Genomic DNA, 72,089 nt, shown 5'->3' on the forward strand with positions numbered 1-72,089 from the left:
CATGACCTAGTCTTCGGTGCCACAACCATCCTTCTGAGATTTTTGTTAGTAAGCAAGTGGCTGGTTGAGGACCTGTAGAGAAATCAGCAATGTACAAATCCCCTCTTCTTACACCTTCGAAGACTTTGGATCTGTCAGATTCCATGATGACTACACATCTATATCTATGAAAGATAACAATCATATCAAGATCACAACGCATCGAGACTGACATGAGGTTAAAACCAAGGGATTCAACAAGCATCACTTTGTCCATATGCCTATCCTTGGAAATAGCCACTTTGCCAAGTCCCAATACCTTGCTTTTACCTTTGTCAGCATATGTGATTTGATTCAGAGGTGATGTAGTTAGTGGCATATTCATCAGTAAGCTTTTATCACCAGTCATGTGATGTGTGCAGCCACTATCAAGAACCCACTCAGTATTCTTGGGTTTGTCATCCGCAGATGAATTAGTACAACTTACCATCTCATATGCTTCAGATTTGAAGAATATGATATTAATTTCATCAGATCAGAATTTCATCATAACAGAAATATAAGGGCGTGTGAAATATTTCTATTTCATCAATCATTAGCTTGCGTCCTATCAAGCATTTCCTCGGGTCTCGAGCAAATTCTTCAGATGATGATTTTCATCTGGAGACCTGACCTGCAGAAGTGATTAGTTCGATTTCTTCACCACCCACATCTGAAGGGGTGGCAAAGCATTCATCATCCTGGGAGCACCATATGAGAAAGGTGGCATTGAGGCCAATGAGCTTCTCTTAACAGTAGGGGGGTTAAAGTACTCATATGAATATGCAGAGAACTGGTTTGAGGATTTATGAACATAATGATTTGAGGAGTAATGCTCATATTCATATTCCTTGTAGTTTCCCTGCATGTTAGATGCATTAGCACGGGTATGAGCATAGTTTTGACCAGCTGAGGATTTTGATCCTCTTGAAGACTTCGATCCTCCTGAGGAATTTGATCTGGCGTTCAGATTCTTCAGTGGCGGTGTCATGAGGACAATCATCTGAAGATTTTCAAGACAGCTTTTGGGAACCCAGATATTTCTCAACGGAGGGCCATTCCTGCAGTTAGTTCCAACATATCAAGCAAATACTTCACCAGATTGATTTTTGAACAGTTTATAGTTGGAGTCAAATGACCCATCTGAGGAATAGGATAATTCACATGAAAAGCTAGTTAGATTGGATGGATCAAAAGGAGGCCCAGTAGCAGCAACCCAGGAGGTTTTGGGATACTGCTCAGGTTTCCAATAAGATCCATCAGCATTTAATTTCCTCTCAAAGGCAATTCCTTCTTTCCTCGGATTCCTGTTCAAGATTTTCTTTTTGAGCACATCACAAAGGGTTTGATGTCCTTTGAGGCTTTTGTATATGCCTGTCACGTACAATTCCTTCAACCCTGCATTTTCATCAGTAACATTTGTGTTTTCCTAAAGTGAGGAAATAGACAGAACAGGTGCAGTTGAAGAATTTGTAGCAATAGTAGGATTTGATGATTCTGGTGAGGAATTAGCAGTTTTGCGTTCAATGCATTTAAGACATGGAGGAATGAATTCAACTTGACCAGCGCTGATCTGTTGAGCTAGTAATGAATCATTTTTCATACGAAGATCATCATGAGACATCCTTAGCTTCTCAAGATCAAGCTTCCTTTGAAGAAATTCATAGGAAAGCTTCTCATGATCAGTGAGGAGTGTATCATAACGATCCTGAAGATTATCAAATCTAGACTGAAGACTTTTCACATCTTCAGTGAGGATTTGGGTAAGGTTCATTTCATCATTCAACAGATCATCACTTTTATCTAGCAGTTTCCAAAGCTTTTCCAGGGCAGTTTGTTGTTTAGTGGCAATGATAGCAAGTTTACTGTAACTATGTTTCTTACAATCATCAGGTTCACAGTCACTTGAATCAGAGGAGGAGGCATTATTTGGTACCTTTGAACCTTTTGCCATGAAGCAATAGGTTGGAGCGAAGTCATCAGCATAGTTATCAGTGTGGATGGTGCTATCATTTTCTTCAAGAATGAAGATTGACTTGCTGACGAAACTGGTTGCCAGTGCAAGACTAGCCTGTCCGGATTCTGAGTCTTCATCAGAACCCTCTTCTTCATCAGCTTCCTCTGATTCTGCCTCTGAGTCTATTTCCTAGCCAATAAGTGCCTGAACCTTTCTAAAACTAGTCTTCTTGGGCGATGAGGGCTTTGAAGATGAGGTTTTTGAATATTTCTTCTTCTTCTTCGAGTCATCAGAACTGTCATCCTTGTATTTCTTCTTCTTTGATTCCTTTCCCCAACGGGGACAATCAGCAATGTAATGACTTGATTTCTTGCCTTGTGGCAGGTTCGTTTCTTGTAGTCCTCACATGAAGATTCTGATTTCCTCATATCTCTTCTTGCAGATTTACCGAACTGGCCACGTCGTGTAAATATCTGGAATTTCCTCACGAGCATTGCAAGCTCCTGTCCAAATTCTTCAGGGTCACCAATGCTGTCATCTGTGTCTTCTTCTTCAGATGAGGAGATTGCTCTAGCCTTCAGTGCACATGTTCTGGAATAGCTTGGTCCATATAGATCTTTCTTTTCTTCTCGCTGGAATTCATGAGTATTTAGCCTTTCAAGTATATCAGCTGGATCAAGCATCTTGTAGTCTGGTCTTTCTTGAATCATCAGAACTAAAGTATCAAATGAAGAATCCAAAGATCTCAGCAGTTTCTTCACAACTTCGTGATCAGTGATGTCTCGAGCTCCTAGTGCTTGCAGTTCATTTGATATGTCAGTGAGGCGATCAAAGGTGTCTTGGCAGCTTTCATTCTCATGTCTCTGGAAGCGATTGAAAAGATTGCGAAGAATATCAACACGAGAGTCACACTGGGTTGATACTCCTTCATTTACCTTGCACAGTCTCTCCCAGATCAATGTTGGAGAGCCCAAAGCACTTACTCTTCCAAACTGGCCTGGGCTCAGATAAACACAGATGATATTCTTCGCTTGAGCATCGAGTAGCTGGAATTAATTCACATCAGCAGCAGAGACACTGGCAGAGATGATGGGGACGCCATGTTCCACAATATACCAGAGATCATTATCAATAGCTTGTAGATGCATTTGCATTTTGTTCTTCCAGAAGGGAAAGTTCTTTCCTTCGAAGGTAGGACATGATGCAGTCACCATAAACATGCCTGCAGTCGACATAACTAAAACTCCAAGTGGTTAAACCAAAATCACACAGACCAAGGGAGTACCTTGCTCTTATACCAATTGAAAGTGCGTTATATCGACTAGAGGGGGGTGAATAGGAGATTTTTAGAATTTCATCACTGAGGAAATTCCTTTTGAGGAAATTCCTCACTGATGACTAACTTACACCGGAAACAGTAAAGGATCAGAAGTGCAAAGTTTCACAATAGCAGTTTTTCGGAGTGAGGAATGTGAAAACAGATTGCACTATGAGCAGGCACGGAGAATACCGATGAGGATTAACTGACGTGAAGAAGTTGGGGTTGAGGAAATTCATAGAAAGTCTTTAGCAAATTCTTTAAACAGTAGTAGTGAAAGTCATCAACACATAATACGAGGAAAGTAATGAGTTGAGGAATTAGAACCCGTTTCTCAGGGAAGACAGTCGTTGATGACCCAGTTCCAACTGTTGTGACAGTCGTACATCTGGTTTGGAGCGGCTTGGTATTGAAACCAAAGGACACACAGTCTCGGGACACACAGTCCCTACAGTGTTCTCCTTGGGCTAAGGACACACAGTCCTCGTCCAACACTCGTGGTAAGTCTTCAGGGCAGACTTCCAAACCCTCACAAACTTGGTCACCCGGCGATCCACAATTGACTGCTGGAAAGCTCTAGACCAAGATGCCTAACCGTCTGGACGATGCACCGTCCTCAAAGGTAACATGCTTCAGTCCCACACAGGAAAAACTTCTTCAGTGATGCTCAATCACTAGGTTTGGTTTGTGGTTTCGGTGTATGGTGTATTTCCTCACTGATGAATTACTCTCGAAGACTCTAAGGAATTAGGTTGCTCTTATGAGAAGTGTGAGTTTCTAACGGAGCAGCCAACCAGCTAATGGTTGTGGGGGGTGGCTATTTATAGCCTGGGAGCATCCCGACATGATTTGACACTAATGCCCTTAAATAATATGACCGTTGGAGTGGATAAGACCAATGACTTGGCGTGGCTATCGGAACGGTCGAAAACCTCAACTGTGAGAGTCCTCATGTCACTCGTATTCCTCACTTGAGGCTTTTGGCAGGATTAGGCTTGGGTTGAGCATCATGAGGAAATTCATTCCGAAGTGTAACTTCGACTCCCTTTAATAGTACGGTGTTCCTATTACTCAAATGTGAAGAAAATAAAACAGAAAGAGTAAATATTCATGCTTCAAATTCTTCAAAGTAATTTTCTTCAGGGCACACCAAATTTCTCAATTTCAGTATCTTCATGAGGAATATCAATTTCATCGCAGATTCCTCGCGATTCATTTCTTCAGCTTCAGACCAATTTCTTCAACCGAAGATATACATTTTTAGGGGTCGATATTCTTCAAATATCTCAAACTCCTCAATGACTTATAGATCATGTGTACACTCATAAACACATTAGATACTTAACCTATAAGTCTTCAAACCACCAAAATCACTAAGGGGCACTAGATGCACTTACAGTAATCGATGCACATGAATATGGAAGTTTTTATCATATCCTCTTTGTATGCCCATCATCTTTAGGACTACTTTCATAGCACAAGACAATTACCAAGTTACTCAGAGAGAGCACTCTCAAAAAGATATAAGTGAAGAACGGAGTTCTTATTTCTCCAAAGTATGACACCGCCGTGCTCCAGAAATGTCTAGGTGAAGCACTAGAGCAATGTTATCTAGCTCAAAAGATATAAGTGAAGCACATGCGAGCTAAATTGCCTATCTCAAAAGATATAAGTGAAGCTCAAAGAGTATTCTAGCAAAATCACGATGAGTGCATGTCTCTCTCAAAAAGGTGTGCAGCAAGCATGATTGTGACACAACAAAAAGAAAACACTCTTATAATACACGACGCTCCAAGCAAAACACATATGATGTGGTGAATAAAAATATAGGTCCAAGTAACGTTACCGATGGATTAAACACGAAAGAGGGGATGCCTTCCCGGGGCATCCCGAAGCTTAGGCTTTTTGATGTCCTTGAATTTGGTTCGGGATGCCTTGGGCATCCCCAAGCTTGATATATTTCCACTCTTTATCCCTTTGTCCATGAGAACATCACCCAAAACTTGAAAATTTCACAACACAAAACTTAAACAGAAACTCGTGATATCATTAGAAAAGAAAACAAACCACCACGCTTTAGGTACTGTAGAAAACTTTATTTCTATTTACATTGGTGTTATGTTACTATATTCTCACTTTTCCATGCCTAGTACCCCCCGATATTATCCATAGTTTCATCAAAATAAACAATCAACACAACAAAAATAGAATCTGTCAAAAACAGACCAGTCTGTAGCAATTTGTATACTTCATATACTTATGTTATCTCAAAAATTATGATAAAATAATGACAATTGGGGAAATTGGCATATCAACCTGAAGAAAAAAGAATCAACCAACAAGCTATTTCTAGATAGGAACTAAAAATAATTTTGTGAGCGCAAAGTTTCTGTCTTTTTCAGCAAGATGAAACAACCATCACCAAAACTGGTCATAAAGGTTTTACTTGGCACAAACTCCAAAAGAAACACAAAAACACAATCATAACAGAATTATTATGGTGTGGACACAAAAAAACAGAAAGCAAAAAACAAAGCTAAATTCATTGGGTTGCCTCCCAACAAGCGCTATTGTTTAACGCCCTTAGGTAGGCATAAGGCGATAGAATCAAGTATCGTCGACTTTGGTGCTCAAACCATAAGTAGCCCTCATCATGGATTCATAATACAATATTATTTTCTTTCTATGAAAATGTTCCATGCCCTTATTTAATGTAAATTGCAATCTAATATTCCCTTCCTTCATATCGATGACAACACCAATACTCCTTAGGAAAGGTCTACCAAGAATGATAGGACATGTCGGATTGCAATCAATATCAAGCACAATGAAATCTACGGTACATAGTTCCTATTTGCAATAATAAGAACATCATTGATACTTCCCATAGGTTTCTTAACAGTAGAATCCGCAAGATGCAAAATAAGTGAGCACTCATCAATCTCATTGAAGCCTAGAACATCACATAAAGACTTCGAAATAGCTGAAATACTAGCACCCAAATCACACAAAGCATTGCATTCATAGTTTTTCATCTTGATTTTGATAGTAGGTTCCCACTGATCATGAAGTTTTCTAGGAAAAGAAACTTCCAACTAAAGTTTCTCTTCAAGAGATTTCATCATAGCATCGACGTATGATCTGTAAAGGCCTTGTTTTGGCTATAAGCGTGTGGAGAGTTTAGCATGGATAGCATCAAGGAAATACATTCAATGAAAGAGGAACTATCATAATTGAATTCCTTGAAATCCAAAGTAGTAATTTCATTACTACTCAAAGTTTTGATATCCTCTACTCCACTTTCAATGCTTTTAGCATCAAGATAGATAGACTCCGAATCATTGGGGCGTTTCTCAACCAAAGTGGATTCATATCCAACCCCATCCTCATTAGGATTGACATTAGAAAACAAGGATTCAATGGGAGTCACACCAAGCACTTTAAGATCTTCGTGATTCTCATCACATATTTCAGGTTTAGCAGCCATTTTATTGACTAAGGTAGCCTGTTTATCTGAAATCTGGCATACCAATTTTTCAAGACGAGCAAACTAAGAATTTAGCGCAAGGAATTCTTTGGCCATATCATCAACTTTTTTATTCATAAAATCAATAAAATAATTTTGCTTCCTTAGATCTCTACGAATGTAACTATTATAGTCAAACTGTGTAGACATCAAGCCTTTAACACTACTTTCTCTTCCAACCTTTTATAGTAAGCATCATAATCCTTTGGTCGGGCCATACAGGTCTTAGCAGGCAGACAAACGCACAAGCGAACAGAAAGCAAGCAAAAGAAAAGGGCGAACGAAAAAGCCAAATATTTTTGTAAATTTTTGTTTTTCAAAAGTGGGGGAGAGGAAAACGAGAGGCAAAAAAGTAAATGCAAGAGATGAGTTTGCGACAGTTACTTGGATAAGCTTCACTTAGAATAGTCCCCGATGCCAGAAATTGACACGTTGAAGGAAGACTATTCTTGAATTGACACTCCCCGGCAACGGCGCCAGAAATTCTTCTTGCTACCTCTTGAGCTTGCGTCGGTTTTTCCCTTGAAGAGGAAAGGGTGATGCAGCACAGTAGCAGTAGGTATTTACCTCAGTTTGAGAACCAAGGTATCAAGCCAGTAGGAGTATCAAGGCAAGTCTCCAAAGTACCTGCGCAAAAAAAAACATGCACCCAACGCTATAAAGGGGTTGTCAATCCCTTCACGATTGATTGCAAGGTGAGATCTGAAGGCAGAAAGTGCAACAAAGTAAAAGTGTAGAGCTGAAAATATGAAGTGAAGTAGACCCGGGGGCCATAGTGTTCACTAGAGGCTTCTCTCATGATAGCAAATATTACGGTGGGTGAACGAATTACTACCGAGCAATTGATAGAATCGCGCAAAGTTATGATGATATCTAAGGCAATGATCATACATATAGGCACCACGTCCGAGACAAGTGGTCCCATACTGTCTGCATCTAATACTAATACTCCACACATCGACCGCTATCCAGCATGCATCTAGTGTATTGAGTTCATAACAAACAGAGTAACGCCTTAAGGAAGATGACATGATGTAGAGGGATAAATTCATGCAATATATATAAACCCCATATTTTTACCCTTGATGGCAACAACATGATGTGTGCCTCGCTACCTCTACTGTCACTGGGAGAGGACACCGCATGGTATGAACCCAAAACCAAGCACTTCTCCCATTGCAAGAATTATTGATCAAGTTGGCCAAACGAAACCCACAACTCTAAGAGGAATACAAGGATACGAAATCATGCATATAAGAGATCAGAGGAAACTCAAATAATATTCATAGATCATCTGATCATAAATCCACAATTCGTTTGAGCTCTACAAACACACCGCAAAAGAAGATTACATCGGATAGATCTCCATGAAGATCATGGAGAACTTTGTATTGAAGATCCAAGAGAGAGAAGAAGCCATCTAGCTACTAGCTATGGACCCGAAGGTCTGTGGTGAACTACTCACGCATCATCGGAGAGGCAATGGTGTTGATGGAGAAGCCCTCCGTGTCCGAATCCCCCCCCCCTCCGGCAGGGATCTTGCGGAGACAGAAGCTTGCTGCGGAGGAAAAGTATTTTAGTGGCTCTCTCCCGTGGTTTCAGATTTTTAAGGAATATATAGGCGGAAGAAGTAGGGCGAAGGAGCCACGGGGGACCTATTGGAAATATGCCCTAGAGGCAATAATAATTTAGTTATTATTATATTTCTTAGTTCATGATAATCGTTTATTATCCATGCTATAATTGTATTGAATGAAGACTTATATACATGTGTGCATACATAGACAAAACAGTGTCCCTAGCAAGCCTCTAGTTGGCTAGGTAGTTGATCAAAGATAGTCAGGGTCTTCTGATTATGAACAAGGTGTTGTTGCTTGATAATTGGATCACGTCATTAGGAGAATCACGTGATTGACTAGACCCAAACTAATAGACGTAGCATGTTGATCTTGTCATTTTGTTGCTACTGTTTTCTGCGTGTCAAGTATTTGTTCCTATGAACATGAGATCATATAACTCACTGACACCGGAGGAATGCTTTGTGTGTATCAAACGTCGCAACGTAACTGGGTGACTATAAAGATGCTCTACAGGTATCTCCGAAGGTGTTAGTTGAGTTAGTATGGATCGAGACTGGGATTTGTCACTCCGTGTGACGGAGAGGTATCTCGGGGCCCACTCGGTAATACAAGATCACACACAAGCATTGCAAGCAATGTGACTTAGTGTAAGTTGCGGGATCTTGTATTACGGAACGAGTAAAGAGACTTGCCGGTAAACGAGATTGAAATAGGTATGCGGATACTGACGATCGAATCTCGGGTAAGTAACATACCAAAGGACAAAGGGAATGACATACGGGATTATATGAATCCTTGGCACTGAGGTTCAAACGATAATATCTTCATAGAATATGTAGGAGCCAATATGGGCATCCAGGTCCCGCTATTGGATATTGATCGAGGAGTCTCTCGGGTCATGTCTACATAGTTCTCGAACCCGCAGGGTCTCCACACTTAAGGTTCGACATTGTTTTATGCGTATTTGAGTTATATGGTTGGTTACCGAATGTTGTTCGGAGTCCCGGATGAGATCATGGACGTCACGACGTTTTCCGGAATGGTCCCGAAACGAAGATTGAGATATAGGATGACCTCATTTGATTACCGGAAGGTTTCCGAGTTACCGGGAATGTACCGGGAATGACGAATGGGTTCCGGGTGTTCACCGGGGAGGGGGGGCAACCCACCCCGGGGAAGCCCATAGGCCTTGGGGGTGGCGCACCAGCCCTTAGTGGGCTGGTGGGACAGCCCAAGCAGGCCCTATGCGCCATAGGAAGAAAATCAAAGAGAAAAAAGGAGGAGGTGGGAAAGGGAAGAAGGACTCCACCTTCCAAACCAAGTTGGATTCGGTTTGGAAGGGGAGACCTTCCCCCCTTGGCTCGGCTGACCCCCTTGGGGCCTCTTGAGCCCCAAGGCAAGGCCCCCCCTCTCCCACCTATATATACGGAGGTTTTAGGGCTGATTTGACACAACTTTGCCACGGCAGCCCGACCACATATCTCCACGGTTTCACCTCTAGATCGCGTTTCTGCGGAGCTCGGGCGGAGCCCTGCCGAGAGGAGATCATCACCAACCTCCGGAGCGCCGTCACGCTAACGGAGAAATCTTCTACCTCTCCGTCTCTCTTGCTGGATCAAGAAGGCCGAGATCATCGTTGAGCTGTACGTGTGCTAAACGCGGAGGTGCCGTCCGTTCGGCACTAGATCGTGGGACTGATCGCGGGACGGTTCGCGGGGCGGATCGAGGGACGTGAGGACGTTCCACTACATCAACCGTGTTCACTAACGCTTCTGTTGTACGGTCTACAAGGGTACGTAGATCACACATCCCCTCTCGTAGATGGACATCACCATGATAGGTCTTCGTGCGCGTAGGAAAATTTTTGTTTCCCATGCGACGTTCCCCAACAGTGGCATCATGAGCTAGGTTCATGCGTAGGTGTCTTCTCGAGTAGAACACAAAAGTTTTTGTGGGCGGTGATGTGCGTTTTTCTTCCCTCCTTAGTCTTTTCTTGATTCCGCGGTATTGTTGGATCGAAGCGGCTCGGACCGACATTACTCGTACACTTACGAGAGACTGGTTTCATCGCTACGAGTAACTCCGTTGCTCAAAGATGACTGGCGGGTGTCAGGTTCTCCAACTTTAGTTGAATCGGAATTGACCGAGGAGGTCCTTGGATGAGGTTAAATAGCAATTCATATATCTCCGTCGTGGTGTTTACGGAAGTAAGATGCAATCCTACTAGATACCCATGGTCACCACGTAAAACATGCAACAACAAAATTAGGGGACGTCTAACTTGTTTTTGCAGGGTATGCTTGTGATGTGAGATGGCCAACGATGTGACGTGATATATTGGATGTCTGAGATGATCATGTTGTAATAGTTAATATTGACTTGCACGTCGATGGTACGGCAACCGGCAGGAGCCATAGGGTTGTCTTTAAACTAACGTTTGTGCTTGCAGATGCGTTTACTATATTGCTAGGACGTAGCTTTAGTAGTAATAGCATGAGTAGCACGACAACCCTGATGGCGACACGTTGATGGATATCATGATGATGGAGATCATGGTGTGACGCCGGTGACAAGAAGATCGTGCCGGTGCTTTGGTGATGGAGATCAAGAAGCGCATGATGATGGCCATATCATGTCACTTATGAATTGCATGTGATGTTAATCCTTTTTGCACCTTATCTTGCTTAGAACGACGGTAGCATTATGAGGTGATCTCTCACTAAAATTTCAAGACGAAATTGTGTTCTCCCCGACTGTTCACCGTTGCAACAGTTCTTCGTTTCAAGACACCACGTGATGATCGGGTGTGATAGACTCAACGTTCACATACAACGGGTGCAAAACAGTTGCACACGCAGAACACTCGGGTTAAGCTTGACGAGCCTAGCATGTGCAAACATGGCCTCGGAACACATGAGACCGAAAGGTCGAGCATGAATAGTATAGTTGATATGATTAGAATAGAGATGCTTACCACTGAAACTATTCTCGACTCACGTGATGATCGGACTTGAGATAGTGGATTTGGATCATGTACCACTCAAATGACTAGAGAGATGTACTTTCTGAGTGGGAGTTCTTAAGTAATATGATTAATTGAACTAATTGTCATGAACATAGTCTAATGGTCTTTGCGAATTACGATGTAGCTTGCGCTATAGCTCTCCTGTTTTTATATGTTCGTAGAGAAATTTTAGTTGAAAGTTGAGAGTAGAAAACTTTGAAGAGGATTGTCCTCGTTGCTACGCAGAAGGCTTATGTACTTAATGCACCACTTGGTGTGCTGCACCTCGAGCGTCGTCTGTGGATGCTGTGAACATCCGACATACACGTTTCTGATGACTACACGATAGTTCAGTGCAAAATACTTAATGGCTTAGAAGCAAGGCACCGAAGACGTTTTGAAACGTCACGGAACATAAGTGATGTTCTAAAGAGATGAAATTGTGATTTCATGCTCGTGCCCTTGTTGAGAGGTACGAGACCTCCGACAAGATTCTTTGTCCACAAAGTAAAGGAGAAAAGCTCAATCGTTGAGCGTGTGCTCAGATTGTCTGAGTACGACAATCACTTGAATCAAGTGGGAGTTAATCTTCCAGATGAGATAGTGATGGTTCTCCAAAGTCACTGCCACCAAGCTGTGAGAGCTTCGTGATGACCTATAACATATCAAGGATAGATACAATGATCCTTGAGCGATTCGCGATGTTTGATACTGTGAAAGTAGAAATCAAGAAGGAGCATCAATGGTTGATGGTTTGTAAAACCACTAAGTTTCGAGAAAGGCAAGGGCTAGAAGGGATACTTCGTGAAACGGCAAAGCAGTTGTTGCACTAATGAAGAGACCCCAGATTAAACCCAAGCTCGGGACTAAGTGCTTCTGCTATGAGGGGAACGGTCACTGAGGCGGAGCAACTCTAGATACTTGGTAGATAAGAAGGCTGGCAAAAGTCGAAAGAAGTATATTTGATATACATGATGTTGATGTGTACTTTACTAGTACTCCTAGTAGCACAAGGGTATTGGATATCGGTTCGGTTGCTAAGTGATGAGTAACACGAAATGAAAGCTACGACATAAACGGAGACTAGCTAAAGGCGAGGTGACAATACGTGTTGGAAGTGTTTCCAAGGTTGATATGATCAAACGTCACACGCTCCCTCTACCATCGGGATTGGTGTTAAACCTAAATAATTGTTATTTGGTTCTTGCCTTAAGCATGAACATGATTGGATCGTGTTTATTGCAATACGATTATTCATTTAAAGAGAATAATGGTTACTCTATTTGCTTGAATAATCACCTTCAATGGTTTATTGAATCTCGATCGTAGTGTTACACATGTTCATGATATTGGTGCCAAAAGATATGAGGTAATGATGATAGTACCACTTACTTGTGGCACTGCCGCTTGAGTCATGTTGGTATAAATTGCATGAAGAGGCTCCATGCTGATGGATCTTTATACTCACTTCATTTTGAATCACTAGTGACATGCAAATCATACCACATGAGCAAGGCCTTGTTTTCATTGAGATGAAATAAGATAGTAACTTGTTGGAAGTGATACATTTTGATGTATGCAGTCCAATGGGTGCTGAGGCACGCAGTGGATACCATTATGTTCTTACTTCAATGACGATTTGAGTAGATACTAGAGTATTTGCTTAATGAATCACAAGTCTGAAATATTGAAAAGTTCAATTCTGTTTCGGAGTGAAGTTCGTCGTAACAAGAGGATAAACTGTCTATGATATGATCATAGAAATCAATATCTGAGTTACGAGTTTTGGTACGCAGTTAAGACAATGTGGAAATTGTTTCGCGGTTCATGCCACCTAGAATATCATAGTGTGATAATGTGTCTGAACGTCATAGCCACACACTATTTGGTATGGTGCATGTTATGATGTCTCTTATCGAATTACCACTATCGTTTATGGGTTAAGCATTAGAGACAACCGCATTCACTTTAAATAGGGCACCACGTATTTCCGTTGAGATGACACAATATAGACTGAGGTTTAGAGAAATCTAAACTGTCGTTTCTTGAAAGTTTGGGGTTTCGACACTTATGTGAAAAAGTTTCAGTCTGATAAGCTCGAACCCAAAGCGGATAAATGCATCTTCATAGGATATCTAAAACAGTTGGGTACACCTCCTATCTCAGATCCGAAAGCAAAGTGTTTGTTTCTAGAAACGGATCCTTTCTCGAGGAAAGGTTTCTCTCGAAAGAATTGAGTGGGAGGGTGGTAGATCTTGATGAGGTTATTGAACCATCACTTCGACCAGTGTGTAGCAGGGCGCAGGAAGTTGTTCCTGTGGCGCCTACACCAATTGAAGTGAAAGCCGATGATGGTGATCATCGAGCATCGGATCAAGTTTCTACAAGCCTCGTAGGTTGACAAGGTCGCGTACTACTACAGAGTGGTACGGTAACCCTGTCTTGGAGGTCATGTTGTTGAGCAAAAGTGAACCTACGAGTTATGGAGAAAGCAATGGTGGGCCCAGATTCCGACAAATGGCTGGAAGCCATGAAATCCGAGAGAGGATCCATGTATGAAAACAACGTGTAGACTTTGGAAGAACTACTTGATGGTCATAGGACTATTGAGTAAAGATGGATCTTTAAAAGGAAGATAGACGATGATAGTGATAAGTCACTATTAAGAAAAGCTCGACTTGTCGCAAAGATGTTTCCGACAAGATCAAACAGTTGACTATGATGATACTTCCTCACTCGTAGCGATGCTAAAAGTGTGTTAGAATTATGTTAGTAGTTGCTGCATTATTTATGAAATATTGCATGTAGGATGTCAAAACATTGTTTCCTCGACGGTTTCCTTGAGCAAACATTGTATGAGATACAACCATGAGGTTTTGTCGATCCTAAAGATACTAGCAAGTATGCAAGCTCTAGCGATCCTTAAATGGACTGGTGCAAGCAGCTCGGAGTTGGAATATACACTTTGATGAGATGATCAAGGATTTTGGGTTTGTACAAGGTTTATGAGAAACTTGTATTTCCAAAGAAGTGAGTGGGAGCACTATAGAATTTCTGATAAGTATATGTGGTTGACATATTGTGGATCAGAAGTAATGTAGAATTTCTGTAAAGCATACAAGGTTGTTTGAAAGGAGTTTTCAAAGGAATACCTGGATTGAGCTACTTGAACGTTGAGCATCAAAGATCTATGGAGATAGATCGAAAGCGCTTAATGGAAGTTTCAACAAGATGCATGCCTTGATAAGTTTTGAAGGAGTTCAAAATAGATCAGCAAAGAAGGAGTTCTTGGTTGCGTTGTAAGGTTTGAATTTGAGTAAGACTCAAAACCCGACCACGGCAGAATAAAGAGAATAGACGAAGGTCGTCTTCTATGCCTTAGCCGTAGACTCTAAAGTATGCCATGCTGAGTACCGCACCTGATGTGTGCCTTGCAGCAAGTCTGTTGAGAGGTACAGAGAGTGATCCATGATTGAATCACTAGGAGCGGTCAAAATTTATCCTTAGTAACTAATGGACTAAGGAATTTTTCTCGATTATGGAGGTGGTTAAAGAGTTCATCGTAAAGGGTTACGTCGATGTAAGCTTTGACACTAATCCGAATAACTATGAGTAGTGAAACGGATTCGTATAGTAGAGTAGATATTTGGAGTATTTCCGAATATCACATAGTAGCCGCATCTATAAGATGACATAAAGATTTGTAAAGAACACACGGATCTGAAAATATCAGAACCGTTGACTAAAACCTCTCTCATGAGCAAGACGTGATCAGACCCCATAACTATATGGGTGTTGGATTCGTTCGAATCACATGGTGATGTGAACTAGATTATTGACTCTAGTGCAAGTGGGAGACTGTTGGAAATATGCCCTAGAGGCAATAATAAATTAGTTATTATTATATTTCTTAGTTCATGATAATCGTTTATTATCCATGCTATAATTGTATTGAATGAAGACTTATATAGATGTGTGGATACATAGACAAAACACTGTCCCTAGCAAGCCTCTAGTTGGCTAGCCAGTTGATCAAAGATAGTCAGGGTCTTCTGATTATGAACAAGGTGTTGTTGCTTGATAACTGGATCACGTCATTAGGAGAATCACGTGATGGACTAGACCCAAACTAATAGACGTAGCATGTTCATCGTGTCATTTTGTTGCTACTGTTTTCTACGTGTCAAGTATTTGTTCCTATGACCATGAGATCATATAACTCACTGACACCGGAGGAATGCTTTGTGTGTATCAAACGTCGCAACGTAACTGGGTGACTATAAAGATGTTGTACAGGTATGTCCGAAGGTGTTAATTGAGTTAGTATGGATCGAGACTGGGATTTGTCACTCCGTGTGACGGAGAGGTATCTCGGGGCCCACTCGGTAATACAACATCACACACAAGCCTTGCAAGCAATGTGACTTAGTGTAAGTTGCGGGATCTTGTATTACGGAATGAGTAAAGAGATTTGCCGGTAAACGAGATTGAAATAGGTATGCGGATACTGACGATCGAATCTCGGGCAAGTAACATACCGAAGGACAAAGGGAATGACATACGGGATTATATGAATCCTACGCACTGAGGTTCAAACGATAAGATCTTCATAGAATATGTAGGATCCAATATGGGCATCCAGGTCCCGCTATTGGATATTTACCGAGGAGTCTCTCGTGTCATGTCTACATAGTTCTCGAACCCGCAGGGTCTGCACACTTAAGGTTCGACACTGTTTTATGCGTATTTGAGTTATATGGTTGGTTACCAAATGTTGTTCGTAGTCCCGGATGAGATCACGGACGTCACGAGGGTTTCCGGAATGGTCCGGAAATGAAGATTGATATATAGGATGACCTCATTTGATTACCGGAAGGTTTTCGGAGTTACCGGGAATGAACCGGGAATGACGAATGGGTTCCGGGTGTTCACCGGGGGGGGCAACCCACCCCGGGGAATCCCATAGGCCTTGGGGGTGGCGCACCAGCCCTTAGTGGTCTGGTGGGACAGCCCAAGAAGGCCCTATGCGCCATAGGAAGAAAATCAAAGAGAAAAAAAGGAGGAGGTGGCAAAGGGAAGAAGGACTCCACCTTCCAAACCAAGTTGGATTCGGTTTGGAAGGGGAGACCTTCCCCCCTTGGCTCGGCCGACCCCCTTGAGACCCAAGGCAAGGCCCCCCTCTCCCACCTATATATACGGAGGTTTTAGGGCTGATTTGACACAACTTTGCCACGGCAGCCCGACCACATATCTCCACGGTTTCACCTCTAGATCGCGTTTCTGCGGAGCTCGGGCGGAGCCCTGCCGAGAGGAGATCATCACCAACCTCCGGAGCGCCGTCACGCTAACGGAGAAATCTTCTACCTCTCCGTCTCTCTTGCTGGATCAAGAAGGCCGAGATCATCGTTGAGCTGTACGTGTGCTAAACGCGGAGGTGCCGTCCGTTCGGCACTAGATCGTGGGACTGATCGCGGGACGGTTCGCGGGGCGGATCGAGGGACGTGAGGACGTTCCACTACATCAACCACGTTCACTAACGCTTCTGCTGTATGGTCTACAAGGGTACGTAGATCACACATCCCCTCTCGTAGATGGACATCACCATGATAGGTCTTCGTGCGCATAGGAAATTTTTTGTTTTGCCATGCGACGTTCCCCAACAGGACCCACAAGCCTGCTAGGCGCCCCCCAGGCCGCGCCTAGGGGGCTTGTGACCTCCCCCGGGGTCCTTTGCCTTGGTTCTCAAGTTCCGTGTGTATCTTATGTTACGGAAAAAATCATTCCAAACATTTTATTCTGTTTGGACTCCGTTTAATATTCTTCTCTTAAAAGGGTCAAAAACACAGAAAAAACAGGAACTCGCACTTGGCACTGAGTTAATAGGTTAGTCCCAAAAAGGTATAAAATGCATACAAAATATCCAAAGTTGACAAGATAATAGCATGGAACCATAAAAATTATAGATATGTTGGAGACGTATCAGTTGTCCTCTTTATTGAGTATTAGGTGGGGATGCGACGTGTCGATATTCTGAGGCCGGACATGACACATAAAAGTGTGTCCGGCCAGAGTGTTATCGAGTGTAATGGGAAACTTGGTGCACCCCACGACGGATGAAAATTAACTATTCGAATAGCCGTGTCCACGGTTATAGGACGACTTGGAGTTGTGCCCTGATCTTATACAACTACAACTGTTACTTAACTGGATTTTAGTTGTCCCGGGATTGCTTCCTCGTAGAGAGTCGAGGGAGGATCTCTGGGCGTGACCTCATATTAATATTTCTGCAACAAAATGACTATTAATTTTGTTACCTTGATCTACTCTCGTCTATTGCTGCAAGACCCTGAAGATGCTAGTCTTCGATAGGACTAGGCCTTCTCTCTCTATTCTCGAATTGCTGCAGTCAGTCCACATATAACCCCCCCCCCTTCTTTTATACTGATGCATACTTATCTTAATTCTGATGTAAGACTTGCGAGTAGTTTGGATGAGTACTCATCGTTGCTTTGCTCCCCTTTGCCCCTTGATCCGTTGCTGCCATCAGATGATGGATCCCAGGAGATGGAGTTTCCTGCCGATGCCTGTCACCCAGTTGGTGACTTCTTCGTGGAGGCCGCTGAAGGCCAGGAGTAGTTAGGAGGTTCCCAGGCAGGAGGCCTCACCTCGTTCGATCGTGTTTCTTTTGTGCTAGCCTTCTCTAAGGCACCCCATGTTTTATGTCTGTACTCAGATATTGTTGCTTCCGCTGACTCGTGTGTTTATCGAGCTTCTGTATTCTAGCCCTCGAGGCCCCTGGCTTGTAATACGAAGCTTCTATTGTTCTATTTGTGTCTAGCGTTGTGTTGTGATATCTTCATGTGAGTCCTTGAGTTTGATTGTACGCATTTGCGTGTATGATTAGCGTATGATTAAATCGAGGGCCTGACAAGTTTGTATCAGAGCTGACTGCCTCTAGGTAGCCCCCTTTCCAACTCTTTGGCCGAAGTCGAGTCTAGTGTTTGAAAAACTTTACTAACACTGATGCTATGGCTTAGGGGCCCACATCTCAATTGGGTGGTATTAGTATCTTTTACTCCTTTCCTATACTCTGTGTTCTACTCTCTCTTCTCTTTCGCGTTAAAGATTTTACTAACACTAACTCTAGGTTCTCGTAAATACTTCCTCCCGGAGAGCCCCGTATTCCACATGGTGGCTTGATTCCTTAGAAGACTACAAAGATACTCTCTGATGTTTCTCAAGAACTTGTGGTCATTGGTTCTGCGATTTTCCCTTCCTCTGTCAACCCCTATGGATGACGACATACAAATGTCATCCATACTTTCTTTTCCAATTGCTCTTGTTTTACAAGATGCAACGAATTATCTTATCAGAGATTCGTTCGTCATCAGTTGTCATGGGTTTCGAAAGTTCTTCCAATTACTATTCGATCTTTCGGAATCCCCACTAGCCTATTGCTTTTGACCTTTCTCCCCTACTTGTGTTATGGTTAAATTCATATGTCTAGCAGCATTCACTAAAATCCTTTGTAATTTTCCTGTGATCTTATTGATTCTACCTTTGTCTGAATGCACATAATCATCTTTTAATACTCACAAATTATTTTCTGGCTTAGACGTCCTTTCAAAAACAGCTGGTTCTCGACAAATCAACTTTGGTTGGTTCTCCAACTAAGTCCATTCAACTTACTTTTATTTGATCGGAGCATACGATTATGATAGACCAATCTGGCAATCCTAATTCCTTTGGTAATTAAGTATGGATATTTTCCAGATGTTCTATAATCCGATACCTTGCGTTTTACCCCCCTCTGATTGAGTTGTGATACTCACATCAGGTCTTTTGTGTACTGCCAGACTCATTTTGGGTTATTATCCGACGGAATCCTTCACATTTAAAAAATTCTTATGATTGCTTCCCCTGACACATGATGTCATTGGTAAATTGTGTCCTCTCCCTCTGATATGTTGTACCCTACACTTTTGTCAGCCATGCCCTTCAAGAATGTGTTAATTACTCTAGGAGTTTGCAGTATATATTCCTAAGATGTTCCGACAGGTTGAACCTATGCCTTCCTAAATCAATATGACTCGAAAAGTTTTCATGAGTCTTGCTCTTCTGGTGTTTTGCGAGATAATCTTCCCGAGCTACAACATGATCAAAGGCGAGGAGTAAATGGCAGGTGATACATTGATGAAGTGGGAGCCGACCTTGAACTTTGTGTTCATGCCCATGGAAACGACGCTGATCTTATCATAGAATCTTCTTGTATCAGTAATCATTCATTTTGTGGTTTAATATGGTATGTGTGATCTTGTCCTTTGCAATAGTGATTTTGACCATGATTGATTCTTCTTTGATCCCATATGTAGACAAATTAAAGTACTTATCTTCTTCAGATCAATACATCGGTTCAAGCCTTAATGTTGATCTGCCTTCGAGTGTTGTCCCTCGTATCTCGAGAATATCATAGAGCTACATAACTTCTTGTGAGGTCCTCATCAACTATGATATTTTCATTAATACTAGTTTTCCTCGTGTTTGAGTTGTTGGACACTCAAGGACACTGATAACTGAATTGAGTATGCATTGCAATTCAACAACTCTTAGTAATCTTCCTTGCTTATGAGTTTGTACTCGATCATGTCATTCCAAGCTCTTAAGCTACAACGTCATCATCATGCGAAAGCTTGACCATGCTATCTTTGTCCTTCATCCCCGGAGCACATTTTAAACAGTGTGATAAGCTTACATCGGTCTTTCAACATCATGTTGTTTGTCTTAAAAGGCAATTTCGATTCTGAGCTAGCAGTCTTATCTGTGATTCTGACGACCTCTTGCTTCATCATTCCCTTGCTTGATGTCGTCGCTGAATGATTGCATCTTCGTGAAGCTTCTCGATAAATGTGTCGTGATGATCATCAACATTATGCGTTCTTGTAGGGTATCAATCGAATGCATGATGAGAAATGCCATCCTTTCCCCTCGATGATTTGGAAATCATCGTCAACCTTATTGTGTTCCCTCCAACACAAACTTGATCATGTTTTGTGTTGTCCTTTGAGTTCCTTGCTAATTCAGCTTATGTTATCTTCTACCTTGGAGTATTACTATCTAGTATGTCAAGAATGTCGTGAAAATTGGACACGTCTTAAGAATTCTTGATATAGTAATACTTCTCGCCATCACCAGTCATTTCTTGGTCCCGTGTTGTTTCAACATGAACTCCTTGAACTTAAGCAAGAAATTGACAACTCGCTCCGTCTGGGTTTCATCCGTCCGAGTTCCTCTGCTTGGGGAGCACCTTCTCTCTTTGCTAAGAAGAAGGATGGGACAAATCGATTGGTTCAAGACTATCGTCCTATCAACCAGGCCACTATTCAAAACAAATATCCTCTCCCTCGGATAAATGACTTGTATGATCAACTTGCTGGTTCCACCGTCTTCTCTAAGCTCGACTTGAGATTGGGATACCACCAGATCCGTGTTCGCAAGGAGGATATTCCAAAGACCGCCTTTGTTACTCGATATGGATCATACAAGTACACCGTCATGTCCTTCGGCTTAACCAATGCACCGGCAACCTTCTCTCGATTGATGAATTATATATTCATGGACTACCTCGACAACTTTGTCGTGGTATATCTGGATGATATTCTGGTGTTTTCAAAGAACAAAGAAGAGCATGCTGAGCATCTTCGTCTTGTACTGGATAAGCTTCGGGAGCATAAACTCTATGCGAAGTATTCCAAATGTGAGTTCTGGCTAGACGAAGTGACTTACCTTGGTCATGTGATTTCCAAGGATGGTATTGCGGTCAACCCCGAACGAATTCAAGCTATTCTTGACTGGACTCCCCCGAAGAATGTCAAGCAAGTCAGAAGTTTTCTCGGACTCGCCAGCTATTGCCGTCGATTCGTCGAGAACTTCTCCAAGATTGCGAATCCCTTAACCAACCTGCCTCACAAAGGTGTTAAGTATGAATGGACTGATAAATGTCAGGAAATTTCCAGGCACTCAAGGACAAACTGACGTCCGCTCCAGTACTTGCTCCCCCAGATACGAAAAGGGATTTCGTCATATACTGTGATGCTTCTCGTCAAGGAATAGGTTGTGTCCTAATAAAGGATCGCAAGGTGATCGCTTATGCTTCACGTCAACTGCGTGCTCATGAAGAGAACTACCCAGTTCATGATCTCGAGCTTGCCGCAGTCATTCATGCATTGAAGGAATGGCGACAATACCTTGTCGGTAATTGCTGTGAAATCTACACCGACCATCAAAGTCTGAAGTACTTGTTCACTCAACCGGAGCTGAACCTGCGTCAACAAAGATGGATGGAGCGTATAGCAGATTTTGACTGTAGTATATCATATACCCCTGGCAAGGCTAATGTAATGGCTGATGCCTTAAGTCGCAAGTCATACTGCAACCACCTCCAGGTTCATCAGGTTCATGATCGTCTGCAAGAGGAATTCCGTAAGCTGAACCTCCACATTGTTCCTCAGGGTTACCTTGTTCCGCCTCCTGAAGAGTATCAAAAGATGAACCTTCGTGTTGTTAATCAGGGTTCCCTCAGTAACCTAGTGGTTGAACCAGATCTTGTGAGCTCCATAAAGAATATACAAAACTTTGACGATGATGTCGACAGGATTAAGAGCTATATTGTGAAGGGTAAACCCTCCTTTTTCACTATTGATGAAGGTGGCGCCTTGTATTTCAAGGGTCGCCTATTCGTCCCAAATAAGAAGGAAAATCTCAGGATGACTGGGAAGGTGATGGAAGAAGCTCATGACACACCATTGTCTATTCACCCGGGTAGTACCAAGATGTACCAAGACATCCGGCAAAGATTCTGGTGGCCCAATATGAAACAAGACATTGCACGCTATGTGGCAGAATGTGATATATGCCGGCGTATCAAAGAAGAACACCAAAAGCCTGCTGGAACTCTGCAACCTATCTCTATTCCTAAGTGGAAATGGGACCACGTTGAAATGGACTTCGTCACTGGTTTTCCCAGATCTCAGAAAGGTAATGATGCTATTCTTGTCGTCATTGATCGACTGTCCAAAGTTGCACATTTCCTGGCCGTCAAAGAAACGATTAATGCTAGTCAACTGGCAGATCTTTATATGTCAAGAGTTGTTTCACTTCACGGTATTCCATTGGTAATCAGTTCGGACCGTGGCAGCTTGTTCACTTCAAAATTCTGGGAAAGTTTTCAGAAGGCTATGGGGACTCATCTGTCCTTCAGCACTGCATTTCATCCTCAATCCCAGGGAAAAAGTTGAACGAGTCAACCAAATTCTCGAGGACATGCTTCGAGCTTGTGTCATTTCTTTCAGTAAGAAATGGGAGGAATCTCTCCCGTATGCCGAGTTCTCTTACAACAATAGCTATCAAGCTAGTCTGAAGATGGCCCCTTTCGAAGTATTGTATGGGCGAAGGTGTCGGACTCCTCTGAATTGGTCAGAAACTGGGGAACGATCACTCTTCAGTCCGGATATTATTCAACATGCCGAAGATCAAGTCCGCATTATTCATGAGAATCTGAAGGCTGCTCAGTCTCGTCAGAAGAGTCAGTATGACCGTCATCATCAAGATATGGTCTATCAACCTGGCGAAAAGGCTTATCTTCGTGTCACACCTATGAGAGGTGCACACCGTTTCGGAATCAAGGGCAAGTTAGCTCCTCGTTATATTGGTCCTTTCACTGTTCTCGAAAGGCGTGGAAGAGTGGCTTATCAATTGGAACTGCCGGCGAACCTTTCTCAGGTTCACGATGTCTTCCATGTTTCTCAGCTCCGTCGCTGCTTCAAGGACCCTATTCGAGCAGTGGATCACGATATGCTTGAGCTACAACAAGACCTCTCTTATAAAGAGCATCCGGTCTGCATTCTCGATCAAGCTGAACGTAAGACTCGTCGCAAGGTCACTAAGTTCCTTAAGGTGCAGTGGTCAAATCACTCTGAAGATGAAGCCACTTGGGAACGCGAGGATCATCTTCGTGATGAATACCCCGGGCTCTTTCCCTCTACCTCTTAATTCTCGGGACGAGAATTCTTGTTAGTAGGGGAGAATTGTGACATCCTCGACTTTTGCTATAGTGATTATTGTAATTAAGCTACAGTGATCCTGCGCTAATGATGCCACGTCACCGTTAACTTTATCAATGTTCTCGTGATGGTTGAAACCGAATCATAGTTCGAAGCTTCGGGATTAAGTCAAACGTGAAAAGATTTTTGTGTTGTTGAGATAACAACGTCGGGGAGTTATAAAGATTCCCTAACAGATTATAAATATCAAGTCGGGTACTTTAGGAATCATTGATGATCCCGATATATTAAGAAAGGGGCTTTAACAAAATAAGTAAAGAAATATAGTAAATGAAAATAAATGAACAAAAGAAAGGACTAAAAGTATAAGTAATAAATTATGAAAGAAAATAAATAAGAACAGAATAATAAAAGGGATTAGAAGAAGTAATAATAACAAAAAAAAAGAGAAAACAAAATAAAACAAATCAAAAAAAAAGGGAAACAACCCCCCTGGCCCAACTGGGCTCAAGGCCCAGCCGGCCACCTCCCGCGCCCCCTCCCGCCAAACCCTAGCGAGAGGCGAGCCCCTCCCTCGCTACTCCCACCACTGCCGCCAGCCCCCCCCCCCTCGTGGGGGGCCCCACCCCACCCACCGATAGCACTCCCTCCCCATCCCGTGGATCTCTCTCTCGGCCCCCACACCAACCGAGACCGCCCCTCCCCTCCCGAGCCCCCAACCCCCTCCCACGTCGCCCTCCACTCCCATCTCCCGTCGCCCCTCCCCCTCAGATCCGCCCCTCCCCGGCCGGCGGCCACTCCTCCCGCCAGCAGCCCCCCCCCCGGCGGCCACCTCCTCCACCGAGCCACTCCACCGAGCCACCCCACCTCGCGGCCCCCCTCCCCACGGCCTATCCCTCCCCCGGCGGCCCCCCACCTCACGGCGAGCCCCCTCCCCGGCCCGCGCGCCACCTCACCACGCCGGCGAACCCCCTGCCTCTCCTCACCGAGGGGGCCCCCCTCCCCGTCGCGCCCCCCCTCCTCCCGCTCGGTCCAGGAGGGACCGGGCAGGGAGACCGGCCTCCCTCGGCCCCTTCACCACGCCGGCGAGCCCCTCTTCCACCGGGCCTCCCCTACGCCTCTTCCTCGCCGGATCCGGCCGGTTCCCCTCGCCGGCGCGTCACCATCATCACCGTCCCCTTCGTCACCGTCACCGCCTCCACGCCGTCTCCACCGTCACCTTCGTGCGAACTCCGGCTTCACCGGGCCGTACGTCACCGTCGGTGAGCCCCTCCTCGGGCTCCTCCCACCATGTCGATCTCCTCACCGCCATGGTTCCGTTCCGGCAAACGGGGCCTCGATCCGTCGACGGTAGACTCCGGTAGGAGGATTTGAAGTTTAGGTTCTTCTAGGTGGAGTTGGAGCAAAGTGAGTTCTCTGTCTCTCTGTTAGCAGAGAGAGAGATGAGAGTTTTGAGAGAAAAAAATAATAAAAACAAATGATGTATTAAATGCGTATGTATGTATGTATGTATGTATGAGATGTGATGTATGTATTTGCGTATATGGATATTTAGAGGAATACGGTATTTGCACGGTTAGGTATCTAATAAAAATAAATGAGAAAATAACCTTAGGCCACTTACCGATGGGGCCAATGCACCCGCTGTCTATGACAGGGAGGCCCCACGCGATAATTAAAAATAATGTTTTTCTTAAATAAATAAATAAATAGATATATTAGTTAAAATAATTAATTAACATAATTAGAGAATGACACGTGGGTCCCTCGTTGAGTTAATCTGATTAATAAATATTTAATCTTAATAAAAACTTGTGCCTATGACGTTCGGGACCCGCTGGTCAGTTGACCGGTGAAATGTTGACGTCAGCATGACATCGCGATGATGTCATAATAGGATTTTATTAAATCATTTAAATGTGTTTTTAATTCCTAAATAATTAATAAAACTTTGAAAATTAATATTAAATAATCCGTAAGTCAGATCAAAATAATTTCAACATGAAAGTTGATCAGCAAAGCGAGACGAACCCGGATACACGGTCTGTTAGTCTGTCACGCGTCCCTAGCATAGCAAACATGGAACTTTTCCATCGTTTCCAGTGTAACCGGTAGTATCCCGAGACCCGGAAAATATCGTCAGATATTCTTCCGACCCGTCTATGACGGATGTTGCTGCGTTAGCTCATGTCTAGCCTGCATCTTTCCATGTCATGCTTTGTGTTGCATCGGTGCTATTATTTATTGTTTCTTCCCCCTCTTCTTACCGGTAGACCCCGAGACTGACGCTGCTGCCGGGTGCATCTACGACCCTGCCGATCAGTCCTTTGCCGCAGAGCAGCAAGGCAAGCAAATTCCCCTTGATCATTCCTATATCGCCTATGTCTTTCTTCCTACTCCTTGCATTAGTATTTTGCTACTCTTGTAGTTAGCTCCTATATCTGATGCATAGCCTGTTTTTGATGAACTGCTACTTTCAGTCCTGTGCTTTTAATATGCTTAGTATAGGTGGAGCAGTCATCCCCTCTGACCCCGTAGCTCAGTTGCCCCGCTTGTTTTCAAATCTCGATCTCTGATCGACGAGCCAGACCTGACACAGCACATTCACCCCCTTAGTTGTACGACGCTACAGAGATACTATCGGGTACCGAGGGTGACACCTCACTAAGTACTCCTGATGATATCTCTGTAGTATAGCTAGTCGGTCGTGGTTATCGAGGGTGATTCCTCTTTCACCATTCCCGATGACGTCTCTGTCGTGCCACCCCGCAAGTGTGGGACCCCCGAGGGTGATTCCTCTAAGCCCACCTTGACGGGTACATCGTTCGGCATCCAACGAGGATGATACCTCGGATTGCCCCGATGTTACAACCACACAGTTACTCGACCATGTTACTGGGATCATTGGTGATTAGTTGTAAGACGGGTGGATTCCCGTGAGACTGTGTTGCTGGCCTAATTAAAATGCTAATGGATTTGGGTATTTGATCTGGGTTGGTCGGAGACCTTTTCACTCTAACCGGCTACGCGGGAAGAATTATGGGTACTCGGCGTCGCGGTATCAGCCGAAGCTTTTCAGATGCCAGCAATGTAGCGGCGCGCGCCCGAGTGGTCCCGAGATGCATCGCGCTTGTGATTAAGGGATGCTAGGACTGACGTCGGCGCCCACGCCACGTGCAGGAGCTTGAAGGGGAACTGGGCCCACGAACCCTTTGTGCTTAGGATTTAGACCGGCGGGCTGGCCTCTCTGAATAGTCTTAGGTGGGGCTGCGACGTATCGATATTCCGAGGCCGGGCAGGACCCAGAAAAGTATGTCCGGCCAGAGTGTTATCGAGCGTGACGGGACATGTGGTGCACCCCTACAGGGATGAAAATTAACTATTCGGATAGCCGTGTCCACGGTTACAGGACGACTTGGAGTTGTGCCCCGATCTTATACAACTAAAATTGTTACTTAACTGGAATTAGTTTGCCTCGGGATTGCTTCCTCGCACGGAGTCGAGGGAGGATCTTTAGGCGTGACCTCACTTTAATATTGCTGCAACAATATGAGTATTTATGTGTTACCCCTGTTATACTCTCGTCTATTGCTGCAAGACCCTGAAGATGCTAGTCTTCGATAGGACTAGGCCTTCTCTCTCTATTCTCGCATTGCTGCAGTCAGTCCATATATACCCCCCCTTCTTTGATACTGATGCATAATTAGAATAGTTCTGATGTAAGACTTGCGAGTACTTTGGATGAGTACTCACCGCTGCTTTGCTCCCTCCTTGTCCCCTTGATCCGTTTGCTGCGACCAGATGATGAAGCCCAGGAGATGGAGGTCCCCGCCGCCGACGACTGCTACCCCGACGGTGCCTACTACTACGTGGAGGCCGCTGATGATCAGGAGTAGTTAGGAGGTTCCCAGGCAGGAGGCCTCGCCTCGTTCGATCGTTGTATCTTTTGTGCTAGCCTTCTCTAAGGCACCCCATGTTGTTTTATCTCTGTACTCAGATACTTGTTGCTTCCGCTGACTCGTGTGTTTATCGACCTTTCGTATTCTAGCCCTCGAGGCCCCTGGCTTGTAATATGAAGCTGATGTTATTTTAATTGTGTCTAGAGTTGTGTTGTGATATCTTCCCGTGAGTCCTTGGGTTTGATCGTACGCATTTGCGTGTATGTTTAGCGTACGATTAAGCCGAGGGCGTCACAAATGCCATGTGGCTATGAACGTCTGAACATTGTGTTCATGTGTCTTACAATCAAACTCATGATCGAATACTTGCTTCCGTAGTACATATCCTGAGAATCCTGCATCATCATATTTTCTTCTCATACATCATGAGCCTCAGGTGTCGTGACACCAATCAGATCTGAATCTTGGGCAGATATGATGGTTGGAACATTTTCCCAATAATTATAACTTTGGTCTTTATGTAACCTGGTACGGTGCTGTCTTTCCAACACACCGGGCCAAAGGACCTATTGTTATAAATTCTTCCATATGCAAGATTCGCCATTATACCGTGCAGAAAACTATATCACTTATTTCATAAGTTGTTCCTCATGGATCCTCTTTGTATACCCATAAGTCCAACCTTTTTCTAATGACCATGTCGATGCTACCTCGATGCATGAATGTCGTACTTCAATTTTCAACAGGAACATTGGAAGCGCAAAGCTAAGTTGTCCCTGATCAGTTATTCAAACCGTATGGTACGGGTAAACATCATGATTCTTCTTGCATCTTTGTCTAAGTGGTTAGGTACTTGATGACCTACCATGTATACCATACTCTATGTTTTCCTCGAGAATGGTATACTTTAAATACTTTTGTGTGTGAACAAATATTCCTTCCCATTGGTCTGTTTAACTTTTCTTGTGGCATAACTTATCTAAGGAGTGTTAATTACCTGCTTAGGTAATATATCGGTATACAACTCTGTCAGTAAGACCATGTTACTATTCTGGATAACATTCTGGTAGCTGCCGGTGTACGAGAACTTTGCCTATTGGTCCGGCTCGTTGCACCGAGCAGGAAAATGGTTCTATTCGTCCCCCGCCCTTGGTACCGACGTTGTTGCCAACATAACTTAAAAGCTATCCTCAGACATGTCTTTTTACCAAGACCATATAAGATGTCGTCGCTCTACCTATTCTTGGCACACATGGTGGACCCATAACCCAAAGTTCCACAGGATTGAAACCTGACTCTCGTGTATATTCTTCACTCCAAAGTATCCTTTACACTAGGCTTCATATGGAATTCCAGAGCCACCGATCAGTGGACCGATCACTATTCGGTCCGGATGATACCCAACGCACTGAACATCAAATCCGTGTTGTTCTTGAGAATCTGAGGGCTGCTCAATCTCGTCAGAAGAGTCAGTATGACCGTCATCATCAAGTTATGGTGCATCAACCTAGTGAAAAAGGCTTATTTTCGTGTCACACCAATGAGAGGTGCACACCATCTCGGGATCAAGGCCAAGTTAGCTGCTCGTTAGATTGGTCCTCTCACTGTTCTCGAAAGCTGTGGAAGAGTGGCGTATCAATTGGAACTGTTGGCGAACCTTTCTCAGGTTCACGATGTCTTCCATGTGTTTCAGCTCCACCGCTGCATCAAAGATCCTATTCGAACAATGGATCATGATATGCTTGAGCTGCAACAAGACCTCTTTTATAAAGAGCATACGGTCCACCTTCTTGACCAGACTGGACGTCAGACTCGTCGCAAGGTCACCAAGTTCCTTAAAGTGCAGTGGTCAAATCATTTTGAAGATGAAGCCACTTGGGAACGCGAGGATCATCTTCATGATGAATACCCCGAGCTCTTGCCTTCTACCTCTTAATTCTCGGGATGAGAATTCTTGTTAGTAGGGGACAGTTGTGACATCCTAAACTTTTGATAAGTGTTGAATGTAATTAAGCTACAGCGATCACACGCTAATGATGCCACATGAGTGTGTTCCCTATCGTTGATATCACGTTAGTTCAAAACAATACGGGTTCGAAATTTAAAAATGAAATCAAACGGGGAAATTTATCGAATGCAAAAATAAAGATGTCGAGTGAGTTATAGAAATTCCCTAATAAGTTATAAGAGTGAATCGGGGCATTTTAAAATTATTACAAACCCTATATAATAAAAACAGGAGCCATGTATATAAAAAAATAAAAAAATAAAGTAATTAAAAAAATAAGAAGAGAAAAGTCCGTGGCCCAATTGGGCCAAGGTGGCCGAGCCGGACAGGCCCCCAACCCGCTAAACAAGGGCAAACCCTAATGCCCCGCGCCCCTCCCACTCACTCCCTATCGCCGTCGCTAGTTGGGACGAGGGAAACGCCCTCGCCCCACCTACCCCTGCCCCTCGTCCCCGTTGCCCTCGCCCCACCTACCGCACGATCCCATTCGCCCCGCTAACCTCTCGTGGGATCCCCTGCCTCCTCTCCCGTCGGTCCTATGTCCCCGCTCTCCCCCACCGGTTCCCGTCGCGCCTCCCATGCAACCCCTCCCGTCGCTCCTCTCGGTCTCCCCACCCCCCAAGCACAGCAGCACTAGCTTTCTCCACTCGCCGCCTCCCAGCCTCCCACTCCCTCCAGCCGGCGCCACTCCACCACCTCCCCCCTCGACGCCTGCAACTCCCGTTGTCGCGCCGCACCATCCCCGCGCGGGCCGCACCGCGGCTGTGCCGGCGCCTCCAGCCGGACCCTCCTCCTCGGCGGCCGGCCCTCCGTCGACCTTCACCGACCGCACCGCACCGCCGGCTTCCCTGTCCACCTCCTCAACGGCTCCACCGAGCATCGCGGAACCCGCCCCCCTACAACATGGGTGAGAACGCCCTCTCCCTCTCCCTCTCCCGGTTCCATTCCGATGATCACCGCCGTGTTCCGACGTCGTTAGGCTCCGGTAGGAGGAGGTGGAGACTGTCTCTTCTCTCTCTCCCTATTGAGAGTTCCCTGTTAGAAGAGAGGTTAGAGATGAGAGAAAAGAAAAAAGAAAAATGAATGTATTATACGTATGTATATATCATGTATGTATGTGTGTATGTATAGGGTATATATGCATGTATGTAAAAAGAATACAATATGTGTATGTGAGTTTTGTGTGTATGTTGCCAATGCCACTTACCGGTGGGGCCAACACCCCCATTGTCTATGACAAGGAGGCCCCACACCCTGTGTAAGAAAAAAAATTAAAAAAAAATAAATATAAAAATATAAATGTGTTTTTATTAAGAGCATAAAAATAGATAATTAAATATATTATTTAATTACTTAGTTAATTAATTAAATACTCCCTCCGTCCGGAAATACTTGTCCTAGAAATAGATGTATCTAGACTTATTTTAGTTATAGATACATCCATTTTGTACATTTCTAGGACAAGTATTTTCGGACGGTGGGAGTAGATATTTAGATAATATTTTAATTAGGTTAATTAAATTATCCTATTCGAGTATACCACGTGGGTCCCCCACTAAATTAATCTGATTAATTAATATTAAACCTAATTAAAAACTTGTGTCTATCACACATGGGACCCACTCATCAGTTGACCAGTCAACTGTTAATGTGAGCGTGACATCTTGCTGATGTCATAATTGCATTTAATCAAATTAATTAAATTTGTTTTTAATTCCTAAATATTGTATAAAACTTTAAAAATGAATATAAAATAATCCATAAGTCAGAACCAAATATTTTCAACATGAAAGTTGATCAGCAAAACGAGACGAACCCGGATACACGGTCATTCGTTTTTCACACGTCCCTAGCATCATAAACGTAAAACTTTTCCATCGTTTTCCGTATGACCGGTAGTAGCTAGAGACCCAGGACATATCATCTGATATTTTCTCGACCCGTCTATGATGCATGTTGCTGCGTTAGCTCATGCCTAGTCTGCATATTGCCATGTCATGCTTAGTGTTGCACGTGTTGCTATTTTTTCTTGTTTCTCCCCCCTGTTCTTACCAGTAGACCCCGAGACTGCCGCTGTTGCCGGGTACATCTACGCCCCTATCAACCAACCCTTTTTCCGCAGAGCAACAAGGCAAACAAACCCCCCTTGATCATCCCTACATCGCCTATTCTTTCTCCCTCATGCTTGCATTTGTATTTTGCTACTGTTGTAGTTAGCTCCTATATCTGATGCATAGCCTATTTTTGATGAACTACTACTTTCAGTCTCGTACTTTAAACTGTTTAGTATAGGTGGATCAGTCATCCCCTCTGACTCCTTATTTCCGTTGCCCCGCTTATTTGTCGAATCTCGATCCCTGATCGACGAGCCAGACTCGGCACAACACTTACACCCCCCCTTTCTTGTACGACGCTACAGAGATACTATCGGGTACCGAGGGTGACACCTCGCTAAGTACTCCTGATGGTATCTCTGTAGTACAGCTAGTCGGTCATGGTTATTGAAGGTGATTCCTCTTTGACTATTCTCGACGATGACTCTTTCGTGCAACCCCTCAAGTGTGGGACCCTCGAGTGTGATTCCTATAGGTCTACCTTGACGGATACATCATTGGGAATCCAACGAGGGTGATACCTCCGATTCCCCCCGATGTTATAACCACACAGTTACTTGACCATGTTACTCGGATCTTTGATGAATAGATGTTAGGCGGGTGGATTCCCGCGTGTTTGTGTCGATGGCCTAATTAAAATGATAATGCATTTGGGTATTTGATCTAGGTTGGTTGGAGACCTTTTCACACTAACCGGCTATGCGGGAAGAATTATGGGTACTCGAAGCTTTTCAGATGTCAGCAATAAAGCGGCGCATGCCCGAGTGGTCCTGAAATGCATCGCGCTTGTGATTAAGGGGTGCTAGGACTGACCTCGGCTGTCCACGCATCGTGAAGGAGCACGGAGGGAAAGTGGGCCCACGAACCCTTTGTGCTTAGGAGTTAGACCCGCGGGCTGGCTTCTCTGTTGAGTCTTAGGGGGGCTGCAACATGTCGATATTCCAAGGCCGGGCATGACCCAGAAAAGTTTGTCCGGCCAAAGTGTTATCGAGCGTGACAGGAAACTTGGTGCACCCATGCAGGGATGAAAATTAACTATTCGAGTAGCTGTGTCCACGGTTATACGACGACTTGGAGTTGTGCCGTGATCTTATACAACTACAACTGTTACTTAACTGGATTTTAGTTGTCCCGGGATTGCTTCCTCGCAGGGAGTCAAGGGAGGATCTTTGGGCGTGACCTCATATTAATATAGCTACAACAATATGACTACTACTACTTCTCAAACAACAGCGTCAGAAATTGACACGTTGACGGAGACTTGCTTGCGTTGGTTTTTCCCTTGAAGAGGAAAGGGTGATCCGGCATAGGAGCAGTAAGTATTTCCCTCAGTTTGAGAACCAAGGTATCAATCCAGTAGGAGAATCTCGTCAAGTCCAGAGTACCTGCGCAAACACAAATGAGCTTGCACCCAACGCTATAAAGGGGTTGCCAATTCCTTCAAGATTGATTGCAAAGTGAGAACTGAAGGCAAAAAGTGCAACGAAGTAAAAGTGTAAGCGTGAAAATATGATGTGAAGTAGACCCGGGGGCAATAGTGTTCAAATATTATGGTGGTTGAACAAATTACTGTCGAGCAATTGATAGAACCGCGCAAAGTCATGACGATATCTAAGGCAATGATCATACATATAGGCATCACGTCCAAGACAAGTAGACCGATACTTTCTGCATCTACTACTATTACTCCACACATCGACCGCTATCCAGCATGCATCTAGTGTATTGAGTTCATGACGAATAGAGTAACGCCTTAACCAAGATGACATGATGTAGAGGGATAAACTCAAACCAGTGCTGAAAACCCCATCTTTTTACCCTTGATGGCAACAACACGATGCGTGCCTCGCTACCCCTTCTGTCACTGGGTGAGGTCACCGCACGGTATGAACCCAAAACCAAGCACTTCTCCCATTGCAAGAATCATAGATCAAGCTGGCCAAACAAAACCCACAATTCGAAGAGAATTACAAGGATATGAAATCATGCATAAGAGAGATTAGAAGAAACTCAAATAAGATTCATAGATAATCTGATCATAAATCCACAATTCATCGGATCTCGACAAACACACCACAAAAGAAGATTACATCAGATAGATCTCCATGAAGATCATGGAGAACTTTGTATTAAAGATCCAAGAGAGAGAAGAAGCCATCTAGCTACTAGCTATGGACCCGTATATCTATGGTGAACTACTCACGCATCATCGGAGAGGTCATGGTGTTGATGAAGAAGCCCTCCGTATCCGAATCCCCCTTCGACGGGGCACTAGAACATGCCCCAGATGGGATCTTGCGGAGACAGAAGCTTGCGGCGGCGGAAAAGTACTTTTGATGATCTCTTGATTTTTCTGGAATTATTGGGAATATATAGGCGAAAGACCTAGGGCATAGGTGGCCCAGGGAGCCCACAAGCCTGGGAGCCGCGCCCCCTGGCCGCGGCTAGGGGGCTTGTGGGGTCCCTGGTGCCCCCCTGCCTTGGTTCTCAAGCTTCCCGATCTTCTTCTATTTCGGAAAATATCTTTTTGGAAATTTCGTTCCGTTTGGACTCCGTTTAAAATCCTCCTCTGAAAGGGGTCAAAAACACGGATAAATCAGGAACTAGCACCTGGCACTGAGTTAATAAGTTAGTCCCAAAACTATATAAAAGTCATACAAAACATCCAAAGTTTAACAGGATAATAGCATGAAACCATCAAAAATTATAGATACGTTGGAGACGTATCAACTATTTATTCGGTTACCTTGATCTACTCTCGTCTATTGCTGCAAGACCCTGAAGATGCTAGTCTTCGATAGGACTAGGCCTTCTCTTTCTATTCTCGCATTCGTGCAGTCAATCCACATATAACCCCCTTCTTTGATACTCATGCATACTTAGCTTAGTTCTGATGTAAGACTTGCAAGTACTTTGGATGAGTACTCACCGTTGCGTTGTTCCGCCTTTGCCTCTTGATCCGTTGCTGCGACCAAATGATGGAGCCCAGGAGATGGAGTTTCCTGCCAACGCTTGTCACCCCGTTGGTGACTTCTTCGTGGAGGCCGCTGAAGACCGGGAGTAGTTAGGAGGTTCCCAGGCAGCAGGCCTTGCCTCGTTCAATCGTGTTTCTTTTGTGCTTGCCTTCTCTAAGGCACCCCATTTTTTATGTTTCTACTCGGATATTGTTGCTTCCGCTGACTCGTGTGTTTATCGAGCTTCTGTATTCTAGCCCTTGAGGCCCCTGTCTTGTAATACGAATCTTGTATTGTTTTATTTGTGTCTAGCGTTGTGTTGTGATATCTTCCCATGAGTCCTTGAGTTTGATCATACGTGTTTGCGTGTTTGATTAGCGTATGATTAAATCGAGGGCGTCACATTTCGCCTCCTTCATCTGGTGACACAGCGGCTTCGACTCTTCCTCCTTTAATCCGCCTTCAGGGGTAAGTTCCTTCTCCAACATGTTCTTTTGGGTGCCAATATTTCTATTTTAACATAATTACCATCTTTTGTAGGGCTCAAGCGAAGAATAGGAAAACCAGCGTGTCATCATCCACTCCAAAGGCGGCTTAGATATTTCGAATGAGTGCTTCCATCCCAGAAGATCAATATGAGCTGGCCGAGACACACGCCGGAGCTTTTGACGTTTTCCCCGACATCCATGATGAGCTTCCAAGCTCTCAGAAAGAAACACCTGAAAACCCCAATTGGCCAAGTGCTCAAAAGACGGATGAAGACATAATGCCTGATCCAGATCTAGTCGTCGTTCTTGGAACAGGTTATTCCAAACCTACCTCCGCATTATTGACCAAGGATGCGCCCAAAGATGCCCCGATCATTGTAGAGAAGGGCATGACCAAATTGAGGCTTCCCAATTTTGAAAAGCTGGAGTTTGATGAACTATATTCTAGCTTTGTGAGTCGCCTGGAGACGAGTCATGAAATGGAGAAAAGCTTGGTTAATATGATGAGAAGAAAACATGAGGTATGATACGTGTTATCCTCCTTTACATGTACTCACATTAGCCCTTCAAAGGGCGAATCATCTGTGACGAGTCGAGCTTTGTAAAAAATTTCAACCTGTAGCCCCCAAGGGTCGGGTCGTCTTCTCGAAGATGAGCCGGATCATTAGTTTGCGTTTTGAAGAAAATTACAACATATAGCCCCCAATGGCCGGGTGGTCTTTATAAAGATGAGCCAGGTCTTTAGCATATATTTGAAGAAAGCTTCAACATGTGGCCCCCATGGGCCGAATCATGTTTTTAAAGATGAGTCAGGTATTTTGCATATATTTGATGAAAGCTTGAACCTGTAGCCCCCAAGGGTCGGGTCATCTTTTTAAACATGAGCTGGGTCTTTAGCATATATTTGAAGAAAGCTTCAACACGTAGCCCCCTAGGGCCGGGTCATCTTTTTAAAGATGAGCTGGATCTTTAGCATATATTTGAAGAAAGCTTCAACTTGTAGTCCCCAAGGGCCGGGTCATCTTTTTAAGGATGAGTCGGGTCTTGCTGTAAGGTATAACCTCTGAAAAATTGAACTGTACATTAGCCCCCATGTGTTAGGGCTATTGCTTGTAATGTGCATAAAACTTGTTATAATCGTCCTGTCTTCACGGTAATCGTTGAATCAAGTCGACTCAATCGTGTCCAGCCTGAGACAAAGTCTGGCGGAGCAACAAGATGCTCGAGCTAAGTCTGAAGAGAAACTCCGCCTTGCGTTGGTTGATATCGAGAAGATGAAGGCAGAGCAGAAGGCGCTGGAAGACAAAGCCGAAGCTGATGAGCTTAGTTACTTATCCTTCTTCTAATTTTGTTCTCCAAAATGACATACTTAGCTTATTATCCTCCAAAATGACATAATTAGCTTATTTAGTTCATTTATGACATAATTAGCTTAGTTACGTCAAAAATTCCACAAGAACCTTGGTTAGCTCATAACTTAGTGTATCTTCCTCCAAAATGACAAAATAATCTCAAAACAAGATAAGTAATCATCTTCACCTTCTTCTTCTCCTTCTTCTTTTTTCTCCTCCTTCTTCTAGTCTTCTCCTCCTCTCCTCCTTCTTCAAGTTTTATTCTCCAAAATGACATACTAAGCTAATTATCCTCCAAAATGACATAATTAGCTTATTTAGTTCATGTATGACATAATTAGCTTACTTAAGTCAAAAATAGCACAAGAACGTTGGTTAGGTCATAACTTACCGTATCTTCCTCCAAAATGACATAATAAGCTCAAAAAAAGATAAGTAATCATCTTCACCTTCTTCTTCTCCTTCTTCTTCTTTTTCTCCTCTTTCTTCTAGTCTGCTCTCCTCCTCTTTTTCTTCCTATAGTTTTATTCTCCAAAACAACATACTTAGCTATTTGTCCTCCCAAATAACATAATTAGCTTATTTAGTTCATTTATGACATAATTAGCTTAGTTATGTCAAAAATAGCACAACAACCTTGGTTAGCTCATAAATTAGTGTATTTTCCTCCAAAATGACATAATAAGCTCAAAACCAGATAAGTAATCAACTTCACCTTCTTCTTCTCCTTCTTCTTGTTCTCCTCCTCCTTCTAGTCTTCTCCTAATCCTTCTTCTTTTTCCTCTAGTTTTATTCTACGAAATGACATAATTAACTTATTTAGTTCATTTACGACATAATTAGCTTAGTTAGGTCAAAAATAACCCAAGAACCTTGGTTAGCTCATAACTTAGCGTATCTTCCTCCAAAATGACATAATAAGCTCTAGACAAGATAAGTAATCATAATTACCTTCTTCTTCTCCTTCTTCTTTTTTCCTCCTTCTAGTCTCCTCCTCCTCCTCCTTCTTCTTCTTCTAGTTTTATTCGCCAACATGACATACTTAGCTAATTATTCTCCAAAATGACAGAATTAGCTTGTTTAGTTCATTTTTGACATAATTAGCTTATTTATGTCAAAAATAGCATAAGAACCTTGGTTAATTCATAACTTAGCGTATCTTCCTAAAAAATGACATAATAATCTCAAAACAAGATAAGTAATCACTTCACCTTTTTCTTCTCCTTCTTCTTCTTCTGCTCCTCCTCCTTCTAGTCTGCTTCTCCTCCACCTCCTTCTTCTAGTTTTATTCTCCAAAATAACATACTTAGCTAATCACCCTCCAAAATGACATACTTAGCTAATCACCCTCCAAAATGACATAATTAGCTTATTTAGTTCATTTATCACATAATTACCTTAGTGAGGTCAAAATAGCACAAGAACCTTGGTTAGCTCATAACTTACCGTATCTTCCTTCACAATGACAAAATAAGCTCAAAACAAGATAAGTAATCATCTTCACCTTCTTCTTCTCCTTCTTCTTCTTTTCTCGTCCTTCTTCCAGTCTTCTCCTCCCCATCATTCTTCTTATTCTAGTTTTATTCTCGAAAATGATATACTTTAGCTAATTATCCTCCAAAATGACATAATTAGCTTATTTAGTTCATTTATGACATAATTGGATTAGTTATGTCAAAAATAGCACAAGAACCTTGGTTAGCTCAGAACTTAGTGTATGTTCCTCCAAAATGACATAATAAGCTCAAAACAAGATAAGTAATCATCCTCTCCTTCTTCTTCTCCTTCTTCTTCTTCTCCTCTTTCTTCTAGTCTTCTCCTCCTCCTCTTTTTCTTCTTCTAGTTTTATTCTCCAAAATGACACACTTAGCTAATTATCCTCCAAAAGGACATAATTAGCTTATTTAGTTCATTTATGACATAATTAGCTTAGTTAAGTCAAACATAGCACAAGAACCTTGGTTAGCTCATAACTTAGTGTATTTTCCTCCAAAATGACATAATAAGCTCAAAGCCAGATAAGTAATCAACTTCACCTTCTTTTTCTCCTTCTTGTTCTTCTCCTCGTCCTTCTTCTAGTGTTTTCCTAATCATTCTTCTTCTTCTTCTAGTTCTCCTCTCCAAAATGACACACTTCACTAATTATCCTCCAAAATGATATAATTAGGTTATTTAGTTCATTTACGACATAATTAGCTTAGTTAGGTCAAAAATAGCATAAGAACCTTGGTTAACTCGTAACTTAGTGCATCTTCCTAAAAATGACATAATAAGCTCAAAAAAAGATAAGTAATCATGTTCACCTCTTTCTTCTCCTTCTTCTTTTTTCTCCTCCTTCTTCTAGTCTTCTCCTCCCCTCCTTCTTCCTCTTCTAGTTTTATTCTCCAAAATGACATACTAAGCTAATTATTCTCCAAAATGACATAATTAGCTTATTTAGTTAATTTATGACATAATTAGCTTAGTTATGTCAAAAATAGCAAAAGAACCTTTGTTAGCTCATATCTTAGCGTATCTTCGTCCAAAATAACATAATAAGCTCAAAACAAGATTAGTAATCATCTTCACCTTCTTCTTCTCCTTCTTCTTTTTCTCCTCTTTCTCTAGTCTCCTCCTCCTCCTGTTTTTCTTCTTCTAGTTTTATTCTCCAAAATGGCATATTTATCTAATTATCATCCAAAATGACATAATTAGCTTTTTTAGTTCATTTATGACATAATTAGCTTAGTTATGTCAAAAATAGCAAAAGAACCTTGGTTAGCACAGAGCTTAGTGTATCTTCCTCCAAAATGAAATAATAAGCTCAAAACCAGATAAGTAATCAACTTCACCTTCTTATTTTCCTTCTTCTTCTTCTCCTTCTCCTTCTGCTAGTCTTCTCCTAATCCTTATTCTTTTTCTTCTAGTTTTATTCTCCAAAATTACATACTTAGCTAATTATCCTACAAAATGACATAATTAACTTATTTAGTTCATTTATGACATAATTAGCTTAGTTAGGTCAAAAATAGAACAAGAACCTTGCTTAGCTCATAACTTAGTGTATCTTCCTCCAAAATGACATAATAAGCTCTAAATAAGATAAGTAATCATTATTACCTTCTTCTTGTCCTACTTCTTCTTTTTTCCCTCCTTCTTCTAGTCTCCTCCTCCTCCTCCTCCTTCTTGTTCTAGTTTTATTCGCCAACATGACATACTTAGCTAATTATCCTCCAAAATGACATAATTAGCTTTGTTAGTTCATTTATGATATAATTACCTTTGTTAGGTATAAAATACCATAAGAACCTTGGTTAACTCATAACTTAGCGTATCTTCCTAAAAATGACATAATAAGCTCAAAACAAGATAAGTGATCATCTTCACCTTTTTCTTCCCCTTCTTCTTCTTCTCCTCGTCCTTGTTCTAGAATTCATCTCCTCATCCTCCTTCTTCTTGTTTTATTCTACAAAATGACATACTTAGCTAATCATCCTCCAAAATGACATAATTAGCTTATTTAGTTCATTTATCACATAATTAGCTTAGTTATGTCAAAACTAGCACAAGTACCTTGGTTAGCTCGTAACTTAGTGTATCTTCCTCCAAAATTACATAACAAGCTCAAAACAAGAGAAGTAATCATCTTCACCTTCTACTCCTCCTTCTTCTCCTAATCATATTCACCTTCTTCTCCTCCTCCTCTTTCTTCTAGTCTTCTCCTCCTCTTTTTCTTCTTCTAATTTTATTCTCCAAAAAGACACACTTAGCTAATTATCCTCCAAAATTACATAATTAGATTATTTAGTTCATTTAGGACATAATTAGCTTAGTTATGTCAAACATAGAACAAGAACCTTGGTTAGCTCATAACTTAGTGTATTTTCCTCCAAAATGACATAATAAGCTCAAAGCCAGATAAGTAATCAACTTCACCTTCTTTTTCTCCTTCTTGTTCTTCTTCTCCTCCTTCTTCTAGTGTTTTCCTAATCCTTCTTCTTTTTATTCTAGTTCTATTATCCGAAATGACACACACAGCTAATTATCATCCAAAATGACCTAACTAGCTTATTTAGTTCATTTATGACATAATTAGCTTAGTTAGGTCAAAAATAGCATAAGAACCTTGGTTAACTCATCACTTAGTGCATCTTCCTAAAAATGACAAAATAAGCTCAAAACAAGATAAGTAATCATCTTCACCTCTTTCTTCTCCTCCTCCTCCTTCTTCTTCTCCTCCTCCTGCTTCTTCTAGTCTTCTTCTCCTCCCCCTCATTCTTCTCGTTTTATTCTCGAAAATGACATACTTAGCTAATTATCCTCCAAAATGACATAATTAGCTTATTTAGTTCATTTATGACATAATTAGCTTAGTTAAGTCAAACATAGCACAAGAACCTTGGTTAGCTCATAACTTAGTGTATTTTCCTCCAAAATGACATAATAAGATCAAAGCCAGATAAGTAATCAACTTCACCTTCTTTTTCTCCTTCTTGTTCTTCTCCTCGCCTTCTTCTAGTGTTTTACTAATCATTCTTCTTCTTCTTCTAGTTCTCCTCTCCAAAATGACACACTTAACTAATTATCCTCCAAAATGACATAATTAGCTTATTCAGTTCATTTATGACATAATTAGCTTAGTTATGTCAAAAATAGCATAAGAACCTTGGTTAACTCGTAACTTAGTGCATCTTCCTAAAAATGACATAATAAGCTCAAAAAAAGATAAGTAATCATGTTCACCTCTTTCTTCTCCTTCTTCTTTTTTCTCCTCCTTCTTCTAGTCTTCTCCTCCCCTCCTTCTTCCTCTTCTAGTTTTATTCTCCAAAATGACATACTAAGCTAATAATCCTCCAAGATGACATAATTAGCTTATTTAGTTAATTTATTACATAATTAGCTTAGTTATGTCAAAAATAGCAAAAGAACCTTTGTTAGCTCATATCTTAGCGTATCTTCGTCCAAAATAACATAATAAGCTCAAAACAAGATTAGTAATCATCTTCACCTTCTTCTTCTCCTTCTTCTTTTTCTCCTCTTTCTCTAGTCTCCTCCTCCTCCTGTTTTTCTTCTTCTAGTTTTATTCTCCAAAATGGCATATTTATCTAATTATCATCCAAAATGACATAATTAGCTTTTTTAGTTCATTTATGACATAATTAGCTTAGTTATGTCAAAAATAGCAAAAGAACCTTGGTTAGCACAGAGCTTAGTGTATCTTCCTCCAAAATGAAATAATAAGCTCAAAACCAGATAAGTAATCAACTTCACCTTCTTATTTTCCTTCTTCTTCTTCTCCTTCTCCTTCTGCTAGTCTTCTCCTAATCCTTATTCTTTTTCTTCTAGTTTTATTCTCCAAAATTACATACTTAGCTAATTATCCTACAAAATGACATAATTAACTTATTTAGTTCATTTATGACATAATTAGCTTAGTTAGGTCAAAAATAGAACAAGAACCTTGCTTAGCTCATAACTTAGTGTATCTTCCTCCAAAATGACATAATAAGCTCTAAATAAGATAAGTAATCATTATTACCTTCTTCTTGTCCTACTTCTTCTTTTTTCCCTCCTTCTTCTAGTCTCCTCCTCCTCCTCCTCCTTCTTGTTCTAGTTTTATTCGCCAACATGACATACTTAGCTAATTATCCTCCAAAATGACATAATTAGCTTTGTTAGTTCATTTATGATATAATTACCTTTGTTAGGTATAAAATACCATAAGAACCTTGGTTAACTCATAACTTAGCGTATCTTCCTAAAAATGACATAATAAGCTCAAAACAAGATAAGTGATCATCTTCACCTTTTTCTTCCCCTTCTTCTTCTTCTCCTCGTCCTTGTTCTAGAATTCATCTCCTCATCCTCCTTCTTCTTGTTTTATTCTACAAAATGACATACTTAGCTAATCATCCTCCAAAATGACTTAATTAGCTTATTTAGTTCATTTATGACATAATTAGCTTAGTTAGGTCAAAAATAGCACAAGAACCTTGGTTAGATCATAACTTAGCGTATCTTCCTCCAAAATGACAAAATAAGCTCAAAACAAGATAAGTAATCATCTTCACCTTTTTCTTCTCATTCGTCTTTACTCCTCCATCTTCTAGTCTTCTCCCCCTCGTTCTTCTTCTTCTCAATTTCTTCTCCAAAATGACTTATTAAGCTAATTATCCTCCAAAATGACATAATTAGCTTATTTAGTTCATTTATCACATAATTAGCTTAGTTATGTCAAAACTAGCACAAGTACCTTGGTTAGCTCGTAACTTAGTGTATCTTCCTCCAAAATTACATAACAAGCTCAAAACAAGAGAAGTAATCATCTTCACCTTCTACTCCTCCTTCTTCTCCTAATCATATTCACCTTCTTCTCCTCCTCCTCTTTCTTCTAGTCTTCTCCTCCTCTTTTTCTTCTTCTAATTTTATTCTCCAAAAAGACACACTTAGCTAATTATCCTCCAAAATTACATAATTAGATTATTTAGTTCATTTAGGACATAATTAGCTTAGTTATGTCAAACATAGAACAAGAACCTTGGTTAGCTCATAACTTAGTGTATTTTCCTCCAAAATGACATAATAAGCTCAAAGCCAGATAAGTAATCAACTTCACCTTCTTTTTCTCCTTCTTGTTCTTCTTCTCCTCCTTCTTCTAGTGTTTTCCTAATCCTTCTTCTTTTTATTCTAGTTCTATTATCCGAAATGACACACACAGCTAATTATCATCCAAAATGACCTAACTAGCTTATTTAGTTCATTTATGACATAATTAGCTTAGTTAGGTCAAAAATAGCATAAGAACCTTGGTTAACTCATAACTTAGTGCATCTTCCTAAAAATGACAAAATAAGCTCAAAACAAGATAAGTAATCATCTTCACCTCTTTCTTCTCCTCCTCCTCCTTCTTCTTCTCCTCCTCCTGCTTCTTCTAGTCTTCTTCTCCTCCCCCTCATTCTTCTCGTTTTATTCTCGAAAATGACATACTTAGCTAATTATCCTCCAAAATGACATAATTAGCTTATTTAGTTCATTTATGACATAATTAGCTTAGTTAAGTCAAACATAGCACAAGAACCTTGGTTAGCTCATAACTTAGTGTATTTTCCTCCAAAATGACATAATAAGATCAAAGCCAGATAAGTAATCAACTTCACCTTCTTTTTCTCCTTCTTGTTCTTCTCCTCGCCTTCTTCTAGTGTTTTACTAATCATTCTTCTTCTTCTTCTAGTTCTCCTCTCCAAAATGACACACTTAACTAATTATCCTCCAAAATGACATAATTAGCTTATTCAGTTCATTTATGACATAATTAGCTTAGTTATGTCAAAAATAGCATAAGAACCTTGGTTAACTCGTAACTTAGTGCATCTTCCTAAAAATGACATAATAAGCTCAAAAAAAGATAAGTAATCATGTTCACCTCTTTCTTCTCCTTCTTCTTTTTTCTCCTCCTTCTTCTAGTCTTCTCCTCCCCTCCTTCTTCCTCTTCTAGTTTTATTCTCCAAAATGACATACTAAGCTAATAATCCTCCAAGATGACATAATTAGCTTATTTAGTTAATTTATGACATAATTAGCTTAGTTATGTCAAAAATAGCAAAAGAACCTTTGTTAGCTCATATCTTAGCGTATCTTCGTCCAAAATAACATAATAAGCTCAAAACAAGATTAGTAATCATCTTCACCTTCTTCTTCTCCTTCTTCTTTTTCTCCTCTTTCTCTAGTCTCCTCCTCCTCCTGTTTTTCTTCTTCTAGTTTTATTCTCCAAAATGGCATATTTATCTAATTATCATCCAAAATGACATAATTAGCTTTTTTAGTTCATTTATGACATAATTAGCTTAGTTATGTCAAAAATAGCAAAAGAACCTTGGTTAGCACAGAGCTTAGTGTATCTTCCTCCAAAATGAAATAATAAGCTCAAAACCAGATAAGTAATCAACTTCACCTTCTTATTTTCCTTCTTCTTCTTCTCCTTCTCCTTCTGCTAGTCTTCTCCTAATCCTTATTCTTTTTCTTCTAGTTTTATTCTCCAAAATTACATACTTAGCTAATTATCCTACAAAATGACATAATTAACTTATTTAGTTCATTTATGACATAATTAGCTTAGTTAGGTCAAAAATAGAACAAGAACCTTGCTTAGCTCATAACTTAGTGTATCTTCCTCCAAAATGACATAATAAGCTCTAAATAAGATAAGTAATCATTATTACCTTCTTCTTGTCCTACTTCTTCTTTTTTCCCTCCTTCTTCTAGTCTCCTCCTCCTCCTCCTCCTTCTTGTTCTAGTTTTATTCGCCAACATGACATACTTAGCTAATTATCCTCCAAAATGACATAATTAGCTTTGTTAGTTCATTTATGATATAATTACCTTTGTTAGGTATAAAATACCATAAGAACCTTGGTTAACTCATAACTTAGCGTATCTTCCTAAAAATGACATAATAAGCTCAAAACAAGATAAGTGATCATCTTCACCTTTTTCTTCCCCTTCTTCTTCTTCTCCTCGTCCTTGTTCTAGAATTCATCTCCTCATCCTCCTTCTTCTTGTTTTATTCTACAAAATGACATACTTAGCTAATCATCCTCCAAAATGACTTAATTAGCTTATTTAGTTCATTTATGACATAATTAGCTTAGTTAGGTCAAAAATAGCACAAGAACCTTGGTTAGATCATAACTTAGCGTATCTTCCTCCAAAATGACAAAATAAGCTCAAAACAAGATAAGTAATCATCTTCACCTTTTTCTTCTCATTCGTCTTTACTCCTCCATCTTCTAGTCTTCTCCCCCTCGTTCTTCTTCTTCTCAATTTCTTCTCCAAAATGACTTATTAAGCTAATTATCCTCCAAAATGACATAATTAGCTTATTTAGTTCATTTATCACATAATTAGCTTAGTTATGTCAAAACTAGCACAAGTACCTTGGTTAGCTCGTAACTTAGTGTATCTTCCTCCAAAATTACATAACAAGCTCAAAACAAGAGAAGTAATCATCTTCACCTTCTACTCCTCCTTCTTCTCCTAATCATATTCACCTTCTTCTCCTCCTCCTCTTTCTTCTAGTCTTCTCCTCCTCTTTTTCTTCTTCTAATTTTATTCTCCAAAAAGACACACTTAGCTAATTATCCTCCAAAATTACATAATTAGATTATTTAGTTCATTTAGGACATAATTAGCTTAGTTATGTCAAACATAGAACAAGAACCTTGGTTAGCTCATAACTTAGTGTATTTTCCTCCAAAATGACATAATAAGCTCAAAGCCAGATAAGTAATCAACTTCACCTTCTTTTTCTCCTTCTTGTTCTTCTTCTCCTCCTTCTTCTAGTGTTTTCCTAATCCTTCTTCTTTTTATTCTAGTTCTATTATCCGAAATGACACACACAGCTAATTATCATCCAAAATGACCTAACTAGCTTATTTAGTTCATTTATGACATAATTAGCTTAGTTAGGTCAAAAATAGCATAAGAACCTTGGTTAACTCATAACTTAGTGCATCTTCCTAAAAATGACAAAATAAGCTCAAAACAAGATAAGTAATCATCTTCACCTCTTTCTTCTCCTCCTCCTCCTTCTTCTTCTCCTCCTCCTGCTTCTTCTAGTCTTCTTCTCCTCCCCCTCATTCTTCTCGTTTTATTCTCGAAAATGACATACTTAGCTAATTATCCTCCAAAATGACATAATTAGCTTATTTAGTTCATTTATGACATAATTAGCTTAGTTAAGTCAAACATAGCACAAGAACCTTGGTTAGCTCATAACTTAGTGTATTTTCCTCCAAAATGACATAATAAGCTCAAAGCCAGATAAGTAATCAACTTCACCTTCTTTTTCTCCTTCTTGTTCTTCTCCTCGCCTTCTTCTAGTGTTTTACTAATCATTCTTCTTCTTCTTCTAGTTCTCCTCTCCAAAATGACACACTTAACTAATTATCCTCCAAAATGACATAATTAGCTTATTCAGTTCATTTATGACATAATTAGCTTAGTTATGTCAAAAATAGCATAAGAACCTTGGTTAACTCGTAACTTAGTGCATCTTCCTAAAAATGACATAATAAGCTCAAAAAAAGATAAGTAATCATGTTCACCTCTTTCTTCTCCTTCTTCTTTTTTCTCCTCCTTCTTCTAGTCTTCTCCTCCCCTCCTTCTTCTTCTTCTAGTTTTATTCTCCAAAATGACATACTAAGCTAATAATCCTCCAAGATGACATAATTAGCTTATTTAGTTAATTTATGACATAATTAGCTTAGTTATGTCAAAAATAGCAAAAGAACCTTTGTTAGCTCATATCTTAGCGTATCTTCGTCCAAAATAACATAATAAGCTCAAAACAAGATTAGTAATCATCTTCACCTTCTTCTTCTCCTTCTTCTTTTTCTCCTCTTTCTCTAGTCTCCCCCTCCTCCTGTTTTTCTTCTTCTAGTTTTATTCTCCAAAATGGCATATTTATCTAATTATCATCCAAAATGACATAATTAGCTTTTTAGTTCATTTATGACATAATTAGCTTAGTTATGTCAAAAATAGCAAAAGAACCTTGGTTAGCACATAGCTTAGTGTATCTTCCTCCAAAATGAAATAATAAGCTCAAAACCAGATAAGTAATCAACTTCACCTTCTTATTTTCCTTCTTCTTCTTCTCCTTCTCCTTCTGCTAGTCTTCTCCTAATCCTTATTCTTTTTCTTCCAGTTTTATTCTCCAAAATTACATACTTAGCTAATTATCCTACAAAATGACATAATTAACTTATTTAGTTCATTTATGAAATAATTAGCTTAGTTAGGTCAAAAATAGAACAAGAACCTTGCTTAGCTCATAACTTAGTGTATCTTCCTCCAAAATGACATAATAAGCTCTAAATAAGATAAGTAATCATTATTACCTTCTTCTTGTCCTACTTCTTCTTTTTTCCCTCCTTCTTCTAGTCTCCTCCTCCTCCTCCTCCTTCTTGTTCTAGTTTTATTCGCCAACATGACATACTTAGCTAATTATCCTCCAAAATGACATAATTAGCTTTGTTAGTTCATTTATGATATAATTACCTTTGTTAGGTATAAAATACCATAAGAACCTTGGTTAACTCATAACTTAGCGTATCTTCCTAAAAATGACATAATAAGCTCAAAACAAGATAAGTGATCATCTTCACCTTTTTCTTCCCCTTCTTCTTCTTCTCCTCCTCCTTGTTCTAGTATTCATCTCCTCATCCTCCTTCTTCTTGTTTTATTCTACAAAATGACATACTTAGCTAATCATCCTCCAAAATGACTTAATTAGCTTATTTAGTTCATTTATGACATAATTAGCTTAGTTAGGTCAAAAATAGCTCAAGAACCTTGGTTAGATCATAACTTAGCGTATCTTCCTCCAAAATGACAAAATAAGCTCAAAACAAGATAAGTAATCATCTTCACCTTCTTCTTCTCATTCGTCTTTACTCCTCCATCTTCTAGTCTTCTCCCCCTCGTTCTTATTCTTCTCAATTTCTTCTCCAAAATGACTTATTAAGCTAATTATCCTCCAAAATGACATAATTAGCTTATTTAGTTCATTTATCACATAATTAGCTTAGTTATGTCAAAACTAGCACAAGTACCTTGGTTAGCTCGTAACTTAGTGTATCTTCCTCCAAAATTACATAACAAGCTCAAAACAAGAGAAGTAATCATCTTCACCTTCTACTCCTCCTTCTCCTAATCATCTTCACCTTCTTCTCCTCCTCCTCTTTCTTCTAGTCTTCTCCTCCTTCTTTTCTTCTTCTAATTTTATTCTCCAAAAAGACACACTTAGCTAATTATCCTCCAAAATTACATAATTAGATTATTTAGTTCATTTAGGACATAATTAGCTTAGTTATGTCAAACATAGAACAAGAACCTTGGTTAGCTCATAACTTAGTGTATTTTCCTCCAAAATGACATAATAAGCTCAAAGCCAGATAAGTAATCAACTTCACCTTCTTTTTCTCCTTCTTGTTCTTCTTCTCCTCCTTCTTCTAGTGTTTTCCTAATCCTTCTTCTTTTTATTCTAGTTCTATTATCCGAAATGACACACACAGCTAATTATCCTCCAAAATGACCTAACTAGCTTATTTAGTTCATTTATGACATAATTAGCTTAGTTAGGTCAAAAATAGCATAAGAACCTTGGTTAACTCATAACTTAGTGCATCTTCCTAAAAATGACAAAATAAGCTCAAAACAAGATAAGTAATCATCTTCACCTCTTTCTTCTCCTCCTCCTCCTTCTTCTTCTCCTCCTCCTGCTTCTTCTAGACTTCTTCTCCTCCCCCTCATTCTTCTCGTTTTATTCTGGAAAATGACATACTTAGCTAATTATCCTCCAAAATGACATAATTAGCTTATTTAGTTCATTTATGACATAATCAGCTTAGTTACATCAATAATACCACAAGAACCTTGGTTAGCTCGTAACTTTGCGTGTCTTCCTCCAAAATGACAAAATAAGCTCAAAACAAGATAAGTAATCATCTTCACCTTCTTCTTCTCCATCTTCTTTTTTCTCCTCCTTCTTCTAGTCCTCTCCTCCCCTCCTTCTAGTTTTATTATCCAAAATGACATACTAAGCTAATTATCCTCCAAAATGACATAATTAGCTTATTCAGTTCATTTATGACATAATTAGCTTAGTTATGTCAAAAATAGCACAAGAACCTTGGTTAGCTCATAACTTAGTGTATCTTCCTCCAAAATAACTTAATAAGCTCAAAACAAGATAATTAATCATCTTCACCTTCTTCTTCTCCTTCTTATTCTGTTTCTCCTCTTTCTTCTAGTGTGACCTCCTCGACTTTTGCTACAGTAAATATTGTAATTAAGCTACAGTGATCACCCGCAAATGATGCCACATCATCGAGAATTACCGTCGTTGACCTGCATTAAATTTCTATCCGGATTCAGAAATTGAAAACAAAAGATAATTATATTTATAAATTCATATTAACTATTAAAGAAAGAAAGTATATAAAATAATAATGATAAAATAAAGTAAAGAAAAGAAAAGAAATTAAAAAGAAAAAAAACAAATTAGAAAGAAGAAATAATAGAAAAGGAAAACAAAACAAAACAAAGAAAAGAAAAAGAGGAAACCCCCCCACCCCACCCCCCTGGCCGACTGGGCCAAAGTGGCCGAGCCGAGCGAGCCCACCCCATGCGCTGGAACCCTAGGGCGAGGGAGCCCCCCTCCCTCGCTCCCTCCCACCCACTTGCGCCGCCGCCGCCAGGGGCTCCAGCCTGGATTCCCCAACCCCCTCGTGGGGGGCCCCACCCCCACCGACACCTCTCTCTCTCTCGTCTCCCCCCCCCCACGCGGAGACCCTCCCCACGATCTCCCTCACAGCCCCACGGGAACCCCCAGATCTCGCCCCTCCCCACCTCTCGTTCTCTCCCCACCGAGGCCCTCCTCTCCACCTCGCCCCCACCCCCGCCGGCGAGCTCACCCCACCGCCGGCCTCTCCCTCCACCGACCCTCCCCCGTCGGCCTCCCAGTCTCTCCCCACGCATCACCATCCACCGCCGGTTCCCTCATCGGCCGGCGAGCCTCCCCATCTCGGCCCCTTCAATCGCCGGCCGAGCCCCTCCCTTACATCTCCACCTCCCTCTCGGCCCCAACCCCCCCCCCCCCCCCGTCGGCCTTCGTCCCGCTCGGTCCAGGAGGGACCGGGCAGGGAGACACCTATTCCTCGCCGGCACGTCCTCACCGGCACCACCATCATCACCGCGCCATCACCATCTTCACCTCCGCCTTCCCGCGAACTCCGGCTTCACCGGGCCGTCTCATCAACGTTGGTGAGTCCCTCCTCGGGCTCCTCCCACCATCGCGTTCCCCTCACCGTCCCGGTTCCGTTCCGGCAAACGCGACTCCGATCCGTCGACGGTAGTGACCGGTAGGAAGATTTGAAGGATGTGTTCTTCTATGTTGAGTTAGAGCAGAGAGTTCTTTGTAACTCTGTTAACACAGAGAGAGATGGGAGTGTTGAGAGTTAAAATAAAATAAAACAAATGATGTATTCCATATATATGTATGTATGTATGTATGAGATGCGATGTATGTATTTGCGCATATAGATATTTGGAGGAATACGATATTTGCATGATTATGTATCTGTGAATAAAATTGAGTATTTGGCCTGAGTTCACTTACCGGTGGGTCCAACGCACCCGCTGTCTATGACAGGGAGGCCCCACGCGATAGTTAAAAAAATATACATAAAAATAATGTTTTTATTAAATAAATAAATAGATATATTAGTTAAACTAATTAGTTGGATAATTAGAATAATTAGAGTATGACACGTGGGTCCCCCACTAAATTAATCTGATTAATTGATATTTAATCTTAATTAAAACTTGTGCCTATGACGTTCGGGACCTGCTGGTGAGTTGACGAGTCAAATGTTGATGTCAGCATGAAATCATGCTGATGTCATAATAGTTTTTTATTAAATTATTTAAATATGTTTTTAATTCCTAATTATTGATTAAAACGTTTAAATTTAATATAAATAATTCGTAAGTCATATCAAAATATTTTCAACATGAAAGTTGATCAGCAAAACGAGACGAACCTGGATACACGGCCCGTTCGTTTGTCATGCGTCCCTAGCATAGCAAACATGGAACATTTCCATCGTTTCCAGTATGACCGGTAGTAGCCCAAGACCCGGAAAATATCGTCAAATATTCTTCCGACCCGTCTATGACGGATGTTGCTGCGTTAGCTCATGTCTAGCCTGCATCTTGCCATGTCATGCTTTGTGTTGCATCGGTGCTATTATTTATTGTTTCTTCCCCCTCTTCTTACCGGTAGACCCCGAGACTGACGCTGCTGCCGGGTACATCTACGACCCTGCCGATCAGCACTTTGCCGCAGAGCAGCAAGGCAAGCAAACCCCCCTTGATCATTCCTATATCGCCTATGTCTTTCTTCCTACTGCTTGCATTAGTATTTTGCTACTGTTGTAGTTAGCTCCTATATCTGATGCATAGCCTATTTTCGATGAACTGCTACATTCAGTCATGTACCTTTAATCTGCTTAGTATAGGTGGAGCAGTCATCCCCTCTCACCCCCTAGTCCAGTTGCCCCGCTTGTATTCAAATCTCGATCTCTGATCGACGAACCCGACCCGACACAACACACACACCCCCCCTTCGTTGTACGACGCTACAGAGATACTATCGGGTACCTAGGGTGACACCTCGCTAAGTACTCCTGATGATATCTCTATAGTATAGCTAGTCGGTCGTGGTTATCGAGGGTGATTCCTCTTTCACCATTCCCGATGACGCCTCTGTTGTGCAACCCCTCAAGTGTGGGACCCTCGAGGGTGATTCGTCTAAGCCCTCGGATTCCTCGGAATCAACGAGGGTTCGGAATCCAACGAGGGTGATACCTCGGATTCCACCCCCCCATGTTATAACCACACAGTTACTCGACCATGTTACTGGGATCCTTGGTGATTAGTTGTAAGACGGGTGGATTCCCGTGAGACTGTGTTGTTGGCCTAATTAAAATGTTAATGGGTTTGGGTATTTGATCTGGGATGGTCGGAGACCTTTTCGCACTAACCGGCTACGCGGGAAGAATTATGGGTACTCGGCGTCGCGGTATCAACTGAAGCTCTTCAGATGCCAGCAATGTAGCGGCGCGCGCCCGAGTGGTCCCAAGATGCATCTCTCTTGTGATTAAGGGATGCTAGGACTGACGTCGGCCGCCCACGCCACGTGCAGGAGCGCGAAGGGGAACTGGGCCCACGAACCCTTTGTGCTTAGGAGTTAGACCTGCAGGCTGGCCTCTCTAATTAGTCTTAGGTGGGGCTGCGACGTGTCGATATTCCGAGGTCCGGCAGGACCCAGAAAAGTATGTCTGGCCAGAGTGTTATCGAGCGTGATTGGACATGTGGTGCACCCCTGTAGGGATGAAAATTAACTATTCGGATAGCCGTGCCCACGGTTACAGGACGACTTGGAGTTGTGCCCCAATCTTTTACTACTACAATTGTTACTTAACTGGAATTAGTTTGCCTCAGGATTGCTTCCTTGCAGGGAGTCGAGGGAGGATCTTTAGGCGTGACCTCACTTTAATATTGTTGCAACAATATGACTATTATGTGTTACCCCTGTTCTACTCTCGTCTATTGTTGCAAGACCCTGAAGATGCTAGTCTTCGATAGGACTAGGCCTTCTCTCTCTATTCTCGCATTGCTGCAGTCAGTCCACATATAACCCCCCCTTCTTTGATACTGATGCATAATTAGAAAAGGTCTGATGTAAGACTTGCTTAGTACTTTGGATGAGTACTCACCGCTGCTTTGCTCCCGCTTTATCCCCTTGATCTGTTTGCTGCGACCAGATGATGGAGCACAGGAGACGGATGTCCCCGCCGCCGACGACTGCTACCCCGACGGTGCCTACTACTACGTGGAGGCCGCTGATGATCAGGAGTAGTTAGGAGGTTCCCAGGCAAGAGGCCTCGTCTCGTTCTATCGTTGTATCTTTTGTGCTAGCCTTCTCTAAGGCACCCCATTTTTTATGTCTGTACACAGATTTTGTTGCTTCCGCTGACTCGTGTGTTTATTGAGCTTCCGTATTCTAGCCCTCGAGGCCCGTGGCTTGTAATATGAAGCTGTGATTTTTTTTATTTGTGTCTAGAGTTGTGTTGTGATATCTTCCTGTGAGTACTTGGGTTTGATCGTACGCATTTGCATGTATGGTTAGCGTACGATTAAATCGAGGGCGTCACAAGTTGGTATCAGAGCAGACTGCCTGTAGGTAGCCCCCTTTCCAACTCCTTGGCCGAAGTTGAGTTTAGTGTTTGAAAAACATTACTAACACTGATGTTGTGGCTTACGGGCCCACATCTCAATTGGTATCTTTTACTCCTTTCCTATAGTCTGGGCTCTACTCTCTCTTCTCTTTCGGGTCAAAGATTTTACTAACTATAACATTAGGTTCTCGAATCACATCAACCCGGAGCGCTGGACTATCTACTCTTTCTCCTGAATATATATTACACACATTGTTATTTGACATCCGTCAATCTTGTTTTCAGGTGCGTCCCGCAAGACAGCACGTGCGCCTGACACAGGCCACTGAGACGACTGGGTTCCCGGTCATTTTGGTCGACCTCCTGACCAGGCTGGGATATCGCTGGTACCCCGAGTACACTGTGTTCGAGGATTTGCACGAGTACAACCAGTACCAGTACCAGGCTGAGGTTCGCATCTTCGAACAGAGGGGCGGCGAGACCCTCGAGCACCACGTCTTTTGTGGTATTGGAGTGTCGGTCGAGATGGCCGTCCATGATGCGGCCTACATCGCCATCACTCGTCTCCGTGGAGCGTACCCTCACCTAGAGGAAGGCCCTTTCAGATACATCCCGCATCCTCCTGCTGGGGATGAGACTGGGTCTGATCTCACTGCCTACGCTTCTGACGTTCGGGAGCGTAGCGACCATTCCTACGTCGCTATCTGCGCCCCCTACATGACGCGTCGCTACAACGCGCGGTTTCTGGTGCAGTACACTGAGGCAATGGATCGTGCTTTTCGAGCTCTGACTGTAGAGCTGTATGCTATGCGTGCTCGTCTTTACGATGCGTTGACAGAGCTGCAGCCATCACACTACCCGAGGGTTCCCCTATGCGCATCCGCGAGCCGAGCAGGACAAAGCTACCATCAGCTCTCGAATGGACTGATGTTGGGGGTGGAACCCCTGCACTTGGACCTCAGCTCCTCGACTGGATGCGGTACCCTCACCAGAGTCACAACGGGACACAGGGTCCTGTCCCTACGTTCTATCACCGCCAGCTACCAGGATTCGATCGTCCTCTCCGACGTTGATGTAGCCTTATCGCTACATGTCGTTGTGGTACTCTTCCACCGCGTGCCTGCGCGCCGCCAAGTGAGTCCAGGGTATCGTCTAATGCGTCCGTGCTATCGCCAAATTTCGAATTTGTAATCGTTAGTTTGTAATCGAACTTATGTATGGGTCTTTATGTCCATCTCAACTACTATGGAGTATCTATCGCATTTCCCTTTCATTATGCTTAATTACTTCATGAATGCGTGCGATGCCTTTGCAATTACTTTAAGCTAAACTACCCTTGCTAAATATTTAACAGGATGGTTAGACCAGCTGGCCGCCCGCGTGACCCTGCCAACGATGCACCACCCCCGCCTCCTGAGTATATGGCAGGGATGATCCAACAGTTTGAGCTGAACCGCCAGTTTATGCAAGGGCTCATGGATCAGTTACAAAGGCCGAACATGAACCAACCGCAAGGAGTGACACTGCAAGACTTCTGCCGTCTCAACCCTACGATCTACCGCAACTCAACTCAGCCTCTTGATGCTGATGACTTGCTCCGTGACATTTCTTATGTGCTGGAGTCTGCCAATGTGCCCGTGGCGACCTATGTCAACTTTGCCGCCTACTTTCTGAAGGGTCCCGCTACTCAATGGAGGGACAGCCATAGGCGCTCTCAGCCCGATGGAACTATCATCACTTGGGCAGAGTTCAAGGCTGCTTTCCGTGCTCGCTACATTCCCCAGGGAATCATGGACTTGAAGAAGAGTGAGTTGCGCAACTTGGTCCAGGGCAACAAGATTGTGGATGCTTATCAGCGGGAACTTCTGGAATTATCTCGCTATGCTGAAGAAGACATTGCGACTGACGCACGCAGGCAGGAGAAGTTCCGTGAAGGCCTCCGCCCTGATATCAAGCTAACACTCCTCGTTCAGGACTATGCTGATTTCGCCACCCTAGTGAACGAGGCTATTCAGGTTGAGACTGGTCTGCAGGAATACAAAGATAGCAGCAAGCGCAACCGTGACATGGGCTCATCTTCGGGCTCATCTGCACAGAAGCGGAAGATCTGGATTCCCAACAACATGTACCATGCACCTGCTCCTGCTCCGAGGCCGTCCTGTGTTGCACCTCGCCTGCCTCCTCCGCCACCTAGGCAGCCGAGGCTTCCAGCTCCACCGCCTCGAGTTCCTCCTTCCCGTCCTGAGGACGGGCTCTGCTTCAAGTGTGGCCGTCCAGGTCACCATGCTAGAGACTTCAGGCAGAATCCGAATCAGCTAACACTTCCCACAACTGGCAGTGGCAACAACCAGAACCGCAACTTCAACGCTAAGCCTGCTTATGTTCGTGGTCAGGCCAACAACATTTATATGAGTCAAGCTCAAGACCAGCCTGCTACCGTGATGGGTACACTTCTCATTAACTCAGTACCTGCTTCTGTATTGTTTGATAGAGGAGCATCGCATTCCTTTATGTCGGAAAAATTTGCATACATGCATGACATTAGGAGCGAAGAGATGGACATCCCGATAGTGGTAAACACCCCTGGGGGCGAATGCCTATCCTCTGTGGTTTGCACCCATGTTCCAGTTGAAATTGAAGGATTGGAATTCCTGGCCAACCCCATCCTACTAAAGTCATCCAACATTGATCTCATATTGGGGATGGACTGGTTGAAAGCTCATACGGCATCGATCGTTTGTACCACCAAAACCATCCACCTCCTACACCCTTCAGATGAATTAGTAAGCTACCATGCTCACCTCATCCGAAATGCTGAGGCATGACTATATGCCTTGAATGCATTAAATGCGTCGCCTCTTGAAGGGATTGAAAACATTCCAGTGGTCCGAGAATTTCAAGATGTCTTCCCAGAAGAACTTCCGGGGATTCCCCCTGCTCGAGCTGTCGAGTTTGTCATTGACTTGGTACCCGGTACCACTCCTATTGCCAAGCGCCCTTATAAAATGCCACCACATGAACTCCTTGAACTTAAGCAAGAAATTGACAACTCACTCCGTCTGGGTTTCATCCGTCCGAGTTCCTCTGCTTGGGGAGCACCTTCTCTCTTTGTTAAGAAGAAGGATGGGACAAATCGATTGGTTCAAGACTATCGTCCTATCAACCAGGCCACTATTCAAAACAAATTTCCTCTCCCTCGGATAAATGATTTGTATGATCAACTTGCTTGTTCCATCGTCTTCTCTAAGCTCGACATGAGGTTGGGATACCACCAGAGCCGTGTTCGCAAGGAGGATATTCCATAGACCGCCTTTGTTACTCGATATGGATCATACGAGTACACCGTCATGTCCTTCGGCTTAACCAATGCACCGGCAACCTTCTCTCGATTGATGAATTATATATTCATGGACTACCTCGACAAATTTGTCGTGGTATATCTGGATGATATTCTGGTGTTTTCGAAGAACAAAGAAGAGCATGTTGAACATCTTCGTCTTGTATTGGATAAGCTTCGGGAGCATAAACTCTATGCGAAGTATTCCAAATGTGAGTTCTGGCTGGACGAAGTGACTTACATTGGTCATGTGATTTCCAAGGATGATATTGCGGTCAACCCCGAACGAATTCCAGCTATTCTTGACTGGACTCCCCCGAAGAATGTCAAGCAAGTGAGAAGTTTTCTCGGACTCGCTAGCTATTGCCGTCGATTCATCGAGAACTTCTCCAAGATTGGGAAGCCCTTAACCAATCTGCTTCACAAAGGTGTTAAGTATGAGTGGACTGATAAATGTCAGGAAAGTTTCCAGGCGCTCAAGGACAAACTGACGTCCGCTCCAGTAATTGCTCCTCCAGATACGAAAAGGGATTTCGTCATATATTGTGATGCTTCTCGTCAAGGAATAGGTTGTGTCCTAATGCAGGATCGCAAGGTGATCGCTTATGCTTCACGTCAACTGCGTGCTCATGAAGAGAACTACCCAGTTCATGATCTCGAGCTTGCCGCAGTCATTCATGCATTGAAGGAATGGCGACAATACCTTGTCGGCAATTGCCGTGAAATCTACACCGACCATCAAAGTCTGAAGTACTTGTTCACTCAACCGGAGCTGAACTTACGTCAACAAAGATGGATGGAGCGTATAGCAGATTTTGACTGTAGTATATCATATACCCCTGGCAAGACTAACGTAATGGCTGATGCCTTGAGTCGCAAGTCATACTGAAACGACCTCCAGGTTCATCAGGTTCATGATCGTCTGCAAGAGGAGTTCCGTAAGCTGAACCTCGACATTGTTCCGCAGGTTTACCTTGTTCCCCCTCCTAAAGAGTGTCAAAAGATGAACCTTCGTGTTGTAAATCAGGGTTCCCTCGGTAACCTTGTGGTTGAACCAGATCTTGTGAGCTCCATAAAGAATCTGCAAGACTTTGACAATGATGTCGACGGGATTAAGAGCTATATTGCGAAGGGTAAACCCTCCTTTTTCACTGTTGATGAAGATGGCGCCTTGTATTTCAAGGGTCGCCTATTCGTCCCAAATAAGAAGGAAAATCTCAGGATGACTGGGAAGGTGATGGAAGAAGCTCATGACACACCATTGTCTATTCACCCGGGTTGTACCAAGATGTACCAAGACATCCGGCAAAGATTCTGGTGGCCCAATATGAAACCAGACATTGCATGCTATGTGGCAGAATGTGATATATGCCGGAGTATAAAAGCAGAACACCAAAAGCCTGCTGGAACTCTGCAACCTATCTCTATTCCCGAGTGGAAATGGGACCATGTTGAAATGGACTTTGTCACTGGTTTTCCCAGACCTCAGAAAGGTAATGATGATATTCTTGTCGTCATTGATCGACTGTCCAAAGTTGCACCTCAGAAAGGAAGATTTGAAGGATGTGTTCTTCTATGTTGAGTTAGAGCAAAGAGTTCTATGTAACTCTGTTAACAGAGAGAGAGATGGGAGTGTTGAGAGTTAAAATAAAATAAAACAAATGATGTATTCCGTATATATGTATGTATGTATGAGATGCGATGTATGTATTTGCGTATATAGATATTTGGAGGAATACGATATTTGCATGATTATGTATCTGTGAATAAAATCGAGTGTTTGGCCTAAGGTCACTTACCGGTGGGGCCAACGCACCCGCTGTCTATGACAGGGAGGCCCCACGTGATAGTTAAAAAAAAAATATAAAAATAATGTTTCTATTAAATAAATAAAAAGATATGTTAGTTAAATTAATTAGTTGGATAATTAGAATAATTAGAGTATGACACGTGGGTCCCCCACTAAATTAATCTTATTAATTGATATTTAATCTTAATTAAAACTTGTGCCGATGACGTTCGGGACCCGCTGGTCAGTTCACCAGTCAAATGTTGATGTCAGCATGACATCATGCTGATGTCATAATAGCTTTTTACTAAATTATTTAAATCTGTTTTTAATTCCTAATTATTCATTAAAACTTTAAAAATTAATATTAAGCAATCCGTACCTCAGATCAAAATATTTTCAACATGAAAGTTGATTAGCAAAACGAGACGAACCCGGATACACGGCCCGTTCGTCTCTCACGCGTCCCTAGCATAGCAAACATGGAACATTTCTATCGTTTCCAGTATGACCGGTAGTAGCCCGAGACCCGGAAAATATCGTCAAATATTCTTCCGACCCGTCTATGACCTGCGTTAGCTCATGTCTAGCCTTCATCTTGCCATGTCATGCTTTGTGTTTCAGCGGTGCTATTGTTTATTGTTTCTTCCCCCTCTTCTTACCGGTAGACCCCGAGACTGACGCTGCTGCCGGGTACATCTACGACTCTGCCGATCAGTCCTTTGCCGTAGAGCAGCAAGGCAAGCAAACCCAACTTGACCATTCCTATATCGCCTATGTCTTTCTTCCTGCTGCTTGCATTAGTATTTTGCTACTATTGTAGTTAGCTCCTATATCTGATGCATAGCCTATTTTCGATGAACTGCTTAGTATAGGTGGAGCAGTCATCCTCTCTAACCCCGTAGTCCAGTTGCCCCACTTGTTTTCAAATCTCGATCTCTGATCGACGAACCAGACCCGACACAACACATACACCCCCCTTCATTGTACGACGCTACAGAGATACTATCGGGTACCGAGGGTGATACCTCGCTAAGTACTCCTGATGATATCTCTGTAGTATAGCTAGTCGGTCGTGGTTATCGAGGGTGATTCCTCTTTCACCATTCCCGATGACGCCTCTGTCGTGCAACCCCTCAAGTGTGGGACCCTCGAGGGTGATTCCTCTAAGCCCACCTTGACGGGTACATCGTTCGGAATCCAACGAGGGTGATACCTCGGATTCCCCCCCGATGTTATAACCACACAGTTACTCGACCATGTTACTGGGATCCTTGGTGATTAGTTGTAAGATGGGTGGATTCCCCTGAGACTGAGTTGGTGGCCTAAGTAAAATATTAATGGATTTGGGTATTTGATCTGGGATGGTCGGAGACGTTTTCGCACTAACCGGCTACGCGGGAAGAATTATGGGTACTCGGCGTCGCGGTATCAGCTGAAGCTCTTCAGATGCCAGCAATGTAGCGGCGCGCGCCCGAGTGGTCCCGAGATGCATCGCTCTTGTGATTAAGGGATGCTAGGACTGACATCGGCCGCCCACGCCACGTGCAGGAGCGCGAAGGGGAACTGGGCCCACGAACCCTTTGTGCTTAGGAGTTAGACCGGCGGGCTGGCCTCTCTGATTAGTCTTAGGTGGGGCTGCAACGTGTCGATATTCCGAGGCGGGGCAGGATCTAGAAAAGTATGTCCGGCCAGAGTGTTATCGATCATGACGGGACATGTGGTGCACCCCTGCAGGGATGAAAATTAACTATTCGGATAGCCGTGTTCACGATTACAGGACGACTTTGAGTTGTGCCCCGATCTTTTACAACTACAATTGTTACTTAACTGGAATTAGTTTGCCTCAGGATTGCTTCCTCGCAGGGAGTCGAGGGAGGAGCTTTAGGCGTGACCTCACTTTAATATTGCTGCAACAATATGACTATTATGTGTTACCCCTGTTCTACTCTCGTCTATTGCTACAAGACCCTGATGATGCTAGTCTTCAATAGGACCAGGCCTTCTCTCTCTATTCTCGCATTGCTGCAGTCAGTCCACATATAACACCCCCTTCTTTGATACTGATGCATAATTAGAATAGTTCTGATGTAAGACTTGAGAGTACTTTGGATGAGTACTCACCGCTGCTTTGCTCCCCCTTGTCACCTTGATCCATTTGCTGCGACCAGATGATGGAGCCCAGGAGATGGAGGTCCCCGCCGCCGACGACTTCTACCCCGACGGTGCCTACTACTACGTGGAGGCCGCTGATGATGAGGAGTAGTTAGGAGGTTCCCAGGCAGGAGGCCTCGCCTCGTTCGATCGTTGTATCTTTTGTGCTAGCCTTCTCTAAGGCACCCCATGTTTTATGTCTGTACTCAAATTTTGTTGCTTCCGCTGAGTCGTGTGTTTATCGAGCTTCCGTATTCTAGCCCTCGAGCCCCTGGCTTGTAATATGAAGCTTATAAGTAATCATAATTACCTTATTCTTCTTCTTCTTCTTCTTTCCTCCTACTTCTAGTCTCCTCCTCCTACTTCTTCTAGTTTTATTCGCCGACATGACATACTTAGCTAATTATCCTCCAAAATGACATAATTAGCTTGTTTAGTTCATTTATGACATAATTAGCTTAGTTAGGTCAAAAATAGCATAAGAACCTTGGTTAACTCATACCTTATTGTATCTTCCTAAAAATGACATAATAAGCTCAAAACAAGATAAGTAATCATCTTCACCTTTTTCTTCTCCTTCTTCTTCTAGTTTTATTCTCTAAAATGACTTACTTAGCTAATCATCCTCCAGAATGACTTAATTAGCTTATTTAGTTCATTTATGACATAATTAGCTTAGTTAGGGCAAAAATAGCACAAGAACCTTGGTTAGCACATAACTTAGCATACTTCCTCCAAAATGACAAAATAAGCTCAAAACAAGATAAGTAATCATCTTCACCTTCTTCTTCTCCTTCTTCTTTTCTCCTCCTTCTTCTAGTCTTCTGCCCCTCATTTTTCTTCTTCTAGTTTGATTCTCCAAAATGACTTATTAAGCTAATTATCCTCCAAAATGACATAATTAGCTTATTCAGTTTACTTATCACATAATTAGCTTAGTTATGTCAAAACTAGCTCAAGAACCTTGGTTAGCTCATAACTTAGTGTATCTTCCTCCAAAATGAAATAATAAGCTCAAAACCAGATAAGTAATCAACTTCACCTTCTTATTTTCCTTCTTATTCTTCTCCTCCTCCTTATTTTAGTCCTCTCCTGATCCTTCTTCTTTTTCTTCTAGTTTTGTTCTCAAAAATTACATACTTAGCTAATTATCCTACAAAATGAAATAATTAAGTTATTTAGTTAATTTATGACATAATTAGCTTAGTTGGGTCGAAAATAGCACAAGAACCTTGCTTAGCTCATAACTTAGCATATCTTCCTCCAAAATGACATAATAAGCTCTAAACAAGATAAGTAATCATAATTACCTTCTTCTTGTCCTTCTTCTTTTTTCCCTCCTTCTTCTAGTCTCCTCCTCCTCCTCCTCCTTCTTCTAGTTTTATTGGCCAACATGACATACTTAGCTAATTATCCTCCAAAATGACATAATTAGCTTGTTTAGTTCATTTGTGAAATAATTAGCTTTGTTAGGTAGAAAATAGCATAAGAACCTTGGTTAACTCATAACGTAGCGTATCTTCCTAAAAATGACATAATTAGCTCAAAACAAGATAAGTGATCGTCTTCACCTTTTTCTTCCCCTTCTTCTTCTTCTCCTCCTCCTCCTTCTTCTAGTCTTCTTCTCCTCATCCTCCTTCTTCTAGTTTTATTCTACAAAATGACATACTTAGCTAATCATCATCCAAAATGACTTAATTAGCTTATTTAGTTCATTTATGACATAATTAGCTTAGTTAGTTCAAAAATAGCACAAGAACCTTGGTTAGCTCATAACTTAGCGTATCTTCCTCCAAAATGACAAAATAAGCTCAAAACAAGATAAGTAATCATGTTCACCTTCTTCTTCTCCTTCTTTTCTCCTCCTTCTTCTAGTCTTCTCCCCCCTCGTTCTTCTTCTTCTAGTTTTGTTCTCCAAAATGACTTATTAAGCTAATTATCCTCCAAAATGACATAATTAGCTTATTTAGTTCATTTATGACATAATTAGCTTAGTTATGTCAAAACTAGCACGAGTACCTTGGTTAGCTCATAACTTAGTGTATCTTCCTCCAAAATTACATAATAAGCTCAAAACAAGATAAGTAATCATCTTCACCTTCTTCTCCTCCTCCTTCTTCTCCTTCTGCTCTTTCTTCTAGTCTTCTCCTCCTCCTCTTTTTCTTCTTCTAATTTTATTCTCCAAAATTACACACTTAGCTAATTATCCTCCAAAATAACATAATTAGCTTATTTAGTTCATTTAGGACATAATTAGCTTAGTTATGTCAAACTTAGCACAAGAACCTTGGTTAGCTCATAACTTAGCGTATTTTGCTCCAAAATGACATAATAAGCTCAAAGCCAGATAAATAATCAACTTCACCTTATTTTTCTCCTTCTTGTTCTTCTCCTACTCCTTTTTCTAGTGTTTTCCTAATCCTTTTTCTTTTTCTTCTAGTTCTATTCTCCAAAATGACACACACAGCTAATTATCCTCCAAAATGACATAATTAGCTTATTTAGTTCATTTATGACATAATTAGCTTAGTTAGGTCAAAAATAGCATAAAAACCTTGGTTAACTCATAACTTAGTGCATCTTCCTAAAAATGACAAAATAACCTCAAAATAAGATAAGTAATGATCTTCACCTCTTTCTTCTCCTTCTTCTTCTTCTTCTCCTCCTCCTGCTTCTTCGAGTCTTCTTCTCTTCCCCCTCATTCTTCTTGTTTTATTCTCCAAAATGACATACTTAGCTAATTATCCTCCAAAATGACATAATTAGCTTATTTAGTTCATTTATGACATAATTAGCTTTGTTACATAAATAATACCACAAGAACCTTGGTTAGCTTATAACTTTGTGTCTCTTCCTCCAAAATGACAAAATAAGCTCAAAACAAGATAAGTAATCATCTTCACCTGGTTCTTCTCCTTCACTTTTTTCTCCTCCTTCTTCTAGTCTTCTCCACCCCTCCTTATTATTCTAGTTTTATTCTCCAAAATGACATACTAAGCTAATTATCCACCAAAATGACATAATTAGCTTATTTAGTTCATTTATGACATAATTAGCTTAGTTATGTCAAAAATAGCACAAGAACCTTGGTTAGGTAATAACTTAGCGTGTCTTCCTCCAAAATGACATAATAAGCACAAAACAAGATAATTAATCATCTTCACCTTCTTCTTCTCCTTCTTCTTCTTTTTCTCCTCTTTCTTCTAGTCTCCTCCTCCTCTATTTCTTCTTCTAGTTTTATTCTCCAAAATGACATACTTATCTAATTATCCTCCAAAATGACATAATTATATTTTTTAGTTCATTTTTGACATAATTAGATTAGTTATGTCAAAAATAGCACAAGAAACTTGGTTAGCTCATAACTTAGTGTATCTTCCTTCAAAATGACATAATAAGCTCAAGACCAGATAAGTAATCAACTTCACCTTCTTCTTCTCCTCCTCCTTCTAGTATTCTCGTGATCCTTCTTCTTTTTCTTCTAGTTTTATTCTCCAAAATGACATACTTAGCTAATTATCCTACAAAATGACATAATTAACTTATTTAGTTCATTTATGACATAATTACCTTAGTTAGGTCAAAAATAGCACAAGAACCTTGGTTAGCTCATAACTTAGCGTATATTCCTCGAAAATGACATAATATGCTCTAAACAAGATAAGTAATCATAATTACCTTCTTCTTCTCCTTCTTGTTTTTTCCTCCTTCTTCTAGTCTCCTGCTCCTGCTTCTTCTTCTTCTCGTTTTATTCACCAACATGACATACTTAGCTAATTATCCTCCAAAATGACATAATTAGCTTATTTAGTTCATTTATGACATAATTACCTTAGTTAGGTCAAAAATAGCATAAGAACCTTGGTTAACTCATAACTTAGCATATCTTCCTAAAAATGACATAATAAGCTCAAAACAAGATAAGTAATCATCTTCACCTTTTTCTTCTCCTTCTTCTCCTCCTCCTCCTTCTTCTAGTTTTATTCTCCGAAATGACATACTTAGCTAATCATCCTCCAAAATGACTTAATTAGCTTATTTAGTTCATTTATGACATAATTAGCTTAGTTAGGTCAAAAATAGCACAAGAACCTTGGTTAGCTCATAACTTAGCGTATCTTCCTCCAAAATGACAAAATAAGCTCAAAACAAGATAAATAATTATCTTCACCTTCTTCTTCCCCTTCTTCTTTTCTCCTCCTTCTTCTAGTCTTCTAGCCCCTCGTTCTTCTTCTTCTAGTTTTATTCTCCAAAATGACTTACTAACCTAATTATCCTCCAAAATGACATAATTAGCTTATTTAGTTCATTTATGACATAATTAGCTTAGTCATGTCAAAACAAGCACAAGAACCTTGGTTAGCTCATAACTTAGTGTATCCTCCTCCAAAATTACATAATAAGCTCAAAACAAGATAAGTAATCATCTTCACCTTTTTCTCATCCTTCTTCTTCTCCTCCTCCTGTTTCTTCTAGTCTTCTCCTCCTCCTCTTTTTCTTCTTCTAGTTTTATTCTCCAAAATGACACACTTAGCTAATTAGCCTCCAAAATAACATAATTAGCTTATTTAGTTCATTTATGACATAATTAGCTTAGTTAAGTCAAATATAGCACCTGGACCTTGGTTAGCTCATAACTTACTGTATTTTCCTCCAAAATGACATAATAATCTCAAAGCCAGATAAGTAATCAACTTCACCTTCTTTTTCTCCTTCTTGTTCTTCTCCTCCTCCTTCTTCTAGTTTTTCCTAACCCTTCTTCTTTTTCTTCTAGTTCTGTTCTCCAAAATGACACACTTAGCTAATTATCCTCCAAATTGACATAATTAGCTTAGTTAGTTCATTTATCACGTAATTAGCTTAGTTAGGTCAAAAATAGCACAAGAACTTTGGTTAGCTCATAACTTAGCATATCTTCCTCCAAAATGACAAAATAAGCTCAAAACAAGATAAGTAATCATCTTCATCTTCTTCTCCTTCTTCTTCTTTTTCTCCTCCTTCTAGTCTTCTCCTCCTCCTCATCCTTCCTCTTCTAGTTTTATTCTCCAAAATGACATACTTAGCTAATTATGCTCCCAAATGACATAATTAGTTTATTTAGTTCATTTATGACATTGTTAGCTTAGTTAGGTCAAAAATATCACAAGAACCTTGGTTATCTCATAAGTTAGCATATCTTTCTCCAAAATGACATAATAAGCTCACAAAGGATAAGTAATCATCTTCACCTTCTCCTCCTCCTCCTTCTCCTAGTTTTATTCTCCAAAATGACATACTTAGCTAATTATCCTCCAAAATGACATAATTAGCTTATTTAGGACATTTATGACATAATTAGCTTTGTTATGTCAAAAATAGCACAAGAACCTTGCTTAGCTCATAACTTAGTGTATCTTCCTTCAAAATGATATAATAAGCTCAAAACAAGATAAGTAATCAACTTCACCTTGTTCTTCTCCTTCTTCTTCTCCTCCTCCTCCTTCTTCTAGTCTTCTCATAATCCTTCTTCTTTTTCTTCTAGTTTTATTCTCCAAAATGACATAACTAGCAAATTATCCTACAAAATGACATAATTAGCTTAGATAAGGCAAAAATAGCACAAGTCCCTTGGTTAGCTCATAACTTAGCGTATCATCCTCCAAAATGACATAATATGATCTAAACAAGATAAGTAATCATAACTACCTTCTTGTTTTTTGCCTCCCTCTTCTAGTCTCGTCCTCCTCCTCGGCCTTCTTTCTGACACCCCGGTAGTTAAGCTACAGTAACCGCACCCTAATGATGCTAGGTCATCATATTTAACTGAGCTAGATTGTCACTTAATAAAATCAAAGCCAAATTTGAAATTTAATATGAATTCAAATAAATTATTTCTTCAGAACGTAGAAGAAAAATCTTGGTTTGGTTGTAAATATTCCATAGGTAATTATGTTGAGGAAAACAACATCACCTCAACTACCAAAATGCCCCTAGGAAATTTAACGTGGGACAACATCAAATAAATTGATCGTTTCAATTTCTAAAAATATCTAAACCTTACAAAATACTTTGAATATTTTTGTGGCAACCCAAAATTGTGCTTGATTTAGATGCCAAGTTTCAGTTATAAAAAAACGTTTGCTATGTAAACTAAATGCAAAAGTGTGGTGCAAATTAATAACTAATAAAAAAAAGAGAAACAACCCCCCCTCTCCCATGGGCCTCGGCCCAACCTGGCCGGCCCACTACCACCGGGCAAACCTAATTCCCCCCCCCCCCCCCCCCGTCACCCCATTCCCCCCTGGCCGCCGCCACCTAGCACCCCTTCCCACCAACCGGGCTCGCCCCCACTCTCACCTACCGCGCCCGCTGGATCCCCGTCCTCTCGCTCACCAACCGCCCTCCCCCGCTCGCTCGCCCCTGGTCTCTCTCTCCCCCGAGCGCCAGAACCCTCCCCACCTACCGCGCCTCCCTCCACTCCACCTTCTCCATGCGCCCCTCACCCCTTCTCTCCGTATCCCTCCCCCTCCACCACCGAGAGCCCCAGATCTCGCCAGCGCTCCCCATCTCCCACCCGACCTGCCTCTCGTCCCATCCTCACCGGCGTCCCCTCCCACACCGCGCCGGCCTCACTACCTCCCCTCGCAGCACCTGGCACCGCCTCTCGCCCCGCTCGGCCCCTACACCCCTACACCATCGGGCTCCCTCCCTCCCGCTCTGTCTAGGAGGGATCGAGCAGGGAGGTCGCCCTCTCGCCACAGGCCTCAACCGAGCCACCGTCCCCGTCACCCCGCTCCACCAACCAGCCGGCCCCTTCGTCAACAACCTCGCCGGAACCGCCACCACCACCACCTCGTTCTCCTCCACGCCGGATCCGACACCGTCTCCTCCGCACCTTCCGAGAACTCCGGCCACACCGGGCCCTCTCATCAACGCCGGTGAGCCCCTTTTCGGGCTCCTCCCGCCGTCTCCTTCCTTGCGCTGTCTCGGTTCCATTCCGGCAATCGGCACTCCGTTCCGACGTCGTTAGGATCGAGTAGGTGATGATGGAGATGTCCCCCTATCTCTGGTGTTGAGAGTTCTCTATTGTAAGCAGAGAGGTTGGAGAAGAGAGAAGAGTTAGATAGAAAATAAAATAAAAAGGCATGTATGTATTATGTATTATGTATGTACTGTGTTTGTATGTATCGTATATGTATTCATATGTGTATATGCAAATATGTAAGTGAATACGTTATTTGTATGAATGTGTGTGTGGGTGTTTTGTGTGTATGTGGCTTAAGCCACTTACCGGTGGGGCCAACCCACCCCACTGCCTATGACAGGGAGGCCCCACACGCTTTTAAGAAAAATGAAAATGAAAATGTAAACATAAAAATATGTTTTTAATAAACAAGTAAATAGATATATTATTTATTTAATTAGGTAATTAGAATAATTAGAGTATGACACGTGGGACCCCCACTAAATTAATTTGATTAATTACTATCTAATCTTAATTAAAAACTTGTGTCTATGACACATGGGACCCACTGGTCAGTTGACCAGTCAACTGTTGATGTCAGCGTGACATCATGCTGATGTCATAATAGCATTTAATTAAATTAAATAAATCTTTTTTTAATTCCTAAATAATTAATAAAACTTTCAAAAATAATTTTAAATAAACCGTAAGTCAGATCAAAATATTTTCAACATGAAAGTTGATGAGCAGAACGAGACGAACCCAGATACACGGTCCATTCATGTGTCACGCGTCCCTAGCATAGCAAACATGGAACTTTTCCATCGTTTTCCATCTGACCGGTAGTAGCCCGAGAACTGAAAAATATCGTTAGATATTCTTCTGACCCGTCTATGACGGATGTTACTGCGTTAGCTCATGTCTAGTCTGCATCTTGCCATGTCAGGAATTGTGTTGCACCGTTGCTATTTATTGTTTCTTCCCCCTCTTCTTACCAGTAGACCCCGAGACTAACGCTGCTGCCTCGTACATCTACGACCCTATCGATCAGACCTTTCCCGCAGAGGGTGATTCCTCTTTCACCGTTCCCGACGATGCCTCTATCGTGCAAACCGTCAAGTGTGGGACCCCCGAGGGTGATTCCTCTAAGCCCACCTTGACGGATACATTGTTCGGAATCCAACGAGGGTGATACCTTGGGTTCCCCCCGATGTTACAACCACACAGTTAGTCGACCATGTTACTGGGATCATTGGTCATTAGTTGATAGACGGGTGGATTCCCGCGAGATTGTGTCTATGGCCTAATTATAATGATAATGGATTTGGGTATTTGATCTGGGTTGGTTGGAGACCTTTTCACACTAACCGGCTATGCGGGAAGAATTGTGGGTACTCGACGTCGCGGTACCAGCCGAAGCTTTTCAGATGTCAGCAATTAAGCGGCGCGCGCCCGAGTGGCCCCGAGATGCATCGCACATGTGATTAAGGGATGCTAGGACTGACGCCGTCCACCCACGCATCATGCAGGAGCGCGAAGGGGAACTAGGCCCACGAACCCTTTGTGCTTAGGAGTTAGACCGGCGGGTTGGCCTGTCTCTCGAGTCTTACGTGGGGCTGCGACGTGTCGATATTCCGAGCCCGGGCATGACCCAGAAAAGTGTGTCCGCCGAGAGTGTTATCGAGCATGACGGGAAATGTGGTGCACCCCTGTAGGGATGAAAATTAACTATTCGAATAGTCATTACCATGGTTACAGGACGACTTGGAGTTGTGCCCCCGATCTTATACAACTACAACTGTTACTTAATTGGAATTAGTTGCCTCGGGATTGCTTCCTCGCAGGGAGTCGAGAGAGGATCTCTGGGCATGACCTCATTTCAATATTGCTGCAACAATATGGCTATTAATTGTGTTACACATGTTCTACTCTCGTCTATTGCTGCAAGACCTTGAAGATGCTAGTCTTCGATAGGACTAGGCCTTCTCTCTATTCTTGCATTGCTGCAGTCAGTCCACATATAAACCCCCTTACTTTGATACTGTTGCATACTTAGCTTAGTACTGATGTAAGTATTGCGAGTACTTTGGGTGAGTTCTCACCATTGCTTTGCTCCCCCTTTGTCCCCTTGATCTGTTGCTGCGACCAGATGATGGAGCCCAGGAGATGGAGTTGCCAGCCGACGCCTCCCACCCCGATGGTGATTTTCTTCGTGGGGGCCGCTGAAGACCAGGATTAGTTTAGGAGGTTCACAGGGAGGAGGCCTCGCCTCGTTCGATCGTGTTTCTTTTGTGCTAGCCTTCTTTAAGGCACCCCCTTGTTTAATGTTTGTACTCAGATATTATTGCTTCCGCTAACTTGTGTGTTTATCGAGCTTCTGTATTCTAGCCCTCGAGGCCCCTGGCTTGTAATATGAATCTTGTATTATTTTATTTGTGTCTAGAGTTGGGTTGTGATATCTTCCCGTGAGTCCTTGGGATTGATCGTACGCATTTGCGTGTATGATTAGCGTATGATTAAGTCGAGTGCGTCACAAGTTGGTATCAGAGCCGACTGTCTGTAGGTATCCCCCTTTCCAACTCCTTGGCTGAAGTTGAGTCTAGTGTTTGAAAAACTTTACTGACACTCATGTTGTCACTTACGTGCCCACATCTCAATTGGGTGGCATTAGTATCTTTTCTCCTTTTCTATACTCTAGAATCTACTCTCTCTTCTCTTTCGAGATAAAGATCTTGCTAACTCTAACATTAGGTTCTCACAAATACTTCCTCCCGGAGAGCCCAGTATTCCTGACGATGGATTTATCCGTCAGAAGAACCCGATGATATTCTCAAATTTTCTCTCGAGATCAGGCGCTCATCACTTCTGCGATTTCTATTCCTCCTTTAACCCCTATGGACGATTTCATATAAACATCGTCAATACTTTCTTTTCCAATTGCTCTTGTTTCACAAGATGCAACGAATTATCTTATTGGGGATTCGTCCGTCATTAGTTGTCATGTGTTTTGTAAATTCTTCAAATTACTCTTCGATCTTTCGGAATCCCCAATAGCCTATTGCTTTTGATCTTTCTCACCTGCTAGTGTTATGGTTAAATCCATGTGTCTAGCAGCATTCATTAAAATCCTTTGTGATTTTCTTATGATTTATTGATTCTACCTTTGTGTGAATGCACACAATCATCTGTTGATACTCACAAATTATTTTCCGGCTCATACGTCCTTCCAGATAGAGCTGGTTCTGGAAAGACCAACTGCGGTGGTTTTCCATCTAAATCCATTCAGCTTACTTGTATTTGATCGGAGCATCTGATTATGATACACCAACCTGGAAATCCTAATTCCGTTGGTAATTAAGTATCTGTATTTTTCAAATGTTCTATAAACTAATGCATTGCATCCTGTCTCCCTCTGATTGAGTACCGATACCCACATCAGGTCCTTTGTGGATTGTCAAACTCATTCTCGGTTATTATCCAACGGCATCCTTTGCTTTGGAAAATTCTTGTGATTGCTTTGTCTGACACATGATGCCATTGGTAAATTGTGTCTTCTCCCTCTGATAGAATTGTATCCTATGCTTTGTCAGCCATGCTCTTCAAGCATGTGTTAATTACTCTTGGAATGTATGGTATATGTTCCTAATGATGCTGTGATGGGTTGAACCTATGCCTTCCTAAAACAATATGATCCGATGTGTTTTCATGAGTCTTACTCTTCTGGTGTTTTGTCGAATGTTCTTTCAAAGCTACAACCTGATCAAAGGCGAGGAGTAAATGGAAGGTGATGCATTGATGAAGTGGGAGTTGACCTTGAACTTTGTGTCCATGCCCATGGAAACGACGTTGATCCTATCATAGAAGCTTCTTGTATCAATAAACATTCATTTGGTGGTTTAAATCTGGTATTTCTGATCTTCTCCTTTGCAATCGAGGTTCCGACCATGTTGTCCTACCTTGATTTCATACTCACACGAGTTAAAGTACTTGTCTTCTTTAGATCAATACATCATTCCAAACCTTAAAGTTGATCTACCTCCGAGTATTATTCCTTGTAGCTCGAGGATATCGCGGAGCTATGAAACTTCTTGTGAGCTCCTCATCAACTATGATATTTTCATTAATTCCAGTTTCCTCGTGTTTGAGTTCTTGGACACGCGAGTACATCGATAACTGAATCGAGTACGCATTGCGATTCAACAATTTTTAGTAATCTTCCTTGTTTATGAGTTTGTACTCGATCATGTCGTTCCAAGCTGTTAAGCTACATCATCGTCGTCATGTTGGTGCTCGACCATGCTATTTGTAACCTTCATCCCTGGAACACAATTCCAACTGTGCGTTAAGCTTGCATCGAGCTTTCCACATCGTGTTTGATTGTCCTGAAAGGCAATCTCAATCATAAAGCTAGCAGCCTTATCTGTGATTCCGACAACCTCTTGCTTCATCATTCCCTTGCTTGATGTCGTCGCTAAACGATTACATCTTCGTGAAGCTTCTCGACAAATGTGTCGTGATCATCATCAACATCCTGAGCTCTTATAGGGTATCAGTCGAATGCATGCTGAGAAATGCTATCCTTGCCCCCTTGATGATTTGTATTATCATCGACATCCTTGGTTGCCTTAACGCCAACACAAATGTGTTCATGTTTTGTGTTGTCCTTTGTGTTCCTCACTATCCAGCTTATGTTATCTTCTACCTTGGAGTATTACTATCATTTCTATCAAGAATGTTGTGGGCATCATTGCACCTCTTAAGAATTCTTGTATAGTGATACTTCTCGATATCACCATTCATTTCTTGGT

At 41.9% G+C, this 72,089-nt stretch overlaps 1 pseudogene; it reads right to left on the minus strand.

Annotated features, from left to right (window-relative positions):
* LOC123441640 overlaps positions 1-1,678 on the minus strand; it is an 18,571-nt pseudogene extending 16,893 nt beyond the window's left edge.
* Positions 1,679-72,089: the final 70,411 nt, after the last annotated feature.

This window comes from Hordeum vulgare, chromosome 3H (assembly GCF_904849725.1).
Source record: "Hordeum vulgare subsp. vulgare chromosome 3H, MorexV3_pseudomolecules_assembly, whole genome shotgun sequence".
NCBI lineage: Eukaryota > Viridiplantae > Streptophyta > Magnoliopsida > Poales > Poaceae > Hordeum > Hordeum vulgare.